General features: G+C 46.8%; 2 protein-coding genes, 1 non-coding gene and 2 pseudogenes across 3 annotated transcripts; 3 read left to right on the top strand and 2 right to left on the bottom strand.

Annotated features, from left to right (window-relative positions):
* Positions 1 to 22378: 22378 nt before the first annotated feature.
* LOC120655263 (RING-H2 finger protein ATL39-like) lies at positions 22379 to 23314 on the top strand. Its single transcript, XM_039933013.1, has one exon. The coding sequence runs from the start codon at positions 22553 to 22555 to the stop codon at positions 23144 to 23146; it is 594 nt and encodes a 197-aa protein (XP_039788947.1). The 5' UTR covers positions 22379 to 22552; the 3' UTR covers positions 23147 to 23314.
* Positions 23315 to 25591: 2277 nt separating this feature from the next.
* On the top strand, positions 25592 to 26786 carry LOC120653333 (annotated as a pseudogene).
* A 2521-nt stretch (positions 26787 to 29307) lies between these two features.
* Positions 29308 to 30243, top strand: LOC120653970 (E3 ubiquitin-protein ligase EL5-like). The gene has a single exon (XM_039931611.1). The coding sequence runs from the start codon at positions 29503 to 29505 to the stop codon at positions 30127 to 30129; it is 627 nt and encodes a 208-aa protein (XP_039787545.1). The 5' UTR covers positions 29308 to 29502; the 3' UTR covers positions 30130 to 30243.
* A 1582-nt stretch (positions 30244 to 31825) lies between these two features.
* On the bottom strand, positions 31826 to 33571 carry LOC120655262 (annotated as a pseudogene).
* Positions 33572 to 53458: 19887 nt separating this feature from the next.
* Positions 53459 to 53567, bottom strand: LOC120657771. Its single transcript, XR_005668309.1, has one exon. It is a non-coding gene; the product is annotated as a small nucleolar RNA R71 (small nucleolar RNA).
* Positions 53568 to 66941: the final 13374 nt, after the last annotated feature.

The following is a 66941-nucleotide window of genomic DNA, read 5'->3' as shown; positions in this document are numbered from 1 at the left end:
CATAAGGTATGCAACGATGATTTATTTTTCACATACAAATTGGTAAATACATACTATCTATTTATAATTGAGTAAAGTCTGTTTTAACCCCCTAAACTTGTGGCCAAGTTTGAAAAATCCCCCTGAACTAAAAAACCAGATATCTTGCATACCTTAACTATCGAAACTGAACAAACTACCCCCATTAACCAGGTCAAGGCTATTTTGTTGATGTGGCAATAGGACCCACATGTCAGACCCCATTTGTCACAAATTTATCCCCTCCGCATGTCCCTCTCTCTCTCATGGAGGAGCCCCTTGCCCGCCGTAATGGCCGCCGAAGGCCCGATAGGGGAGGAGACCCTAGGCGCCGCCCTTGTTGGCTTAAGGAGGCGGAGTCCGATCATTGCCACCACTGATCCATGGAGGAGGAGGTCTCAGGCTCATCCGCCGCCGGCCCATGGAGGAGAAGGCAACGAGTGCCGCCACCGCCGCTCGACTACATGGAGGGGGTCTGGAGCGCCGCCGCCTCTTGACCATAGTGGAGGGGGTCTTGAGGGCTGCCGCTGCTCGGCCGCGGGGGAGGGGCCACAAGCTGACGGCGCCGCTCGACCGTGGTGGAGGGTCCACCAGCTGCCGCTGCGCCCTCGACCGTGGGGAGAAGCCACTATCCCCCAAACGTGGCGCCATAGTTCTTGCTCTTGCCGAGAACCAGCGGCACCAGCAGCAACGCTGCCGTGGGCGCAGCGAGCTCCAGCAGCAGGGCCAGGCATGTGGGCAGGTCGACCTGGAATGCGAGGTGCATGTGCTCGTGCCTGTGCCGGTGGCCGTACACTGTACCGGTGAGCCACTCATGAGGCCAACCTGTCGGTGCTGGGCGGCCACGGTATTAGCCATCGGCCATTGCGATTAGTTATGCCCAGGAGCAGGATAGGTAGAGGGGGAGGGAAGAAAGGTCTGACATGTGGGTCCCATTGCCACATCAACAAAACCAGCATGACGTGGTCAAGGGGGATAATTTGTCCGATTTTGATAGTTAATGTATGCAAGTTATCTGGTTTTTGAGTTTGGGGCTGTTTTTCATATCCCGTGACAAGTTCAATGGGGTAAAACATACTTTTCTCTTTATAATTTGCTTTAAGAATTTTAATTTTCACTGAAGAATTCAGTATATAAGAACAAAAATAATGTACCAAGTCATTCAGCAAATAAATGTGAAAGTATCAAACAAGGTAGTTTTTCACATTGATCTTGTGGAAGATGATCGATCCGATGTCAAGAAATCTTCAAATCAAACCGGAGGACAAGAAGATAGATGGTCTATAATTTAAAATTTCTTTGATTAGTCTATATTCCTCTTGATGCTGTCAGAGTCAGGGAAGGAGAGAGATGCAATGTCTCCATTCCTTCTCATAATTTACTAATTCTAATAATAAATACGCAAGGTATAGCATCAGCAGCAACAAGCTCAGACACATGAAACTACCAAAGAGGCAGTTACAGAAAGAGCAAAATAAAATCACACAAAGAGATGATACATACGTAAACGTGTTTTCATTATCTGCAAGTTGCTTTTTTAATTTTATAATTAAGTTGGCTGGTTTATCCGTCTGCAAATATTTGACGCTTATGGCTATTAGCTCTTGCTTTTAGATGACTCATGACTGCTGTAAATTTTATGAACTTGAGGACAACCTCTTCCCTCCCTCTGCAAATTTTATCCTGGTGGCAGGTAACAATTGAATTTCTTGCTTTTGAGAGCAGCACTAACATAATAATTTATATGAGAATATAAGACTTGAAAATACTTTTCATAAAAAAAATTCATACTGCAGCGACAATTGCGTACAGCTTCTGATGAATTATAGTACAGCATAAGAGAAATGAAATGAAACGTTTGACCTTTACTGGATTGAATATAACAGATTAGCACAAACTGTTTATTAGTGAGGACGATGATGATTATTCCCTGTGTGGGGGCCCAACCATTAGCTAGCTGAGAGGAGCCAGGGACTAAGGGAAGTCCCAATGGTTGAAACTATGCACGGTTTCCATAACAGCCACATCATCATGAAACTATCTATAGAAACTATCTCACACAATGCAGATTTGTTAACCTAATAAATATTGCCTTTTTGTTTTCTTTCTCTCACCTGGGTCCACAGCTTCTGGCCACTAGCGAGCGCATGCAGCGGCCGTGTGGCCTACATGGCAAGCGCTAGAAACGGCTGGTTTCTTCCCAACGCCAAAACCATCGTTTCTTCGTGCCTCAGTTCAAGCGGAGACATTGTTTCTCCAGGAAGAAACGATTTCCTCTATTCTTCCTCTCTTTCTTCATTAATTAGACTGCCATGTCAGCATTTTACTTACTAATATTTCTGCAAGTCATTTAATAGAGATAGAAACCACAATTAAGTCCCCATTGGGACTGCCCTAAGAGCTTGGCATCGAACAGTACTGGAAACCCGTGCAGGTGGCGGCACGAAGATTGCATTGATTATTATCACTAAGAAAGTCACAAATATCCATACAGCAGAAATATTATTATCAAGAAAGTCCAATATATCCATGGATCTGGCAGCAGGAATATTACCATAAAGGACCAAAATTTCTCAACCACTAATTTAAGCGGTATGGGAACGTGTCCGGAGTGGAGTATTGGGTGGAGAAGAGCTGCCCGGAGTCCGAGTCTCATCCGTATGGTATTTATCAGAATAATGCTCTGGTAGATTTCAAAATGTTGGAAAAACAACCCTCCAAAAACAATGATGCACACATAGACTGCAACCTTGGGAGCCACAGGGAACATCACCAGGTATATACCCAAGCCGAACGCAACTGCCAAGCTTCGAGCTGAACTCTGCAGCAGCCGATTGGATCAGTCGAAGTACAGCATTCGAATGGTAAAGTCTACCGCATCAAAACCGGAGTAGATGAGGCCAATGGTAGCCAGCAATGAGCAGATGATGTAACAAACATGGCACCATTTATGCCATTTCGAGTGATTTTGGTGATCGAATGACAACACAACACTTGGACTAATATTATTGTTAAGATGATCATTCTCAGGCTTTTAGGTTCAAGTGATGACAAAGAGAAAGAGAAGATAGGCGTAGCAAGGCCCGAAGGGCCGCCCCTACGGGGGTTCCGCTACCCAGTTAGCGGATGGGGGTCGAGAGGGAGCCGCCCCTCGCGGGTCTCAGGGCAGCGCCCTGAAAGCTCTTCGGATCAGGAGCACCGGAAGAACCGATGCCTAAGCATCGGTGCATCCGACGCTTGTCGGAAGAACCGGCGCTATGAAGTTTGGTGCAAAAGAGAATCGAAGCCAAGTCAGCCTATAGGCACCGGTTGAACCGACGGGTCAAAAAGGGGGCATCGGTGCATTGGGCGTCCTATGTTCCAGAGACGATGTCAAGGCCCAGGAGAAGTTTCTTCAGCACCGGTTCAACCGACGGAGCATCGGAGTATACCATCGGTGCAATGACGTCAGCGCCCAGGAAAAGATCCTTAAGCACCGGATGAACCGGTGATGCATCGGAACAAAGCATCGGTTCAACCGGTGGTCACTGCATCAGCTGTCAGTACTTCAACGGCTACTTCGGTTTATGAGTGACCGGAAGAACCGACGCTACCCCTGTCAGAGGCATCGGTTCTTCCGGTGATACGCAGATTTTCAGCTAACCGTTGGAGCAACGGCTACAAGACTTGGTGGCCTATATATACGCCTCACCCCGGCCATTTGAAGTTTGCTGGAGTTGCTGGACATCCCACACACACCCAAGAACATCTCCAAGCCATACAAAAGCATCAAGATCATATCCTTAGCCCTTAGCACACTTTGAGAGTGTTGTGTAAAGGATTAGCTCTTAGTGAGTGAGATTGCAAGGCTTCGAGCCTTTGTGCTGTGGTTCATTAGCGAACCAAAACAAGAGCTTGGTGCACCGGCACCTTGGAGCGTGAAGCTCGCCGGCAACGTCATCGACCCTCCGACTTGGTGTGGAGCGGCGACGACATCTTTGTGCGGGGGACGTGGAGACCCCCATCCTTTGTGGAGAAACTCCTTAGTGGAACCCGGGGCCAAGGTGACCGTGATTGTGTTCACGGAAGAGACTTGGTGGCCGAGTAGCAATACTCTTAGTGAGTGCTACAACAACGTGGATGTAGGTGTGCCTTTGTGGCTAACCGAACCACAGGATAAACACCCACGTCAAGAGTTTGCTATCTCCTATCCCGCTCTTTAAGCTTCCGCATTTCATACTAGCAATTTGTGTGCCTTTACTTTCATAGAATAGTTTCTTGATAGGAAAGGCTATAGGTTGCTAAACTCTTTTGGGATAGGGTATTCACACTAGAACAACCTAGTTGCACATCTAGATAGCAGGTTTTAGTTTACATTTTGTGCAAACTAGGTGGAGCCATAGGTCAAAGTTTTTATTAGTGCCTAATTCACCCTCTCCCCCTCTTAGGCTAGAGCACCCGATTACTTTCAGATGAACGTCAAAGCAATGGCGATGATGAACGCATCAAAGGCATATCTTCCCGCGAGTGTTGGTGTCTCACCATTACCATCACCATGAGCTCGTTCATAACCTCCAGGCAGTTTGGAAGCTGCAGCAAATGTGACACTTTGTAACAAGTCCGGCGAGGATTCCCATGACTTGCGATCCTTTTGTTACGTTGTCCGAGAGTCTGGCTTCATCTATTTCGCTGGTATCATCCCTTTGGAATTTATCTGTCCGATTCATAGTACCTCGAGCTCTGACAATGACTAATACCCGAAATATGAAAAACCGTGGATTCTACAAGATTAGAACCGAAGTTACGAACTGTACTGATTAATATATATACATATACACACATATATATATACATATATATACACATATATATACATCTATATATATATAAAGTAAATATATAAATTTCTTTACCAACGTATGGTAGAACCTTCCTTCCGCAGGGATTTTGCGCCGTGCAAGATCGATGGCCGTCAGCCCATCCTTGTTTGATAAATCCAATCCTACTCCCCGGTTTCGGAAGAGATAGCTGAAAACCCATTGGTTTCCGCCCTCAACAGCAAGGTGCAGCACAGTGTTGCCATTGTTGTCCTGCATGTTCAGAACCGATCTAACCTCTGGACAACCGGATTGGGAGGCGTATCCAACTATAACCCACATGTCCTTCTCGGCAGCAACGTGGAGCAAAGTTCTTCCTCGGCCATCCCGCAAAGTGGCGCAGCTAGGAAAGCTCTCGAGCATGACGACGACCGCCTTGATGCGGCCACTTGCAGCAGCAACATGTATGGGGTATGATCCCTCATTGTCCGGTTTAAACAGCGAAGAATTGCTAGCTTCTATCAGCAACTTGGTTGGACCTTCCATTGACATACGACGGAGAATGCAAAAAGGGTAAACTATGTGCCATCCCACGATTTCCAAAAACAGCGTTGACAAAGACTTCCCCCAGATGTCCTTGGACGCGGCAAAGTGAAGAGGGCTATTGCCATCTTTATCAGCTTGCTCAACAAGTTTCTGCCTAGTTGGGGCTGCGAGCCATTCGAGTACATCTTGTAGCACTGCGGTCAGGGACCCGTGTCATTTTCGTCCATCAGATCCAAAGACAAACGATAAGAAGGGGAATGTCTATCAGTCTATGCATTAGGGCAGCTCCAATGTATGAAACGTGAGGGGGTGCTAAGACCGTGCCATGTCATCCCTGCTAGCTTAGCAAAATTTGCTCTAATGTATAGCACATCATTGCACCCATCCATAGATGAAGCTGGGCCCACAAGCCGCAGCCTTCCCCCCTTCTCTCTCCTCTAGCACTAGGTGCCCAGACAAGATATCGGTGCTAGAGATTGCTAAGCTAGCACCAGCTTTCCAATGTATAGCACATTCTCTATTCCTTTCTCTCTCCTCTTAGCACCTCCTTGGAACACACATTGGAGCTGCCCCCAATTTATTATTGTAATTGTAAAAATTAATGCAAAAAGACTGGATGTAGCAACTACGTACTTCCTCTGTCCTGTAAAAACTGTTCGTTTAGCTTTCAAACGTTGTCCCACAAAGACTGTTCATTTAGATTGTAGTAAAGTCTATCTAATTAAAACAATATCAAATACCAAAACATAATTGCATAGAGAAAGCATATGAAGCCAATCAAATAATTAAATAGATATTATTTTTCTAGTTCCAATGCATTTGCAATTATTGAGGATCTAGGGAACCAAATAAATATCACAAATGCTATAGTTAATTAGGGTAACATGGTCATTTTCTACTACTAGTAATATGTCTGAAATTTTCTAAACAGATAGTTTTTGTGGGACGGAGGGAGTATAGTTCAGTGTTAAAAAAATATGTTGATGTAGGCCATCATCGGGGTCAACGACGCTTGTGGAGGGCTACTTGTCAGCTTTTTCCCGGTTTGTGGTGGTTTGGAGGGGAGTCGTGTTGAGTTTGCAGTAGCCGTGTTGATTTCTCAATCCAACTGGCTATTGTTAAGTCGAGTTGAGTGGAGTTGTGCGGCCGTGTTGATGTCCCAATCCAACCGGCAGGTGATGTTGTTGTTGTTTTCTGTTGTACCCATGTAAGGAATATGGCACCATTTATGCCATTTCGAGTGATTTTGGTGATCGAATGACAACACAACACTTTGACTAATATGATTGTTAAGATGACCATTCTCAGGCTTTTAGGTTCAGGTGATGACAAAGAGAAAGAAAAGATAGGCGTAGCAAGGCCCGAAGGGCCGCCCCTACGGGGGCTCTTCGATCTGAAGCACCGGAAGAACCGACGCATGAAGCATCGGTGCATCCGATGGTTGTCGGAAGAACCGACGCCATGGCAGAAGGGAATCAAAGCCAAGCCAACTTATGAGCACCGGATGAACCGACGGGTCAAAAAGGGGCATCGGTGCATTGGGCGTCCTATGTTCCACAGACGATGTCAAGAGCCCTGGAGAAGATTCTTCAGCACCGGTTCAACCGATGGTGCATCGGAGTATTGCGTCGGTGCAATGACGTCAGCGCCCAGGAGAAGATTCTTAAGCACCGGATGAACCGGTGATGCATCGGTACAAAGCATCGGTCAACCGGTGATCACTGCGTCAGCTGTCAGGAGTTCAACGGCTACTTCGGGTTATGAGTGACCGGAAGAACCGACGCTACCTCAGCCAGAGGCATCGGTTCTTCCGGTGATACGCATATTTTCAGCTGACCGTTGGAGCAACGGCTACAAGACTTGGTGGCCTATATATACGTCTCACCCCGGCCATTTGAAGCTTGCTGGAGTTGCTGGACATCCCACACACACCCAAGAACATCTCCAAGCCATACAAAAGCATCAAGATCATATCCTTAGCCCTTAGCACACTTTGAGAGTGTTGTGTAAAGGTTTGCTCTTAGTGAGTGTGATTGCAAGGCCTTGAGCCTTTGTGCTGTGGTTCTCTAGTGAAGCAAAACAAGAGCTTGGTGCGCCGGCACCTTGGAGCGTGAAGCTTGCCGGCAACATCATCGACCCTCCGACTTGGTGTGGAGCGGCGACGACATCTTTGTCCGGGGGACGTGGAGACCCACATCCTTTGTGGAGAAGCTCCTTAGTGGAACCCGGGGCCAAGGTGACCGTGATTGTGTTCACGGAAGAGACTTGGTGGCCGAGTAGCAATATTCTTAGTGAGTGCTACAACAATGTGGATGTAGGTGTGCCTTTGTGGCTAACCAAACCACGGGATAAACACCCGCGTCAAGAGTTTTCTATCTCCTATCCCGCTCTTTAAGCTTCCGCATTATTACTTGCAACATTTGTGCCTTTACTTTCATAGAGTAGTTTCTTGTTAGGAAAGGCTATAGGGTGCATAACTCTTTTGGGATAGAGGTTTCACACTAGAACAACCTAGTTGCACATCTAGATAGCTTGTTTTAGTTTAAGTTTTGTGCAAACTAGTTGGAGCCATAGGTCTAAGTTTTTATTAGTGCCTAATTCACCCCCTCCCCCTCTTAGGCTAGAGCATCCGATCATTTTCAACCCAGTCTAAATGTTGTCTCTTCTTTTTAATATAATTGACAGCTCTTCTGTCTGATTCATTTCAAAAAATGTTGAAATTGTGAATTGAGCATAGTTCAGCTAGTAAGATTCTTGCAGTAGAATCTGTCAATCCAGATTTGAGTTCCTAATTCTGTACCGGTGCTCGCATTTTACTAGATAAATTCATGATTTAACTGGCGCTATGCTCTCAGTGTAAGGATTTACCGGTTTAATCTCTCTCGGAGGTCCTCATAAAGATAGGGTTATAAGCTTGTATTCATAGGAATGAGTTTGTGCATGTATATTAGTGTCTGTATTGTGTTTAGTAAAAAATATGTTAAAATATACGTACCGGACATGCATATAGGAAGGGTTTTCTTTTTTGAGAAATCATGTTCTAAAACTTACGAAAATTTTCCTATCAATGCATATTTTGATTAGAATCATTAAATATCAGAAACTAAGATATCTGTAATCAAGGAAGTATTCTAAAACCTAACCCCTTTGAGGAACGAGAGAATTGACCTTTCCTTTCTATCTGCGAATTTAACTATTTATAAAAGAGTTGTAAAATCCTATGAATGAAACTAAGATATTTTGCATAACGTGTCGGTATGTACCTTTGCCACAAACGACGTCCCGGAAAACTGCTATATGCAGGACGTTCTGGCCGTCTGGTCCGGAAGGGGAAAACCCGCAACTCTGAAACAACTGCAGCACGCAATGTAGACACAGCTCTGATGACGAAATGGCAAGATACAGTGGTGATGTGCCATCATACGGGATGCAGGCCAACTCCGGGTCTTCCCATATCAGCATCTCTATCAGTTGAAAGTTGCCACTGCGGATGGCACTGTGCAAGGCCGTGCCCCCAACCTTGTTCCGTTTTCTGAGGAGCTCATGCCTGACAGCACCACCATCGTTCTCGCCTGCAGCCATCTCTATGAGACAAGAAACCATGTTACAATTCCCGGCTCTAGCGGCGCAGTGCACAGGGGTGTCCCCTTTCTTGTTGATTTCTTGCAGTAGGTGCTTGGCCTTGTCATGGATAATCTCTGCGCACTTTAAATAGTCCTTACTGTCACAAGCAGCAGCCACGACATGGAGGAATCACCTTCGGAGTCGAAGGTCACCCCGTTCAGAAGCAAGGCGGCTACGCACGATGCAGAAAGGCAACACGATTCAGCAGAAGCGTAGTGAAGTGAAAACGTGCACGCACGCACACGCACACGCACAGATCAGTTGCTAGCGAGCAGAAAAGAAAAAAATGATAAAACATGGCTTTACCACGAGGAGGATTATGAGCAGCTCTTGTTTGGCTGCTGCTGCTGCTGCTGCTACCTCTTATATGGTCATCGACCCTTCTCCTGGGTCCACCTTCACCAGGAGATGGTTGCTCATCCTCACCTTGTTTCAGCACATTCTTGTTCCTTGCATTCTTTGAGGAATCCTCTCTAACAATCTCTTGCTCTGCAGTACGAGCTGGACTACTACTCCTCATGTCCACCGCTTTTGCTGCTCCTCCTCCTCTTCCTCCACCTCGGTCTTCTCTCCCTGCTAGTTGATGTGTACGCCGGCATTGAGGCCCCCGGACGGATGGATGGTTCCAAGTTCCTTCTTCCCCGTTGCTTCCTCCAGCAGTGCCGCCGCTGGACTCGGCCACCGGGATGATGACATGGGATGCTGTACCAGTTTGCCGCTGCTGCCCGTCGCCCGTGAGAAGTCGCTCAAGCATCGCCAGGTTGCCCATCCGTAGGGCCATTAGAAGACGGGGATCCATCCGAGGCTTGGACTCTTCCTGCTTCTTGTGCACGCATGAGCCTTGCTCTTCAGTTTTGGCCAATACCACGACCATCGTCGTCATAGCATCTTCTCCGTTTACGCGACGCTTGAGCTGCTCGCAGCCATCAGGATCCGAGGCCATGAGAAGATTGGCAGGCTTGGCCACCATTTGCACTGGAGCTGGAGGTTGATCTTCATCGCTTGAAGGCATCAAATCCTAAGCAGCTTTCGACTCCAAAGCTTGTGAATGTGTGTAGTGTTTTGATCTCGAAGCTGCGGCAACCCCTCTACTCATACCTCTGTTTTTTCATTTCCACATGAATAAAAGTCCTATCATAGATGGATCCTAATAATTCGCGAGACGAATCTGATGAGTCTAATTATTCCTTAATTTGCTACAATGATGCTACTGCAGTAAATATCCGCTAATTATAAATTAACTACTACCATTAACTTCATCATGCGAATTAGTCTAGGGGTTCTGCAATTAATTTTATAATTAGATTTTATTTAATACTTTTAATGATAAAACTCTTGTTTAATGACAGGGCTAAAATTTAGCACTACGACGAAAAGACCCTCAATTAATGACTTTGACTTGGACCCATGTAGTAGGTGTATCCAATATGTAAGCCATTCCTAATGGAGGTTTCATAGAAGTTTTATGCATACTAATTAATATGTCATGTATGATTATATGATGACATGACATATAATTTAAAAAGAGACGAAACATGTTTCATCAAGATGAAACTCTCTCTACACAAATACCAATATTCTATAAGTCTTGAAATTAAATGTAATATAGATCCTAGAAAACAACACTATAAAATCACGTGCTGGAGGGATAGTTTCAAACATGTTTCATACTCTCTCCATCCTGCAAAAACTGTTCTTGCTTACATAGCTATATTTGTGAGATGGAAGGAGTAGTATTTTTGCTTACATAGCTATCTTGGAAAATCAACATAAAACCCACCACTGGATTGGCCTAACATCTTGGATTGAGATCCTCTGCAGTCGACTGCAGTGACCAACGCGTGGGCCCGACGAGCGGCTGGGCCCACGTGCAGTGACGATGTCACTCTGCAGTCGACTGCGACTGCAGAGGAGTTGATTCCAACATCTTATGGCCCAAGAAAAATGAGGTACGAGAGGGTATTCAGTTGCTGTTGCTGATCGTTTACAATATGTACTCGGGCATTCAGTTGCTGTTGCTAACTGTTTACAGCATGTACTCCCTACGCGCCGTTGTCATGCACGTGGCTGCCACCGGCCGATCGCATCTGGGTAGCATGTACTCTCTCTGTTCTAAATTATAATTTATTTGAAATTTTTTATTCCAAATATATGACCGCTCGTCTTATCTAAATATTTGAGAAAAATATTATTCTTTTTATTTTGGCTTATTTTATTAGTACAAATTTTTAGAAACAATTTAAATTTAACTATATTTGTATAAATATTTTAAATAGATGAGTAGTTAAATTTGATGGTAAAAAATTATATGAATTATAATTTAGAACCGAGAGAGTACGTGGTACGTGTCACCCGTTGTCATGCACGTGGCTGCCACCGGCCGATCGCATCTGTCCCTACGCGCCGTTGAACGGGGACCCCCGGGAGGCCTACACGTCGTACGTCGTGCTTGTGCGCGGACGGACGACGGTATCGCCACCTGTTGTGTTGCCCCTACACTGGGGATTGCAGCTCCAGGTTGGGCAGCTTCCTTGGATACGAGGATCCGGATCGGATTTTGGTACCTCTCAGCTGGCTCTCGCTCTCCCCCGCCGGATTGCTAGAGGTACGCGGTGCCAGATCGCTCGTGAATGCCTGGTGGGCACTCTCAAGCAGGAGCATGGACGAACTGCAGCAGACTCCGTTTGGGCGTTGATTTACTGCTACTGCTTGGCTTTGCTGACTGAATAATGATTAATGGATGAAGTACATACTCATCGAGTTTACTGTGCACTCGAAAGTTCTTACATTCTTAGAGCAAGGTTAATAATATAGCCAGCTGCTGGCCATAAGGATTCTTTATTTGTAGCTTTCGTTCAACTCATTCATATAATAGTTGATCTCTTCACTATTAATGCATGCTCACATATTTCTCTCACAAATTTTTTTGGTTCTTGTGCATAAGCGGGCTGTAAGCTTCAGTCCACCTCCCTTCTCTTTTTTTTCCTCTCTCTTCCACCTCAACATTCAGCCAACAGCCCATTATATTACTTGCTCTTATATTTTTTTTGGAAAATGAAAACTTTATTGATGATCTTACATTCCTATATAGGAAAAATTAGTTCTTACGGCAGGCAAAGCCTCTTACCAGTTGCCACTTTTCACGAGCCTGATCTCAGGTGAATTGAAGATTGCATTCAGCCCAAAACGTGAACTGGACCCATAATAATAGTCCGCAGGCCCGGCCAAAGCCCCGCCTGGCTGGTGCCTCGCTCTCGATCACTCGTTGTCTATCCAACAGGAGGACGGACGGTCGAGACCAGACCGAACGCATGCAGGTCGGACAAAACTGTTGATGCCCTTGCCGACGAACGCGTGCGAGGAACAGATCCAACACGTGTCTTCATCGACGGGAGGTATCATATCCGCTGAGATGATCGGCGGTAGTAGGCAGCACGAAAAGCAACGGCAGCTAGGCCAAATTAAAGCGCAGCAGAGCTTGGTGCGGTACGGGTGATATGATATTAGGTGTTGTTTAGATCCAAAAATCAAATTTTTAAAAGTGTCACATTAGATATTGCGGCAGAGAATTAAATATAGACAAAATACAAAATTAATTGCACAGTTTTCTTGTAAATTGCGAGACGAATCTAGTGAGCCTGATTAGACTGTGATTAGATATTAAACTACTACAGTAACATGTTTAATAAATTCATGCCGTAGTTTGCAGATAAATTATGTAATTTAATTCACGTTTAATACTTTAAATATGTGTCGGAATATCCGATACGACACTTTACACCATCTAAACGAGGTCTAAATAGGTGACTTTTTTTAGAAAATAGGTGATTTTTAGATGCACTTCCAACTTTTTTAATTCATATATTCGTATTACTTCTTGAAAACAGGATCTATTTTGAAGCAGTACAAATATTTGAACTAAAAAGAATTGGAGGTGTACTTAAAAACACCATTTTGCACCTCTTGGATAGCATAAGAAGGCGACACATGGTGTGGGTCGTGTCACCAACTCATTATATATATAGCATAGAGAAATAACGATAGCATGATGGCAAAAGCAGAAAGCACACGACATACTTTAACCTCAACCTGCAAAGGGAGCGGTTCGGAGTGCCCTGCATGCGCCCCGCTGCCCCTTTAGGATGAAGGATCGATCCGCTCCTTGTTTTTGTCTGCCCAAATGGTCCACTGGGCTCCTCGGACCGAACCTACCCAGCAAGCGGCGTGATGTGCTGCTCTACGAAACTGTGGAGATCGCATACTCAGCAAGTCGACAAGCGAGAGCACTTTTGCCGGCGCAAATACGGGAGTCCTGGCCGGGCCGGAGTCCTGGAGGCAGCTCCTGACGACAGTGAGCCCGATCTGGTTAGTACGGAGGAGATGGGTTGCAAAATTAGCGACGCCGTGAGTCTCGAACCTAGCTCGTCGGGAAGGATCCCTGAGGGCCACGTGCTCAATCTTGTGACGACGGACGCCAGCCAGCAAGGAGCATGAATTGCTCTCGAGGCGAGGCAGCGACCAAGCAGCGATGCTAGAAGGATGAGTCTTTTTTATGTGTATATCATTAAGAAAGATGATGTTTACGTCTATATCACTAAAAAATTCGAAGACTCCTGTATATTATCACGCAAATTTTTTTTAACATGTGTGCCATCCCTCGCCCTGCAAATGGGCTGGAATCCACGCTGCACTCACACTAGCCCATATGCAGCATACACTAATTAATATATCCACCCTAAAAACCTGTTTATCAACATATAGATCCAAATTGCACCAAACTGTGACTTCCTTTCACCCCGCACCGATCCAAACCAATGTTTTATCCATGGTTCCACCCATTAAAAAACCATTTCTAAAACCATGGGTTACTTCTGTCCACGACGACTGTCGTAGCTATCTCCCCCACAGTCCAGAGTAGCAATAGCCCTTGGCGAATAGCAAACGGGTTGAGGAATGAGAGAGGTGGCCAAATGTAGTGCCAAATCCGGTGAAGTGGTTTCTTTGCGAGATGCCTGCACCTCCCTCGATGAGTGATGACCAGCAAATGCAAGAAGGGAAAGGAAGGGAAGTAGGGTGTCGGACCTGCTATGAAGGACCAAGATCTGGGTAACCTTTGCTGCGGCTTGCATCGGTCGCCGGATTCGAGCGAGGGGCGGGGGTGTTGGCTCTAGGCCTCCTTGAGATATTCTCCTCCCGTAGTGCAGTGGACAGTAGTGGTGGGGCTCTGCGCCGTGGCAGATCCAGGCGAGCGAGGAGAGGAAGCTCAGGGGGAGGCGGAGGCATGGCGGCAGCAGAAGGGAGGCGGAGGCGGAGTCGGAGGTGCGGCGGCGTCGGAAGGACGGAAGGGAGGCGACGCGGGTTAACTTGACTGCCTGCTAGGCTGCTATGAGCCCATGTGAGAGAACCCGGACACAGCCCACAGTTGCAACTCATTGGAGATCAAATGGTTACAACCCCAGCCCACACCGAACCAAACCGCTATGCAGCTACAGCCCAAATCAAATCGATTCGTTAACATTATAGCCCATTAGCACCCCGCCTAAATAAGTCCAAAGTGAAATCCAAACTAATAAACTGTTAGCACCCAAACCATTTGCGGGGCGAGCCATCCCATCCGCTTTCTGTTACAAGTTAACGATTTCTCAGCCCTGACAGGTGGGAGCCAACTATGGAAATGTCTATTCTGCCACTGAGGTCTGCTTCCCATCGATTGCTCTGACGGACTGTGGACCTTTCTCCTTCGGTCCTTCCTCTGTTCTTCTCCCGTGCGCGGGGCTCATCCACGAATTCACCGCTCCGACCACCTTGCCCCGACACCGCGCCGCGCCTTCTGCTTCGCCCGGCCCGGCCGGCCGAGCGGCGGCCCGACCGTGGCGGCCTGAGGCACGTTCTGCCGGGCGAGCGCCCGCGCGGCGGAGGCACGGATGGTTGGGGGCTTGGGGCGAGCGGGCGGAGTGTGCGGCGGGGCATGACGGCGAGCGGCGAGGCATGCGGGCGGAGCAGGCGAGCGGACAAGCAAGCAGATGGCGCGGTGAGTGGGCGTGCAGGCGTATGGCGCGGCGAGCGGACGAGCAGGCCGACTTGCGGTTGGCCCGCGCACGGCGACCGTTGCTTGTGTAACGAACATGGCACCATTTATGCCATTTCGAGTGATTTTGGTGATCGAATGACAACACAACACTTGGACTAATATGATTGTTAAGATGATCATTCTCAGACTTTTAGGTTCAAGTGATGACAAAGAGAAAGAGAAAATAGGCGTAGCAAGGCCCGAAGGGCAGCCCCTACGGGGGTTCCGCTACCCAGTTAGCGGATGGGGGTCGAGGGGGAGCCGCCCCTCGCGGGTCTCAGGGCAGCGCCCTGAAAGCTCTTCGGATCAGGAGCACCGGAAGAACCGATGCCTAAGCATCGGTGCATCCGACGCTTGTCGGAAGAACCGGCGCTATGAAGTTTGGTGCAAAAGAGAATCGAAGCCAAGTCAGCCTATAGGCACCGGTTGAACCGACGGGTCAAAAAGGGGGCATCGGTGCATTGGGCGTCCTATGTTCCAGAGACGATGTCAAGGCCCAGGAGAAGTTTCTTCAGCACCGGTTCAACCGACGGAGCATCGGAGTATACCATCGGTGCAATGACGTCAGCGCCCAGGAAAAGATCCTTAAGCACCGGATGAACCGGTGATGCATCGGAACAAAGCAGATGATGTAACAAACATGGCACCATTTATGCCATTTCGAGTGATTTTGGTGATCGAATGACAACACAACACTTGGACTAATATTATTGTTAAGATGATCATTCTCAGGTTTTTAGGTTCAAGTGATGACAAAGAGAAAGAGAAGATAGGCGTAGCAAGGCCCGAAGGGCCGCCCCTACGGGGGTTCCGCTACCCAGTTAGCGGATGGGGGTCGAGGGGGAGCCGCCCCTCGCGGGTCTCAGGGCAGCGCCCTGAAAGCTCTTCAGATCAGGAGCACCGGAAGAACCGACGCCAGGGGCACCGGTGCATCCGACGCTTGTCGGAAGAACCGACGCTACGATGTTTGGTGCAGGAGGAAATCGAAGCCAAGTCAGCCTACAGGCACCGGTTGAACCGACGGGTCAAAATGGGGCATCGGTGCATTGGCCGTCCTTTGTACCAGAGGCGATGTCAGTGCCCAGGAGAAGTGTCTTCAGCACCGGTTCAACCGATGGGGCATCGGTGCATACCACCGGTGTAATGACAGTCAGCGTCCAGGAGAAGATTCCTTCTGCACCGGTTGAACCGGTGAAGCATCGGTGCAAAGCATCGGTTCAACCGGTGGTCTCTGCGTCAGCCGTCAGGAGTCCAACGGCTACTTCGTGTTATGAGTGACCGGATGAACCGACGCTACCCCGCCAAGAGGCATCGGTTCTTCCGGTGGTACGCAGATTTTCAGCTAACCGTTGGAGCAACGGCTACAAGACTTGGTGGCCTATATATACGCCTCACCCCGGCCATTTGAAGATTGCTGGAGTTGCTGAACATCCCACACACACCCAAGAACATCTCCAAGCCATACAAAAGCATCAAGATCATATCCTTAGCTCTTAGCACACTTTGAGAGTGTTGTGTAAAGGATTAGCTCTTAGTGAGTGAGTTTGCAAGGCTTAGAGCCTTTGTGCTGTGGTTCATTAGTGAACCAAAACAAGAGCTTGGTGCGCCGGCACCTTGGAGCGTGGAGCTCGCCGGCAACGTCATCGACCCTCCGACTTGGTGTGGAGCGGCGACGACACCTTTGTGCGGGGGACGTGGAGACCCCCATCCTTTGTGGAGAAGCTCCTTAGTGGAACCCGGGGCCAAGGTGACCGTGATTGTGTTCACGGAAGAGACTTGGTGGCCGAGTAGCAATACTCTTAGTGAGTGCTACAACAACGTGGATGTAGGTGTGCCTTTGTGGCTAACCGAACCACGGGATAAACACCCGCGTCAAGAGTTTGCTATCTCCTATCCCGCTCTTTAAGCTTCTGCATTTCATTCTAGTAATTTGTATGCCTTTACTTTCATAGAATAGTTTCTTGATAGGAAAGGCTATAGGTTGCTAAACTCTTTTGGGATAGGGGTTTTACACTAGAACAACCTAGTTGCACATCTAGATAGCTTGTTTTAGTTTAAGCTTTGTGCAAACTAGTTGGAGTCATAGGTCTAAGTTTTTATTAGTGCCTAATTCACCCCCTCCCCCTCTTAGGCTAGAGCACCCGATCACTTTCAGCTTGCCTCCGATTCGGGCCCGCGCAACGGGTCGGCGGTGGCGGCGGCGCGGCAGCCTTGCCGCGGAGGAGTTGCTCCACCACCACGCCTGCGGTGCCGACCTCACGCCGGAGCCGTGGAGCCGCCCCTGCCCGCGCACCGGCCTCGCGACCGCCTGCGCGTGGCTCATGGCGATGGGCTCCCGAGGTGAAGCCCTGCGCGGTCGGTGGCTCGGTGCGCACGAAGTCAGTCGCTCAGGGGCCACATCGAGTTTGAGCAGCACACATCAGCCATGTTCTCCCACGAGGTTGAGCAGCGCAGCATCCAAAGTAGAGTTCAACTGTACTACTCATCGTTGTGGGATACGGGCATCGTCGGTCAGTCTGCTACTCTGCTTCCTCTCTCCATCGGTCTCTCTGCGAAATGGAACCCACTTGTCATCTCCCACGTCCAGCCAAGAACCAAGAACTTGACTTCAGATTTCGATCGAATCGAGCAAGGTCTGGCCGGCGAAGGTCCGAGCAGCAGGTCAAGTACAGCCGCGGCACAGGGCCTCGGGCGGTGACCATCCTCCGAGCCGACTAGCAGCAGAGAGCGCCATGGATCATCTAGCGCCGCTCGCTCCATGAGAACCCGCTCGTGCCCTCACCGTCTGTGACGAGGAGAAAAGCAGAGGGCAAAACTGTTTTTTTTTCCATCTCTGTTAGTCTCCGTTAGACCTCCATCTGTTCAAAATGGTATACATATCAAAAGAAGTCCGTGCGATAACACAAAGTATCTTCGAATTTTTTTACTAGTATATACGTAACCACGAACTTTTGAAATAGTATACAGGTAAAAGACTCTAGAAAAATCGTCTAGATCGACCGAGGGGTCAGCCGGGTCACGACTCTGCCGTTCCTCTGTTTTGGGGTCGGCTCGCTCCAATCCAAGCAGCGAAGCGACTTCGTAAGAGGGTTGACCCGAACCCCATGCAGACTGACTCTAACTCCAACAGCAAAACCATCAGGACTTCACGATAGCAAGCTGATAACCCACGTCACAACAGTCTATGGATCAGCAGGGCCAGGACGGGGCTTGGACCCACATGCCTGGGGTCCACCTGTCGGCGAGGAAGATGAGGTGACGAGGAATCTCGCCTCTCTTTTTATGTTAATAGACTAACAAAATACCTGTACTTTACTATATATAGGTGATACGGTAAACTACTCGCCTCTTTTGCTTGTATGTGTGTTTTTTTAGTATTTTTCTATTTTAGTTTTTTGTGCTCTTGTGTTGGTCAAGCTCTGTTTAGCCGCATCAAGTTTGTATCTGTAATTGCTTTCTTCTTAATGAAAAACGTGCTAAGGCACGGTCGCAAAAAAAAACTATATAGGTGATACGGTAAACTACTCTAAGCATTCTTTGATTTTATCTACTTAGATAGTATGGCACCATTGAACTCCGCGTAGCAACATTCCATTTCAAAATTCTACTTAGCAAATAAGTTCGATCCCTAACACTTCTATCTTGATAATTTCCATACCTGCCATAAATACCTGATCTCCCCACCTTCACGTACGGCACTAAGTTGTTAAGATCTTAACCACTTCGAATCACCCGCGCTCGCAATCACTGTTACCGGTTTTCTCGTGTGATATCTAGGGGCGGTAATGGACCATGGTTTTAATGCTTTTTTCATAATTCAACTTGTCTCTTAATATTTTTAGTTTAAAATTAAATAAAATTAGAGCTCGACTCTTTTAGGACCCATCCTTTACATTATCTGGGCAAAAAAAATAAAAGCCTCTTTTATCACCCCGATACCTTAGGATCGCTCCCTTTGTGTTGCACTCGCGTCTTCTCCTTTTACTTTGCCTGCTAGCTATTTACAGGATGAAGATAAGGCAACATTGATTTAGAGTCAGAGGTGACTTGGTGACTTCAACCCTGACGCAAGCTCCGTTCACTTCCAGTTCCGCGTCTGATGAGAAGTTTAATTGACCAATGTCAATGAAGGATTAAGAAAATAATCCTCTCTTTAGAAATAGGTTGAGAGTAGAGATAAATACCTCCTCCGTTCTAATATATCTATTATTTTAGTTTTATTCTAAGTCAAAGCTAACTAAATTTGACCGAGTCTACACAAAAAAGTGCCACATCCATCGAATCGAATTAGATTTATTAAATATACCACAAAACTTATAATGTTAATGAATATAATTGACATGCAAAAAATTATAATTATTATATCATTAAAGTTAGAGATATTTGACTTAGAATAAATAAAACTAAAATGACAGCAGGGAATAGTAGATAAAATTTGTGATTATTAACTTGCGTATTACAATCTTGTTTGCAAGTAGTTGTGCCAAAATACAGCTAGTCACTATGTAAAAAAGTCCTATAGTGACGGGCATCATCTCCCTAAGATGACGAATATTATGTCCATCATCTTTATTGCGTTATTGATGACTACTCAAAAGTGACGGGCCGAAGAAAAATGGCAGACTTCCTACGTACCCGTCACTAAGGAGTATATTGCCCTTGCATAAGAAAAATGAGTTTATTGTTTTTTTTTAAATGGACTGAGTATATTATTGTGACTTTGCAAAGAACCTGACGAAACCATGTGGCATGCAAAGTGCCAATGAACATCGGCCGGGCCAGGTGAGGTGGACTTGCTGCTCGCCTGATGCTTCACCTGTAGTTTTAGTCCCACCTCGCCTGACAGATGTGTCGTGGAGCATTACATGCCGTTGGTCTAACCTATTTAAGCGTGGCGCGGGCTATTACATAACTTTCTTTGTTTTATGGAAGAGCAAATTCCCTATATGCTATTGAAAAATGTAATCCTTATATGTCATTAAAAATTAGTACATCCTTTCTATGCCATTCTTTATAATTTCTCATCTACTATGTGCCACTACCGTCAGATTTCATAACTGAGCTGTTAAAGGGTGAGGAGAAAAGACAATTCTACCGCTGGTTGGAATAAAGTATAACTGTGGCATCCATCCCTTCCATGCCATTAGAGTGAAGAACAATATACAATGACCAAACAATATGCTAGCTAAACATTATATAATGACCAAATGAAACAACATAATAGCCGAACAACTCATACAGAGAAATGTTAAATATATAAAATTCATTGCAAGCTGCCAGTGTTGTTCATACAACTAATTTTTGATGTCCAAAACATGCAACATTGCAACTACCAGTATTGTCCACACATGCTAAAAGCACCAGCAACAACCTCACGAGGTTCAAGCAAAATAACATTACATAAACTAGGTTTCACAAATACCAAGCAAAACACAAGACATCAACTTGCAGCCATACATAATGAATGGCATCAACTAGACATTCAGATCTGGCAGTGAAACTTTCTTTTGCTTCTAGTATGTGAGGCAGGGCTATGCTTGTGGGGGGTTGTCTTGCTTCTAGCATCCATCGCTGGATTATTACGAGGCACTGGAACTTGTTTCTTCTTGTTCTTTCCTTATTGTCTTTGTCTTCCCTTTAGCCTTTTTTCTCTTTTGTAGGCTTGGAGGTAGCAGGTGGAGGTGTGCTCCCACGTGTAGTTAGTATAGGGTACTCAATGGAAAGTTGCTCTAACTGGTTTGAGCCACTTCCAGACCTGCACATAAGTTTCATACATGAGGACAAAGTATGATTGTGATATAATGTAAACAGTGTTGTAATAAGTACTGCACATGTACCTGGGAGAGTGTCCAGAACCTAAGGTTACTGAGCCACTTTGGCTGTCATACAAATGTGTAATCAGGAATTGATGAAATTTTTCAGAAAACTAAAGCAAAATATAAGTGCACAGATTCTAACCTAAGACGAAATTGCATTGTTTTTTGGGTTGGGCCAATAGGTACAATGCTGCTCTCACTTGATGGTTCAATAATTTTTTTCTTTCTTTTTGGTGAACTCCTTAGGTTCAAGAGCAAATTATATATGTCATGAACAATATCATGAACAACAATGAAAGAATGTTAAAAACAAGCAATTATATATAACAGATGCAGTAATGGCTAAATATTGTAATGCACATTTTTCAATTACAAGAGCTACTATGTCATTAGGATCACCATCCTTGCAGTTATACCAGCGATGACCATATCCCTTGCAGTTATACCCGGCCTAGGCGCGTGTGGCCCCCTCGCCTGACTAGGCACCCAGCGCTCGAGCTCTAGGTGAGTGGGCCCGCAGTGGGGCGTGCACGCCGCGCGGGGCCACAGCAGGGGCGGCAGGTAGCCGATTTCGCAGGCGGGTCAGGGGGCGATGCTGAACCCGATTTCGCAGGTGGGAGGCGGGCTCTGGAACCATGGCGCTGGAGGGAGGCAGGCCGCACGAGGCGTAGCAGGGTGGCGGGAGGGCGGGAGGCGCAGCAGGGCAGAGCCCGATCTAGGGTTCGGGGATGGGGTCGCGGGAGGGATGGGGTGCCGGCCCGGTTGGGCCTTTTTTTTAATCGATGCTGCTGCTTCTTGACTCAGGGGTAAAAACGTCCCAGTAGGCAAAGTTTGATGCTGTTAATCTTTGATTTTGCCGGTTTGTGGCATATATGGGATGGAAAATTATAAAGGATGGCATAGAGGGGATGTGCTAATTTTCAATGAGACATAATGGACCTGTTACATTTCCCAATGACATACATGGAATTTGCTCAAATTGTTGACGTTGGAGAGTTCGTGTGAGAAGAGAGGAGGGAAAATTTCATAACATGTGAAATGAGTTTTACCTGCATGACACATATTTGGTTACTATAGTACATGGACGGCTGGCGGTGGTAAGCGATAAGCGCATGCTTGCATTGCATCACTTCAAGCAACAACGTCCCAGGGAATGCAGAACATTATTCTGGAGACTGATTCTCAGATTCTGGTCGTTGTAGGGACGCGGATTATCCTCCCATATTTTTTAAATGATTTGCCTGTCTGTGATTCCACGGCTTCTTAGATAAAGTGATGAGCTTTCCCAACAATTTTGTTGATGTGACATAAAATTTAACACCTATAAAATCCTTATAAAACTCTACTGAGACTGACCTAATCACTCACTAATCAATGAGCCATTGACTAATGTGTCTAGTTAAGATATTGGCAAAAAAAAAGAGATTAACTTAAAGCTCTCGAAATCAAAACCAAAACTAGAATCAAACCACCAAAACAGCGGCCACCAACACCAATCTCGCCAATACCTGGTGCCCATACCTGCAGCGCTCGCCGCTGGGGACTGGAAACCGAGCGTGGCTGGAGCGCCGCGGAGTCAGAGCACCAGCCGCCTATTTGTTGCCGCCACGACGCCACGCCATGGCTACCTCGTGTCGCGACACGTTCCTTAAATCTGGGTGGCTTCACGTTCGCGATTACGGATGCTCAGCCTCCTGCACCGCCGACGGCCGCCGCCGCCGAGCCCCCACCCCGATGACGGCTCCCTCGCCTGCTACGGCATCGTCGTCGCCACCGCGTCGCTGCTCCTGTTCACCGTCCTCGCCGCCACGGTCAGCCTCGCCAAGGCGGGCGCGCTCGCCGGCGCGGCCGCGGTCGTGTTCGTCGCCGCCGGCTGCGTCTCCCGGTGCTGCGCGGGCAGCGGCGGGGCGGGTCCCGCGCTGCCGACGACCGTGGCGCCGGCGCGCGCGAGGGCGGCGTGCGGGCTGGTGGACGCGGCGATCGACGCGCTGCCGGCGTTCGCCTACGCGCGGCCTGGCACGTGTGGCGCGGAGGGCGGCGACGGCAGCAAGTCCGGGAGGTGCGCCCTGTGCGCCGTGTGCCTGGAGGACGTCGAGGCCGGCGAGATGGTGCGGCAGCTGCCGGCTTGCCGGCACTTGTTCCACGTGGAGTGCATCGACATGTGGCTGCACTCGCACGCGACGTGCCCCCTGTGCCGGTGCCAAGTCTCGCTGCAGCAAGTTGGTGTGAAGCTCACGGCGGCAGCGGATCCACCGGATGATGCGCCGCCGGTGTGATCCTACTTAGGGAAGGTCATGTCATGTGGAGACTAAGATCGTCGATTTTGCTCAATCCTGCAACGATTTTTTGCTGAAACAGAAGTTTGTTCATAAACAGTATTATCAGTCTGATTGTCCCTCTGCATTAGAGATGCAATGAATGGTCCTCTGCAGTGCGAACGACAATCCCGCTCAACTGCAATCCAGTCACTCGGGTCATGAGAGCAAATGAGCATCCAGTGAAATGAATGGTCTACAGTAGCAAATTTCTAGTGTCTATATCTAGAGTGCCATTCTAGTTTTATCTAATGTTAAATTACCTTAAGTTTAACCTGAGTTTATGAAGAAAGGATATCAACATTATGGCAACCAAATAGGTACAATATGAAATTGTATATCATGATGAATCTAATAATGTGTATTTGGTATCTTGGTATGTATGACAAATATTGATACTTTTTTAATAAGTTTAGTCAAACTTAAAATAATTTGATATAGGATAAAGCTAGAATGACATTTTTTAAGGATGCAGGGACTATATCACTACTTTAAAGAGAGACAATGATGGAAAGAACGTATGGCTTGACACATATTGCTAGTACAACGGAGGATTTGAACCCCTTGAATTGTGGTAAACCATCTGTATGATGTTTTTCCCCTTACATCTTAATAATACTTCCCAACTGGGCAAAAAGAAGAAAGAATACCCTCCTAATTCACCTCTTCCATTGTGTTGCTTCTAACGGCAGTGCAGGCGTCGAGGTGCAACTGGACGGCTGCACTAGCAAAATGACACCCTATTGACACAAGAAATCGCCAAGATTCCGACAACCATATGGACAAGGCAGAGGTTTGATTCTGTGGGTGTTATCATTTTAGGTCCACTATTGGATCCAAGCAATATTGAATATAAAAAATCAGATAAAGATATGTTTAGGGAAGCTAGGTCATCGAAATTATTTTTTAAAGAAAAATGAAACATTATTGTTGTAAAATACAGTAGCATGAAAATATCATCATTTTGTGAGTGTACAGGTCAATAGAGTTTTTTCTTTCCTAAATACTGATAGTATTCCTGTCACCCATCGGTGATGCACTAGCACATTTTATGTGCTTCCAAAAAGATGAATGTTCGAATCAACATTCAGAGTGGTGGACAGAAGGAAAATTAGACTAGGGATTGTAATATGAAAATAACAAAATTTATTTCATGTCTTTGACAATCCATGCCAACATTGACGAAGCTAGAGAGAACGAATATGATAAGTAGATGGCTAACTCAGCTCTAACAAAATTGCTCCATCCTAAGTTCCTAATCATACTGACATTTGCAATCAGCAAACAAAAATGATCCCTACTAAGAATTTTATGGACAAGGGTTCGGATATCTTGCATGAACATCATTGATCTCAAAAGGAATTTCCTCGGGGAGATGGATTCTAGCTGCCTGGAGAACCTCATAAAGCTGCCATAATTTAGTAGCACCAAAAACAGCTGATGTCATATTTTGAAAGGCCTGCAAATTTAATGTCAAAAGAGGTGAAGCCTGCGTATTGAATGTCAAATATCGAAATTCCTCCTGCGACTGCAACTAGTGTGCAACGCGTTCTTGGCCCTCTTGTTAAAAAAACAAACACGTTCTTGGCTCTTTTGATCTTCTTTTCGTGATGCAAAAAATCTATTTTCCACAACGAGATTCACAACGCCGTTGATGTCTCCAATCATGTCTAATTTGTTGTGGTAGGAGGAGATTTATATGAGGAAAGATGCCTTGAGACTAGATGCGATGTGTATGAGAACATCGTAGAACAGTTGGTATTGGAGTATATCTGATCTGATCTTGTACCACTCAACTTGATAAATCTGACCCGTTCAGAAAAACCCAATCCGACCAATATGTGAGCTCGGTTGGGCCCGAAATTCGCAACTCTTTATAAAAATCTAACCTAACCCAAAAAATTGTACATGAAAAACGGACTTGATCCAACCTAGTCTATATTTTCTTGATCTGATCCGAACCTACCCAATCCGATAAATAACCAGGTCTATATTAAACCAACTTAGGCAGTGGTACTATGGGGGACAATTGTGTAACAATTTATTTATGGAAACCATTCCGCGAGAGAATGCTTCTAGAGTGTCGTGATGCGGATATGCAACCATTATTGTTGTGGAATATGTGGCGTTAGGCATGGAGCTTAGGTGGTGATGTTCTCTAGTGCAGATTATCTACCATTTATTATTTATGGTGATAGCTATAAGTTATGTGGTGTCGGATACTGCTTATCTGGTCCTAACCTGCGCCAAATCTACCCACATAATTTATTTCGGGGATATCCACCATCCTACCATAAGAGCCGCCGGGCACTATAAGATTAGCAACCTCGGGTGGAAATAAATAACAACAACCACTGAGCAACCAGTAGCCCCATGTTGGAGTGATCTCTTCATTCCAAAGTAGCGATGCTCTCCCCACCGATTGCCGAGGATGACAGCTCTGTCTCAATGGTCCTCACCAACGACGCCCTGCTAGGAGAGATCCTCCCCCGTCTCCACAGCCCTGCCTGCTACGTCCGCGCCGCGCTCGCTAGCAAGCGCTGGCTCCGCAACGCCTCAAACCGGGCCACCATCCGCGGCTTCCGCTCCGGGCACTCACCCCACCTGCTCGGCATCTACGTCCTGTGCGATGGCTTCTCGCGCCCGGAGTTTGTGCCGCTGCCCGACGCCGCCGCCTCGTGCCCGGAGCTCGAACCTGCACTCCGCCATGGCAAGTTTGGTTTCGAGGACCTGGATGCCTCCACACTGAGTGTCTGGGATTGTCGCGACGAGCGTGTGCTCTACGGATTCGGTCCGTCCTTCGAGCTTCCCCTTGGCCCTGCCGTGCAGACCCCGCTGCGGCACCCTAGAGAATATAGGGTCGTGCTCCCACGGCTGCCATGCACCATCTGCCCCCCTCACGCCATGCTCCTCCCTGACGACGACGATGACTCATCCTCGTGCTATCGGGTTGACATTGACCAGAGGGACCAGAGGGTGATCTATGCGAAGGTGTTTGTCCTGCGGGCTGGCTCCTGGAGCATCCACTGCTCCGCCTCGGCTCATCTCGCTAGGCTGCCGGTGCACATCCTCAAGATGACTCTGCTCATGCGTGGCACGGTATACATGTTTACCACGGCAGGATACATCCTCGCCCTAGACCTGGCCACCGCGAAATTCTCAGTCATCGATCTCCCAGAAGGTGTGCGATTCAAGTACTCGAGCAACCTTTGCTCCTTGCCGGGGAGACGACTCCACTCTCTACCTTTTCCATGTCAGTGGGGACGAGCTTACCATCTGGCTCCAGAGGATGAATGACCATGGTGGCGATAGAAGCAAGTGGATACTCAGGGACACCATTTCCCTGCTCGAGACATGTGGCCATCTCGCGGAGGAAGGGTGGCAGCTGGAGGACAGGCGTGAGGCCTTTGTGTCCATTGTTGGCGTCGGGGACAACGCCGAGTTCGTGTTCTTGGAGTTGGAAGCCACTGGGGTCATCATGTACATGCATCTCGAGAGCAAGAAGGTGAAGAAGGTATACCAGAGGCACCCGTACAACGATTTTGGTATACGTGTTCTCCCATTCATGATGGTCTGGCCTGCCGTCTTACCAGAGGTATGAAGATGAAGGACTGCGCCAAAAGTAGCCACCCCAAGTCGAATAAGTTGTGTCATTGGACGTTGTGCTGTTCTCGAGTTTTGTTTACTTGCTTTAAACATAACAAGCTGGAGTATAGATTCAGGAAGTAGAAATGGAGCCCTGGGTGGGCATTGTGAGATTTTGGTGTTGTTCTGAATTATGAACAACTTTGCTCTAATTTGTTTCTCCTTAAGGCATCAGATGCACTAAAAAGTATGGTATGTAGGACAGGGGCGGAGCCAGGATTTAACCATTGGAGGGGCTAGGGGGCAATTCTAGTTTACGGTCGCCCGCTAGTTTCCATCCACACGGTCGATTTCAGACAACCTGCGATTTCTCCCAATTAGTTTGTAGATTCCCACGTATTCTCTTTACGGAAATAGTAAATAACAAGCGCATGAGCCGCGATTAGAATTTTACCCGCCACCCACCACAAAATTCCATGCTGACACCTGCCTTACGTTTTTTTCCTTTTAGGCACCTACAATTTCTTTTGGGATCTAGAAAAATTGGGTGTAAAATTTAGGTGGGGAAGTGAAAATAAAAGTAAAATTGGAACTCTGCGCATAAATAAAAAATTAAAAGTAAAACTTTTTATAAATAAAAATTTGGTAGATATATATCAATTTTTTTTTTCAAATTCCTAATTCGCTTTTCAAAAAAGTTATACATGGAGAAACTTTACAGCGTGAAAAAATATTTATTGCTTAATTCTTTTTAGAAAAATGTTGGCATATAAAAATCGGCAACACAAATTTTTTTTACAGATTTATGTTTGAAATTAACAAAAAAATTAAAAATATTTTTTAAAAACTGGTAAACCAAAAAGAATATAAACTTGTGAAAAAATTAACTAGTCTTTGAAAAAAAGAAACAAAATTTCTAACAAAAAAATTTAGAAACATAAAATCAAGAAACTAAAAATCAAGAAACTAAAAATCAAGAATAAAGTTAAGAACAAAAAAGTTGCAATAAAAAACTGGAGGAAAAATTGGGAAAGAGAGAAATTTGGCAGCAAAATTTTGTAATAAAAAATTACGAACAAAATTTCAAAAGGAAAAAAATAGTGGCACTGTGCAGAGCTTGCCGAGTACTGTCGCGGTGCTCACTTGTGGCGATTCGGTCCAGCGCAGCTCGCCGGGGCTACAGGCAACACTTGCCGCACCAGGCAGCCGCCGTTTTCCTGGAGGTGAAGCTCGCGGATCGGAGTTCCACCGCTCAACGACCAGAGACGACGCCTTCACGAGCTCCACTGTGCTGGCCCCATGCTCCATCGCTACCTCCGCTCCTGCTAGAACAATTGTAGAGCTGCATCTGCTTGGAGAAAAGAGAAAGGGGAAGAAAGAAAGGGGAAGAAAGGGAAAGGAACGAAGTAAAGAGAAGCCGGAAGGACCGAAGGAATAAATAATGGGCTGACTTGCTGTGGGGTTCACCTACGTGCAGTCCACCAGCGCGTCGACTGCTATGAGGGCCGCGCGCGGTCCACAGCAAAACCAACTTCTGGGGGGCCGGCTAGGACTTGAGAGAAGAGACTCGAGTAGAAAATAAACTCATACGAAAAACAATTCAAGCAATAAAGTTTATATATATGACTCCAATAATATAGTATGGAGAAAAAATATTATAGAAATGGCGTACCTGCGATGTTATTAGATGCGACCAATGATTGAGCATGTAGATGGATCTGTTGACGCAAAAAAAACAGCGTTGTGTACATCAATTGGCTTCAAAATATTGTGGAATAATATAGAATATGGGAAAACTTCTCCTCTGCAAATTTGGTCAAACATAGAACAGTTTGATTTTGGACAACTAAAATACCTTATTTTTTAGTACGAAGGGAGTATTTAATAGATAAGGATTCAGTATATGTGAATTTGCCAATGAAGTAAAAGATAAGGAATCAATATAAGAAATGGCAAATTGTGACGACCAACCAAACATCCCCAAACTATGTTGAAGAGGCAGTTGTGAAGGGTCATCTGAATTCTAAATCAGAAAAAGGAGGAAGGCTACATCACGAATCACAGAACTCATCCTAAGCACGAACAAAAACAAGCGAAGCAAAAGAACGGACATTATTAGCCTGTTTATATATGTAGAAATTTAATCCGAGTCCGGAAAATGAGTTGAGGAATGAGGAGGTTTCCGGGATCTTTCCTTCAAATTCTGATTGTAACAATGTCAGACATCCTGACAAAGTGTCACGAGAATTGTCCTGAGCTCCTTGCAGTAGTGCAAGTCTGTATGTTCTCCTTGTAATGTGACAATAGCGATTTTTTTCAGAGTGATTTTGGATACCAACACATCACAATCTCAGTACCACTTGACAGACAGACACGAGATCAGCGGCCCTAGCCAGAATACAATACACCATCGCCTGTTTTGCTCCGCTGGCTTTACGATTTGTTGCTTTCGATGGAGGAGAATAACTTGTACATGCCCGATATGATACGACCTGTCGCTTGCGACAGCGTTCCTGCCCCATAGAAAACACGCGGCCGGCTCCTTCTACCATATGCATGTCTCCGTTGCCATTTCGCGAGCCCAAATCAGCAACGACATCGCAAATTCCCCAGGAATTTCTGTGAATTTTACGAGCCCTAATCCTATCGTCTTATCATGCCCAGACGCCGGCGATCGTGACCAGCTGGGCGAGCTGTGAATCATCGGGCCAGCCGCGCCGGCCGTGCTCGCCATGGACTGCTTCTCCCGCGTGTACGGGCTGGCCATCGCCAACACAGTGTGTGTCGGCGGCACGGCCTTACTCGTCTTCGCGCTCGTCAAGCTCGCGCAGACGCCGCACAGCGCGGGCGGCATCGCCTGGGTCTCCGTCTTCCTCGTCCTCTGGCTCGGCGTCAACGCGAGAATCTACCCGGCCTTCTGCGTCGCGCTCTTCCCGTGGTCCGCGCTGGGGCGGTGCCTGGAGCCGCCGCTCAGCGCTGCCATCTGGCAGCTCCGCTTGCCATCGCGGTGCGCACGGCGGCGTCACCGGAGGAGCGACGACGACGCCTTGCCGCAGCTCGCGGCGCAGGGCCATCGTGCTTATACCATCAGCGTGCTCCCCCGGGAGCTGCCCGTGCGCGGCGGAGCGCTGGTGGGAGCCGCCGCCGCCACCATCCCGGCGTACGAGCACCCGGACGACGACGCGCCGGACTGCACGGTTTGCCTTGGCAAAGTGGACAAGGGGGAGATGGTGAAGCGGCTGCCGGCGTGCCTGCACATGTTCCACCAGGAATGCATCGACCTGTGGTTGCGCGACCACTGGACATGCCCCGTCTGCCGGTGCAACGTCTTCGCACTGCTACCGGACCAAGTAGTATGACGTTCTTCATCTTGTCAATTCTTTTAGCGGTCTGGACTCTAGAGCCATAAATTGGCATTGTATGTACTATAGTCTATATGGTGATTTGTGAAATGTACAGATGATTATTGTTTCTGTTATGTATAGGCACATCGCAAAGTAAAAAATGATAAGCACCCGTCGGGGTGATACGTTTCTTCCAAAGATTTGAGTGCCATTTCGCCCCCGACCTAACTATTGTAACTACACATTCCTAATCTCTGCTGGCTCCCTGTCATTGCCATACCAACCCAACATCAAGATGTCCGGAAATACTCAGCATCCGCACAGCACACGCGGGAGGCTCTCCATAGTATTCATATTTCATACCCTTTTCTGGATTATTGAAAAAGTAGTATTTCTAAGGTGTTTCATGATGTATTTTTTTGATTGTTCGATTAAATTTATCATTTAATAAAAAATTCAAGTGTTTCTCTATATATTGAAATGCATTCAAGTGTTTCTCTATATATTGAAATGTTCAATCTCATATTTTTTAAAAAATATATTTTATTTGCATATTTATATTCCTAATACATTGACAATTTTGTGCGTCGTGTAAAATAACGTGGTAATCATAAAAATAGGTTGTTCATGGACTTAAAGTTCAACGGTGCCTAAATATGAGCTGGCCAGCTAATTACACGTGTGCATATGACCAACCTGATTACCTGAGCTATTTCTAAGGTGGTATAATTTAGGTTGGTCTCCTCGAGAAAAGGAAAAATTGGATCATTTAATTGGGAGGCGTTTGGTAGGGATGAAGGCGGAATTGGCACGCGAGGGTGGGATGTGCGGTGTTGCAGAAAGCCACTGTCGTGCTCTTGTTCATCTTTCTTGTTGAGGCAGCAGCGGCTCGCGGTTGAGCAGCCGGAGTTCTAGTTGGGAGGTTACCGATATCCTGTGGCTACCGGATACCTTAGAAGTGGTGGGGGAAAGGTAACTGGGGAGGGGTAGGGAAGCCCAACGATGGAGGCAGGTTGTGAGGGCGGCACGAACGGTTTTGGCGAGGGGATCTTAACGTCACCGGATTAGCATGGAGGTGGGTGGTGGAGGCGGATTGGAAAAGACAACGCCACCAAAACGGTGGCTGGAATGAGCTAAGCAATCCCAGCCCGGGCCCAAGCCAAGCCGCCGCCATGGCCTGACGTGTGATGATACTGGCGCTCATCAATACGGTGGGCGTCAGCAGCACCGGCACCGGCTTCCTCGTCTACGTGCTCGTCCACATCAGGGGCATGAGGACGCCCCACATCATCCTCGCCTTTGTCGTCTGCGTCAACGCCAGCATCTACCCCGTCTTCTGCACCTCGCTCTTCCAGAGGTCCGCGCTCCTGCAGTGCCTGCGCAGCGCCGGGTCGCAGCCCTGCCTGCGTGCAGGCGTGACGTGCCTGGTGTGCAGGTGTGACGTCTTCGTGTCACTACCGGGCCAAGTAGTATGACGCTCGTTCTCTTGTCCGTTATCTCCTCTATTTGCAACCGAGACTTAAGAAAAGGAAAAACTGATCTGTAGATTGGTAAATGTGTAGCTTTAGTGACCAGCACAGTAAAACATAGTTGGATTTTACCTTGAGAAATGAAACTTAGGCAATTTTGTTAAATCCCGTATGAACTTTCAAAATGGAAGGTGCAATAATCATAACATTGTAGCCTCTAAATCGAGCACGAATCGGACCAATTAGGGAATGCAAACGAATAATTACCATAATTGTTAATGCAGCTGAATAAATCTTAAGGAGCAACAGAGTAAAGCAAAGCTTTTCATATAGATCAGAACAACAGAAATCCCACAATGCCCATGGCTCAATTTCTGCGTCCTGAATCTATAAACTAGCTTATTCAAATTAAAGAAAGTAAATATAAACTCGAGGACGGTGCAACACCCAGTGATGAAGACCTTATTATTATACTGGGTTGGCTACTCTTGCTGCAATCCTTCACCTCCATCTGCACCTAGTTCTGGGAAGATGATGGGACAAACCATCATGAATGGGAGAACACTTATAACGAAATCGTTGTCTAGGTGCCTCTGGTATACCTTCTTCACCTTTCTAGTCTTAAGATGCATGTACGCGATGACACCAGTTTCTTCAAACTCCAAGAACACAAACTCAGCATTGTCCCCGACACCCACGACTGACACAAAGCCCTCCTCCTGCTCCTGCCCATCTATCGGCTCCCCACCCTGCTTCATGAGATGGCTGCATGTCTCAAGTAGGGAAATGGTGTCCCTGAGTAGCCACTCGCTAGGGCGGCTTGCAACGCTGTTGTGGTCATCCATCCTCTGAATCCAGACAGTAAGCTTGTATCCCTTCACATTGAAGAGGTAGAGAACAGAGTTGTCTCCTCGGCAAGGGACAAGGTTGCCGTTGTACTCAAATTCCACACCTCTCGGGGGATCAATGATAGAGAATCTTGTGTGGCTAGATCCAGTGTAAGGATGTACCCTGCCATGGTCATCATGTAAATCTTGCCACGCATGAGCAGAGTCATCGTCAGGATCTCCTGTGGAGACTTGGCGAGATCAGCAGAGGTTGAGAAGTGGACGGTCCAGGTGCTAGCCCGTAGGACAAATACCTTCGCGTAGATTGTCCGGTCCGTGTTGCCGATGTCGAGACGATAACATGAGGAGTCATCACCATCATCATCAGGAAGGAGCATAGCATGAGGATAATTGGGCCAGTTTGTGGACGGTTGTGGAGGGAGCATGACCGTATCTTCTCTCGGGCACCGTAGGGCGCTCTCACAACAGGGTCAAGGGCAACATGAAAGGAATCACTGAATCCATAGAGGACACGGTCGTTGCGGCAATCCCAAATAGTCAGCATTGGAAAATCCATGTCATCAAAACTAAAGTTACCATGACGGAGTGCAGCTGCAAGCTCAGGCCTTGAAGCATCGGGTAGTGGCACGAACTTCGGGTTGGAGAAGCCATCAATAGAGATGTAGATCCCGAGTAGGTGGGATGACATCCGTGAACGGAAGCGGCGGATGGTGGTCTCATCGGAGACGTTGTGGAGCCACCGCTTGGAGGTGAGTGCAGCACAGACAAGGCAAGAAGGGCAGTGGATGCGTTTAGAGGCGGAGGACAAATCAAAGCTAAGTTATGGCTGAGCTATACCGATCAAGCTTCAAATCTCAATTGACGGTGGCAGTGAAGTAAAAATATACAAATAGAAAGCTGCCTGTGGTATATAACAAAGTACTACCAGTAAAACATGGTATGGCCGCGGCCATACCTGGCCATACCGAGAGCTCCGCCACTGATGCATTGAAGGATCTGATCTAGAAGATCATCATTAGTGAGTACCTTATTGGCAGCCGTGTCTTCCTCCACAAGCGGTGGGGAAAGCATCATCGATTTAGAAGAGATTACTCTCATACGGGATTGTTGGTCACTTAGCAATTCCTGTTCTCATTTCCACCTCAAGTTGGCTACTCTTATAGGGCTCGACTATTGCCATGGACTGGTAGCTGTCACCGAACAAATTTTGTACTTATCTTTGCCGCAGACCATCCCTGTCTTAGTGCTACCTCTGAGGACAAATGCCATTCATGCCACCATCAAAGCATACAGCTGTCATATTGGCTACATTTGTCATCCAACCACCACCATGCAAGCACCATGTCCGCCACATGTTCCATGATAATCTAACACGTGTCCACCACCGCTAACACCTATCGTTTTCCCTAAAGGTGGGTGCTCATCGTGTAACCTCTCTTCGATTCATTTATCAACACTAGCTTACTTTGTTTGCTCTATTAGCTGTCATGCAAATACTGCAATGCATTGAAGGATCAAAAAGTTGAGTGCACGCATCCTTCCAATGCATTGAAGGATCAAAAAGTTGAGTGTACACATCCTTCCATCCTTCCCTTATACGTCTCAAATCACAATAGGTAACAAACATGATTGGAAAATAAAAGACAGTAAACAAAGTATAGTAGTTTGAGCATAAAAAATTGGATCCAAGAGATTAATAAATTATATGTATACGAAAGATAACATTTTGATTATTAAATCAAGGAATATATGCATTTGACTAAAACACAAGTTGTTACTATATATGATTGATCAAGTGATCTTATCCAAGGCATATGTCTCTATTCTCTTTATTTTGTCAACTCGCAGTAACTTGATTGCATAGTATGTTTATAAAGCAACGCATGCATGCATGTATATATATGGAACATGATTGCTTTTTGCTAGAAATTGACCTAATGTTTTTGCTGCGTGCATCAGAATTGTGTTATGTATAGGCATCTGTTGACATTTCTTAACGTCGCCACCAGGAGTTGTTAGTTCCCAGCAATGGCGCCAGAAATGCTTGTTGACTTTCCTTAGCGTAATCACTAGGAACGGGGGTGTTAAGCCCATCCCTAGCAACTGCACCAAGAAATGCCACTCTCGTGGTATAATCTATATGATTACAGATGGGATCCCTAAGTGCACAGATATACCGTTGTAGCATTTCACCCGGAAAGTAAGTGTATCATTATTTATATTTTCCCAAAGGATGGCAGTGGCAAAGGTATTGTACTTAACATTAATCGTAACATTATTCCTCAAGTAATAGGAAATACTCTAACAGGGGTAAGTTGTGATAAAGAAGATAAATCAGGGTAATGTGACACAAGCACACAACTAACACCCAAGGAAGAAAAGAATAAAAGAACAAACTAAACTAAACTATTCTATGTTAAGTTAGCTGGAGCTTAGGCTAGGTTAGGGGTCCTAGTGTATCTTTCAAAGCAAAGGTTATGTTAGAATATGGTTAGGGCTACAGGTGCCAGGAAATAGGGATAGCGGGGAGAAAGTCCCGCACTGGAGAACATCCAGTCCCGTTACCTCTTTTCATGAACTCCTACACTGTACCCGAACATCGGGGAATACACTAATCACAACACAGCTATTACGATAGATAGACAGGGCTGTCGCCTCCTGCCGTCTACCCCGGTCATACCATGGAGCACGGGCATATATGAAGGATCCCGCATACCCGAGCACCAAGCTCGTGTATGAGGTCACTACTCTAGCGTCCTTGGGTCGCCCACCCTTTGGATGGATAAGTAAAACACTAGAGCAATCCCAAAGGAACAACAAACCAATATCCGTACCCGGATCATCTGGCCTAACCATACTCGTCACACAACTCATGATAAACAGAAGCATGTATTGATAAACTATCAAAATAGTAAAGCAATCATGATCAAGCTCTATATTATGAATAGAGTACTGACAAATAGAATACAAAGCCATACCAAGAGTCGAAGATCACTCAACGACTCCGAGGACAACTTGCTTCGCTAAGGGAAAACTAGCCTAGCTCCGCTACCCTACACTAAGATCAAGAGAGTCTTGAGAGAGTGGTGTGAAATGGGGTGTGTGTGTGTTGAATGAGAGGGAGAGGGGTCCTATTTATAATAGTGGAGGTCGGTTCCCGCCATCCGCACATATGGAAGGTGATCAGGTGGCTTAGGGGCTACTCCTCCTCAAGATGCACATGGACGGGAACCAAGCCAGGTTCGGTCGACCTGTGGGGTCGGCCGACCCCACCTGGTGTCCCCTCGTCTTATCCTTTACTGGCAGGCTGACACATGGGCCCTTATCCTTATCCTCTTGTGCATCTTCCGTGGTGCCCCCTGTTTGCTCTGCTAGGTGGGCCCTCCTTGTAAGCTTAGTTTCGTGGCGTCTTCGTCGTATTTTCACCTTATTTTACTCTTGCTCATCTGAAATCATGTAAACTCTAAAATAGCTATGGAACTGGGTTAGTGATACAAATATGCGAGTAACGCGTATGGTTTTCCTTTATTATTGAGTCTAGTTGTCGGTCAAATTTAGCACTTAATGATAGTCAACAGCAACCATGTAAGGGTTCTGTATTTTGTATGTTGTGAAGGGATCCCCTTTTTTTGCTTTTGAAGTAAGAATTGGGGTTCAGATGTATAAATCTAAGCTGAACATTCCTGAATGTTCTTTTCTTCCCTTATACACACCCTTAGCAGCAAAATATGGAGGTGGACTGCAAGATACATTGCTGAGAACAAATTTGCCTTCGACTTCCTAGATGCTCAAATGGTTTAGGTGCATAGCAAGTTCAAGAGTTTGGGCTTGAGAAATGTTGATGCCAAGATAATGGTAGAACCTTGGACCTCTTCTGCATGTGCAAAGGGAGAGTTGTAGCAAGCTTGGTTTGGGGTGAGAGGTATTCCTGTGGATCAGAGATCTACCAAGACCATTGCTAAAGTGGGTGGACTAGTTGGTAAAGTCATGGCAATTGACGAAAAGTATAGGTTCAGAACTGATTTTTTGAGAATCAAAAAGCTGTCCTGCAGGGATGTTACCCAGGTGCCTGCAGTTGCTGAGAGATCTTTGGGTATTAAAATCTTTGACTTCTTTTTTGAGAGGTAGGTGCATGATGAGAATGCTTCTAATCTTTTGAGAACTGGTGAACAGATTGGAGATCCCTCTAATCATTCCTAGCATTAAAAAAAACCTACAATGGACTCTGGTTCAAGTCAATTTGGAGGTGATGGAACATCTGGTGGGGACAAAACTAGGAAGGGGGCAGGTTATGGGAAGCTTTGTGGCTGGATCACAATCTACTCCTAGCAAAAGGCTTTGTGCTAACAATGCTCTGGACATTCTTGGGGATAAGGGGAAATATGTACAAACTGAAAATGGCAAGGGTGGCTTGAAGGAAAATGACATGGGTCATCTCTCTTGGAGTAGCTCTGAAGATTGTAGTGATTTTAGTCTGAACATTGAGGAAGGTGATTGACGGTGGGTGATTACCACTAGCAGGGATTCGAGGGAACCCCCGTTTAGAGATTTGGCCAGGGGTGTAAAACACACAAAGAACTTCCTCGCGGAAGCAGATTGAGACAGTGGTTTTTAGGCAGGTTCAGGCCGCCCGGAGGCGTAATACCCTACGTCTTGTGTGTTGTGTTTGGTTCATGATTATCAGTGCTCTCAGGTCTAGCCGATCCCGAGAGTTCAAGCTGGGAAAATGTCCTCGAAAAAGGGCCCCTTACATGTCCAGAGACCCATCTATTTATAGGCTACAAATCTCTGTTGTTTGTCTCTAACCTGTGTGAATGCCTCCTTTGTATGGTGGGCGCCGTCTTCCGGACCGCCCTGCCCCTCGTCAGGTGGGTAGGCGGTTTGTCGGGTCCGCCGTAGCAGGCTCATGGGGCTCAGCGCCGATAGGTGCACCCCGAGAGAGGCCTTGAGGTGCCCTGTGGGCACTCGTGACTCGGGGTGGCATCGGTGGCGCACCCCGGGGTGCCCCAGGGTGGCTTCGCGGGGTCCCGGAGTTACCCCGCGAGCCCTTGGTGTTCCGGGGTGACCTCGGGTCAACCCCGGGGAGGCGGCTCTGAACGTCCCATTTTTACCGTGACGGTTGTGCTGTAAATGGTGGTGGGCCCTTGCCACCGCCTATCTAAAGCTTGATGGGACGTATCGCAGGGATAAGTCGTCCCAGCCGTCTATCTTCTTATTGCCTGAGCACATGGCGCCCCCGTAATCATGATGTTCTTACGGGGAAGCCGCACCTCTCCTTGGGCTCTATACCCAGCCTGGTGGCTTGGTGTCGTAACCCGCTGGATTTCCCGCCTGGTAAACATCTTTTTACCGGGCGGGTATTTTTGTCGGGAAGGAAGGGCCTTCCCCGAGTTTCCCGCGTCAGGCCGAGACCAGGCCCCTTCCGCGCGGGCGCCAATCTCCATGGAGTGGTCGTTCTGGGTGAGGGACCCTAGTTCCGTTCGGTTGACGTCGCTAGTGGGCCACCTCCCCTTAACCGTACATTTGCCCGGGTTTATGGGTACCTGTAGCAGCACCGTCCAAATTAAACCGGCTTAAATGCACTAACCATCATTTTAATACTTAATCAAGTTCCTGTGCACTTAAAATGGTGTAACCTGACAGGCTGTCGGGTAAAATCCCGATTAAACTACTGTACTCCAGGATCACAATTGCACTTAGACCCGTACGAAGACGAGCACATGTGATACCAGCACACAAAAGTCTTCAAAATAATTTACAACACCAGTTTTACATAAAAGTCTTAATACAAGCGACAGAGTTTAAAACACAGCGGAAGTCTTAATACACCAGGTGCTCAGTCGAATATAGCCTTTATCCAGCAACTCTTGTAACTGGATTTTTAATTCAGCTAACTCACTGGGAGTCATTCTATATGGCCTTCGAGATATGGGCGCTGTGCCAGGTTGTAACTCAATGACAAACTCAATATCTCGATCGGGAGGCATGCCTGGCAAGTCCTCCGGAAACACATCGGGGTATTCACATACCACCGGGATTACCTCTAGGATTTTTCCCTCAAGATGGTATATGACAGTGGCTGGAATTGCATGCTGGGAAAGATGAATATCCATAGAACCATACATGGAAGAGTTGAACTGAAGGATACGAGAAGAGGTATTGATGATAACGCCATGCTTCTTCATCCAATTCATTCTAAGTATGATATCTATCCCTTGACTTGGAAGAACAATGGGAGTGAGTGGAAAATTTTTCCCACCCAAGTTAAGGGGAACATTTCGAACTACTTGGCCAGCATTTAACCGGGTGCCAGGTGTCTGAATAATGTAGGGTCTCTCTAGGCATGTTACTTGTAAGTGAAGTCGTGCCACACATGCTTCACTGATAAAGTTATGAGATACTCCCGAATCAAATAACACAGTAACAGGGCAGTGATTAACGGAGAACGTACCCGCCATCACTTGGGTGCCCTCCGGAACTTCCTCCAAAGTGGTGTAGTTCACACGACCAGTCTTGGCAGGTACAACCTTCTTTTTCTGATCCTTCTGGCTGGAACCTTGACTCAGTGCTGGAGTCTTGTAGTTATTCTGCCGAGGTGGCAGACGACAGTCACGTGCAAAGTGCCCCAGGTTACCACAATTGTAACATGGGTAGTTGTTGGGGGCGTGGAGATTGTAGCATGAGGGGCCTTTGCTGCTGTATCAGAAAATGGGGTGCCCACTGCTGCTGTTGCTGTGGTGGTCTAGCGACCCATCGGCCCTGCTGTGGAGGACGGTTTGAAGCTTGCTGATTTCCTGTCTGAACCAGCTTGTACCTCTGGGGTGCATTGCTGGAGGATCCAGCAGGTGCCTTTCTCTTCTTGTCAGCTTTGTGCGCCAGTGTGGCATCTTCCTGAGTGATGGCCTTATTAACCAGATCGGTAAAGTTGTTGCATGTGGTGAGAGATAGCTTGTCCTGAAGCTTGTGCTAAGTCCCCTTCTGAAGCAATCCTGTTTCTTCTCATCAGTATCCACATGAAAACCGCCATACTGGGATAACTGATTAAAAGTCTGAGCATATTGAAGTACGGTGTTGTTCCCTTGCTTCAGGGCTAGGAACTCTGCCATCTTTCTCCTCATCAAACTTGTAGGGATGTGGTGGGCTTTAAAAGCTGCCACAAACTCATCCCAGGTGAGACGTGTACCAGCGGGAAGTAGAGCCTTGTGATTGACCCACCATATTTTTGCAGGTCCTCGCAGCTGTTGCGCTGCAAAGGCGGCTTTGTCCATCTCTGTGCAATTGAGGATGCTGAACTTATCCTCAATGGTGCGAATCCAGGCATCAGCCTCAAGGGGATCATCGGCCTTATGGAACAGAGGTGGCTGGGTGGCCAGAAAACCGACATAGTCAGTTTCTGCTGGTGCTAGTGGGGGAGCGTGTCGACCTCTGCCGGCATTGCCTTGGGATTGCACCAGTTGCCTTATCAATTCCGTTTGCTCGTTGCGATCCGTGATAAGAGCTGCAACAGCTTGAGCCAAAGAGGGAGGTTGTTGGGGCAGTGCCTCATGATTCTCATTGTCATGATTATCACCCATCTGCATAAATAATCATTCCCCTGGTTAGTCAATTCGCTATCAGGACTAATTCATGCAATTAAAGAATGTGCATATATAATATGAACACACAGCATGAATCCTTCCCCTCGCGATATGGTTCACCAAGGGAAGATAAACTAACTTGCTTTGGTTGAAACCGCATCAACTCAACAAGTTTCGTCCAAAGCAGCTCTAACGTATGCAATACTAAACATCGCTCAACAAAAATTTTAGATTTGAAGATGGTCGAAGTGCAACTCATAGCTGAAATTTCACACACTGACAGAAAAGATCATCACGATAGTAAAATTTACATTAAGTCACCACGCTGCTTAAGTTGGAACAAGGGCTATTACATAACCAAAGCCCTACTGCAAACCAACTAACATTAGAGAAGGGTTCACAAACGACCCGACAACATACCACACTAGCGAGGGTTATCCTACATGACTCAGTCTACCGAGCCACAAAAGAATTCTCAACCCAAGGTTAGCCTAGAGCACTATGTTGGCCATCCTACCCAACTATCCTACAGTTAGGCTACACTGCAAGGGGAGAATCAACACTATCCATCCATGTCCTCACGGAGTCCCAGGTCCCGACTCGACTCTAGACACTCCCTCGATCTCCTCAGGGTCCTCTTCTTCTTCTTCTTCCTCTTCCTCTGGCTCCTCCTCGGCTGCCTCAGCCTCCATCTCTGCTGCTGCCTGCACCTGAGCCTGGGCGTCCTCAATCCACTCCTAGGCCTGCTGAAGCTGCCCCTCAAGCTGCTGCACCATCTGAGTCCTGTTCTCCAGCTCCCCCTGCAACTCCTGAATCCTGATCTTCCTCGCTCTGGACTTGGCCTTCAGGGTCTTGATCTTGTCCTGGGTACCAATCATGTGTTGCTCATGGAGGTGAGCCTCTCGAGCCTTGCTCCTGCATATCGCATTTTCCTCGCGCAGCTGCTCATACATGTTGACCAAAGCTGAAGAGTAGCTGAACGAGAGGGCTGTCCTGACGTTGTAGTCGGGCATCATGTAGTTCATGTTGCGGTTCACCCGATCTGCATAGGCCTGAGTGGTCTCATCCTTCAGAGGAAACACACTGTAAGGAGTATCTATCACCTCTGCATTATGCTTATCTGAGAACTCCTCAATGGCCCTCCTAGCTGCAATCTCCCAGGAGTCAGCCAGCTTCCTACCATAGACAGTGAGTTGCCACGAGTCCCATTCCAAGCGAGCGGGGCAAGCAGGAATCTTCACTATCATCTGACAGCGCTCGGTGCCCAGCAAGCTAGACTCGTGTCCGGAGTACTGTGGGGGCTCGGTGTAGTCAAACGCCCTGAGCATCTGCCACAGCAGATGAGGAAAGTGGCCGGTGTGGAGGGCATTGGAGTGCGCCCAACCCTCAGCGTCCACGATCACGTGCGTGAAGCTAGCCATCTATAAGAACACATAGCGCTAACGTAAGCCACAATTTTCAAAAGAAACAGATTTAAATTTGGCAACGCAATATAAATAAATTTTTGAAGAACGCCTAGTAAAAACATGGCGATCCAAATAAATTTTTATGAGCGCTACCGAAAGTAACAAAACAAACAACAACTCAGGAATGCAAGATGCAAGATGCATGCCACGTTCTAGCGTTTCTCACCCAAACAAGTACCAAAATATGGTATACGAGGACAATCGGTGGCACATTTACGTACTCTCCCTATATATAGACTAGTCGTTTCTACGATCAAGGATTTTATAACGCGCTTACGTGGTTAGTTTCCTGCAGAAGAACATAGAGACAGATATATTATCCATTTCTGGACCCTTCGTGCCAGCACACACGAACGGCCCCCATGTGTCGTACGCCACACGGGTAACGCATATGCAGTTTCCCACATATTCACACATACATTACCATCCACTATAGAGATGGCACCCAGACGTTCGACGCTGAATGGGCAGCACTGCATACGTCATAACAACGTATTCACTTCCCGTACACTCACCTTACGGGACATCCAAGGGTAGACGTGTCCCAAGGGTCACGGTCATGGCCAACTGCATGACAGGTTTACATCTCGTAACATTGCCTTACGAAATGGCCGTGATCACAATCACATGACATGAAATCCGCACTCCATATCAGGCGGCAGATAGTGACAGGCTCGTTTGAATTGAGCCTTATCACCTCCTCGTATGCTCAACATACGGGACCCGCGCACGTATGAAACACGTGGGCTATTCTAAAGGACTAACAAGAATGCTTACCTTGCTTACCTTAGCGTAGGTGCGTCGTTACAGAAGTAAGGTTTAACAAAAAGTAAAAGCTGATAGTGCTGGAATAAAATAGATACTTAGATGCCACCTAACTTACATAACATAATTAGGGCATACGAACTATCTATCCTATTCCCTAGCGCATCTAGCGTCAACTTTTCGAAAAACCCGAAATCGTTGCAAGGTAGGAGTTACTTAACGTAATTAAGCACACCAATAATCACCCCAGTGCAATTTAGAGCTCTGATGCCAGCTGTAGCAGCACCGTCCAAATTAAACCGGCTTAAATGCACTAACCATCATTTTAATACTTAATCAAGTTCCTGTGCACTTAAAACGGTGTAACCTGACAGGCTGTCGGGTAAAATCCCGATTAAACTACTGTACTCCAGGATCACAATTGCACTTAGACCCGTACGAAGACGAGCACAGGTGATACCAGCACACAAAAGTCTTCAAAATAATTTACAACACCAGTTTTACATAAAAGTCTTAATACAAGCGACAGAGTTTAAAACACAGCAGAAGTTTAAAACTGAGTTCGAAATACAATACGGTAACCACGACGATGATATAAGGTGAGCTCCACATCCTACCCACCGATGTGATGCCAACCTGCCCAATCTTCACGGGGAAGACAGGGCCCACTCGACGGTCCAACCCGGAGACAGCGGCTGTCCAATCCAGGATGCACAGACCTCCTCGAAGTCAGCGGGAACGCAACCTGCTAAAAGGTTTACAACAACAACCCTGAGTATACTAATACTCAGCAAGGCTTACCCGACTTTGGGTATACATAGCCCACTATCTAGACATGCAAAGCTTTTTGGCTCTGGAGTTTGTTTTGCTGAAAGGCTACTACTAATGAATCCTTACTTTCAATATTTTAGCTCAAATTAAGTTTATCAAGTGCTAACTAGATTTGCCTGACATCTAGAGCAAGCATGGTTGATCATATCAATCTTTACAGAGTATCATCATTATATCATCATCATTCCAATTCTGTACTACGATGTGACAAAGAGATCAAGGCTCTCATAACCGTGAGTCATGGCGAATTGATCTGATTTAACCTTGCAAGGTGGACCTAACTCACACGACGCATGTAAACCCCGTCGGGTCACGCGCGTCAACTGTTTCCATCATTACCACGGCATCTGAACTACGCCTGCTAAAACCCAGGTGATGGGCCCCTCGCGGTGAACTCCCGGAGAACCCGGAGGCGGCATCCTATCCAACACCGCCAACTCCCACGCCCAGCGTAGCATGACGGAATTCAAATCACCGCTGTAAAGTGGTACACAGCTCACCGGTTTCGACTACCTCCTACTTCCGGTATGTGGTTAGTACTGTTCAATCCTCGATCAACACTGCCAACAATGGAACGGTCCTCAATCGACACGGGCGCAGATTTCTTTTCATCCATTCTATACCATTAAACCAACTCATTTCCGCCCGGTCTCCATTTCTCTTTACTCAACAACTCATTTCAAAGCCATAGCTAAGGAAACAAGATCCTAAAACTCGCGAGTGACAGCAATCACTCGACTTCTACCGAATTCCTACTTAGCAGAGCATTGCTAACGATACCTGCACACTAGTATGGTCTCATAGGTACCTAGGGAGAACATGCATACTAGGGTTTCATACAACTCCTAAAACTTAAATGCACAAATACTTAAATAACATTGAATAATTTAAATTATGGTTATGCTCCGGGGCTTGCCTTGCAGGTCAGCGGGGTTAACAAAGTCTTCTGGAGCGTACTCAATGGCGTCCTTCTGTGGCTCTTCTGCTCGTGGCTCCTGGACCGGCTCAGCGATCAGCTCGTGGACAGCTTCGTTCGTGGCGTCTACACGAATAAAAAGATGCCATGCAACAATTAGAACACAGTGCAATGCATGAGTGCTTATGATGCGAAACCAAAGTTCAAACATTTAGCCTGAAGTGTTTCCTTCCAAACACAACTACTAACTTTGCTTAGAGCAGCATGGATTAATACCGAGACTTACTTCGCTAAGGTTACACATGCATGAAACAAATTAACTACCACACTAAATAAGGAAAAGAGCATAGCTAGGGCAAACTATAAGCAAAACCCTAACTTGCATACATGATCCAGCAATAAATTAACCAGCTCAACGCGAAAGCAAAACGGCATGACACCCAAATTTTCCAATATTTACAGCTACTAACAAAGCATTTAAATAATCCTAGCAAGGTAAATTGAACATAAATAGATCTACCCAAAAGTGCATAGCAACAGGCCATGAAACTTTTGCAGTGGGCTACACATGAAATGAGTAAGCCACTGCGAATTTTTCATAATTTTTAGAACCCTAGACCAACCGGTAATAAATAAACTAGGTTTAACACAAATTGAATTTTCATTAGAGCAAAAAGTGACAATTGACCTGCACAGCTATTTTTCCTCTGAAGATCTTGATTTTAGAAACTTAACAAAATTTACTTTGCATTTTTAGGATTTTTCTTCATTTTTCTACAAATTCTAGAAGTTTTCAGCCAATATAACTAAAATTGAGAAACATTTAAAAGATAAAAGGGAGGGCTGACTGCCGGGCCCCACTTTCCAGTGGGCGCCGGCCCAGCTCGCCCCCCTTCCCCTGCTTCATTGCCGACCCGGCCGCGCACGCCGGCAGCGTGCCTGGCCGCGCGTGCGGCGGCTGGGAACCGGCCGGCCGGCCTGCTGGCGCCAAGCGGGCACGCTCGCGCACCGGAGCCCGCACGCAGAGCCCTAGGCGGAGCAGGCGGTGGCAGCGCGCAAGGCAGAGCGGCGGCGGGAGCGGGCGGCATGATGGCAGCGGGGCTGTTCCGGCCGCTGTGAGGCAAGGCGGCGGCGGGAGCGGGCGGCGCAAGCTCCAGGGAGGCCAAGCGGCGGTGGGGCGCGCGGCAGCGGCTGGCGGGGCACGCGCAGAGCGGCCCGCGGCATGCGCGCGGTGGCGGCGGTGCTGCGACGACGGTGGCGGCTGATTCGCCCGGGAAGATGGTCAGAGAGGATGAGTAGGGGACGGAGAAGCTCGTGGCTACCTTCAATTGGCTCGAGGAGAGGCGGAGGTGGTTTGTCGGCGAGAGGGCGAACTCCGGGACGAACGGCGATGGCGGTCGGCTCTCTGGAGGTCGATTCGGTCGGGGTTTGGCTCAAACGAGCATGGTGTGGAGTGGAGACGGTGGACGACAAGGCTGCACAGCCCTAGGCGCGACGAATCGAGGTGGGGTGGCGAGCAGTGGCCGGCGCGGCGGACGGCGGCGACTCTGTTCGGCTCGGGTCGTGCGAGCTCGAGGAAAGGGAAGGACTGCACTGGACGGGAAGCTTCGAGGCCCACGTGAGGAGAAGAGCGGCGCTCAGACATGATTGCCGACGCGTGGAAGCGGCGCCGATGAGCACAGTCGCCGGTATGGCCGGCGAGCACACCGTGTCGAGCACAGTAGAGGAACAGGAGAGGCACAGTGAAGCCTAGTGACAAATTTTGAACGATTTTGACCTGTTTTTGACCGGCCAAAACTCAAAATCTGATATGGGAACAAGAAATTTGGCCAAAATAAAAGTCGTAGAGGAAGGAAAGATCTACAACTTTCGTTTTGGGCGAAAATTGATTTGGAGCTCGAATCGATGACAAAAACGAGATCGAAAATGGCTAAGTAGATGTTTACTAAGCGAACGCAATTAGCACTAACGACAAATTTGAGTCCACGATTAGCGAGTTAACTCATGATTAGCAGGACGATTAACACAGGGGTGTTACAGTACCCTCGTTCCATTACGCTGACAGTAGCCCACGGGCCCACCATCAACCCAAAAAGGTGGTTGGTGGTGGGGCCAAGAGCCCCTTCAATGCCGCATCTAGTTCCCGCACATCGCCATCATGGAGGTCGTGCCGAATCCGTTGGGGGAGTTGAGGCGTCGCCGCAGCCGATCCCCTTGTCGATTTGCCTCCTCCCCTCCCATAGGTATATAAGCAGAGGGGAGGGCATAGCAGGCCACTGCGCTTTCTCGCAGCCCTCAAGCCTTCTTCTCCATCATCGTCTTTCGACCTCCTCCTTCTCCCTTAGCTTCCACCATGACTCACCGCAACACGCAAGCGAGCGGTACCCGCGTGTTGGACTTCGGGCTGTCCAATGTGGGGCGATGACGGCGTTGTTGATGGTGCTTAAGTGCCATTTTCACCCATCAACTATACTCAATAATAAAGGAAAATCACATGCCTTACTCACATATTTGTATCACTAACCTCGCTCCACAGTTGTTTTTGAGTTTTGTACATTTCAGATGAGCAGGACCAGAATAAGATGAAAACACGCAGCAGACGCCTTACAACTACGTAGAATATCGCATCCGGCGTCACACCCTTACAAAGAGGGCCCTTATGTCAGAGGAAACGGGGCCTCCACGCAAGATCCACTAGAGGATAAGGATAAGATCCAACAAATCAACCACTCAGCAAAGGATCAGGCCAAGGGGCGGCCAGGTGGGGTCGGCCGACCCCCTGGGCACCTGATCACCTTCCATATGTGTGTTGGTAGGAAACCGACCTCTAGAGCTATAAATAGGGCCTCTATCCACCCCCTCAACACACACACACACACACACACACTTCATTCCATTCTCTCCAAGAATGCTCTCCTCTCTCTTGCTCTCTTAGCTAGGTAGTGGAGCTAGGCTAGTTCTCTTTAGCGAGCAAGTCATCCTTGGGGTTGTTGAGCAATCCTCGGCTCCTGGTGTGGCTTTGTATCCGACTTGTCAGACTTCTATTCATAATATAGAGTTCTACAATGGTTGCTCTATCTTGATAGTTTATCAATCCATGCTTAGATCATTCATAAGTTATGCTACGGTCTTGGTTAGGCCAGATGATCCGGGTACGGATAGAGGTTCGTTGTGTTTTCAGGCTTGCTCTAGTGTTTTACTCGTCCATACGAAGGGTGGGAGACCTAGGGGCACTAGAGTAGTGACTTCATACACGAGCGTGGTGCTCGGGTATGCGGAATCCTTCGGATATGACCATGCTCCACGGTGTGACTGGGGTAGTGTGACACCCTAGGTGTCTGCACAGTAGAACTGCATTTATTTTATGCATCATGTGCTTAATTTGCTTGAACAAGGGTCTTATTTTAAAAAAATAAGGTTAATTGTATAAATATGATTTGATGCAAGGTCCTTCCTATAGTTTAATTTGAATAAGGTGGGAAAATGTTGCTTTTGTGGAGGGTTTCTTTGTAAAATTCAGTGTAATCATTACATGGTAGGAAATTTTACTTTTCAGTCTGAAATTAAGATGAATTTGCTTTGGAAAAGATGAAAGTCCATTAAATTCAAAATCATTTCAATGTTTTCAAAATAACTCTTTAAACTTTGATCAAATCAATTTTTGCACAACACCAAAGTTGTAGATCTTGAAAAGTTTAACAAGTTTCATGTTGGGCACTTTTTCATTGGAACAATAGTTTAGGAGTTATTTTTATTTTACAGTAGGACCCCTAAACTTTTCTGAATTTGCAAACAAGTCCAACTGTCATATTCCTCCTCTCTCCCTCTCTGCTTCCTCTGCCGCCGGCGCAGAACGGCACCGCCCGCCGCCGAGGGAGGGCCGCAGGCCACCTCCTACTGCCCACCGCCACACGCGGCACCCCCGCAACCCCCTGGCCCCACTCCCACCCGCGCTGGAGCCCTCCTCCCCTCGCCATGCTGCCTCGATCGTGCTCCGCGGCTGCCACCTCGCCGCCGCCGTGGCAAGCTTGGGGAAGAGCCCCGGCTTCCCTTCTCTAGCGCACGCCGGAAAGCCACCGCCGCCGTGCAGAGCTGCCGCCGGCCATCCTCCTCCGCGGACCCGCCTCCTCCGGCCATCTCCCGTCGAGTCAAGCACACCTACAGGTGCGGCTCAGCCCCCTCTTGCTTTTCCCGACCCTAGCCCTCGCCGCCGGCGACCCATCTCGCCAGAATCGGCGGTCAAACCCTCCCTTTGCTCTGACTCCGGCCAAGGGCCTATCTGTTAGGATTCAAAAACTTCCAGGGGTTAAACTGAGAAATGTACATGAACTCTAGAATTCAAATCAGTGAACTTTGAAAATGCCTAGAAATTCGTAGAAAAATCATAAAAATACAAATCCAAATATTTTGGAATCCTTGTTACAAAACCTACAAGTTTTGTTACTTACACATCTTCAGTTTTGGTTTGCATGTTAATCCAAGAAAAAGAATAGAATAAATAGGCTTTAATTGTTCTAGGAGTTGTACTCAGTAACTTCATGTGGTTTTTGGCTAGAATGTGTCTTGCAGTGTTACTAGTACCTGGTAAAATTTTGAACCTTTTTTGACATCATTAACTAGGTCAAAGTTTCAAGATTCCTAGATCTATTAGTTTTGCTAATGTATTTATGCTGGTAGAAATATTAAAGTTCTATATTTGAAACTTTTTCCATGCATGCATGTCACTAAAACCTTGCTGTTGCGCAAGTTTGAAAAATTTTAGATCTATTTAATTATATCTTTGATTTAATGCTTGTTAAGTAGTCTTTAATTATAATAAATAGTTTCCTTACTTAGAAAAATCTAAAAATATTTGTGAAACTCTATTTTGGTCATATGTTCATGTCTGAAAAATTTAGGATCTAGAAACATTACAAAACTTTTTGTACTAATTAGTTTTACCATATGTGGTTTAATTTTGTCAAAATTATTACTTCTGTTTTGTGTCTAGATAAATCCTGAAAAATTTGCAGTAGTTGTGTTCACTCTGTATCAATATTCTGTTCAATTTGTAGCCTCTGATTTGCTCTAGTTTAGTCTGTAGAATTTAATCTTGTTCTAGGTGCTGTCTGAGTAAATGTTTTATTCTGAATAATTGGCTGTATGAAATGGTATGAAATTTACAGGATAGATTGCTCTCTATACTTCCTGTTTGAAGTAATGTTTCTGAATTTAAATGCTAGTTGTGTACTGAGTTACTTAATTCTTAGCAAACCATGATTTACATGCTATGTGAACTAACTAAAACTTACTTTGTGAAGATAATCAAGTTGTCTTGTGAGGTTAGTCATGTTGTTTTGTGTAGTAAGACATGTTAAATAACTACTCTATAAACAATTGCCCATATGCTAAGTTGTGTTTACTAATTATTAGGCTGCAACTTTATCGCGAAGTGTGTATGTTATAATACCGTTTCTTGCATCACATATAGATACGACTGTTCTAGCGGACGGGACATACGAGCTGATTCCAGAGTCCGAAGGAGGTGATCAAGAAGTCCAGGTGAACGCTGCTACACTGACTGAAGACCCGGGCCAAAGTCCGGAAGAGCCCAAGGCTGATTTAGCTAGTGACTACCGCGAAGGCAAGCCCCGGACATAAACCCAGTATTTCAAATTATGCACTTTATATACTACTTGTGCATTTACAGTTCTTAGGATTTGAATTGAAACCCTAGATGCATGATCCTAGGAACCTATGTACTGAACACTAGACTTGAGTTCGAGTAACTTCTATGCTTATAGGACCGGTAAAAGTCGAGTGATTGCCTGTCACTCGCGAGCTTATATGAGTTGATTGTTTACTTTCTGCAATCACTATAAGGACATCGGACAGGGTCATGTTCGATATCATGACCTTGGGTAAGACCCCGTCTGTGTTGATGAATTCTGCTAAGGTTGCGGTGTGTGGTAGCGGTGGTTAAGTGTTTGAACGTACTAGCCACATGCCGTAAATATGGTACGCGGTAAGCCTAGTAGCTGATCGGACCAGTGAGTGGATATACCTTTCACTCTCTCTTAGAGATAGATTTTTATTTATGTTTATGTTATGCAACACCACGGGTGTAGGGAGGAAGTTGGTGCCCTGTAGTCAGGGAGAGTGACCCTATCCACAAGCTGGAATGAAAGGTCAACAGTTATTTGGGAACGACCCGACGGTGTTCCAAACGTGTGTGTTAGGTTTACCTTGCAAGGTTGAAATCTGATTCGAATCGTCCGTCTCTCGTGGATATTGAGACTACTTGATCCCTTTGCCACACAGAGTAATAAGAGTAATATTATTATGATTAATCTTGATGTTTTACTAAAGTTCTACCATGGTTGACTAGAATTAGTTGCTTACATATAATGGTTAATCAACTAAAATATTGAAAGCTAAAATGTGAAATTATGGACCTACTCTTTATTTCTTTTCAGCAAAAGGAAAACCAGAGCCTTACAGAACCCTGCATAGTCTAGCTAAGTGGACTAAGTATATCCGTTGACGGTTAAGTCTTGCTGAGTATTAGTATACTCAGCCTTGCTATTGAATCCTGTTTCAGGTATGAGTTTTAAGGACCAGACCGCTAGTCTGACTTGGCCCTGTTCTTTGCCCTATGGCTGGTCCGTAGAGTGGGATCCGTCTCCGGCCAACAATGACCCCGATGAGTGATACCTGGCTTATGCTAGCTTGGTATCCTTTTGCGACGTGTTGTAGCCGTCGTGTTTTCTTTCCGCTACTTAAACTACTTTAAACTTATGTTTTGTATAACGTTTTACTGAGTTTGGACCTGTAATAATACTTTGAACTTGATGTAATAACTGTTATGCCTGTGTTGGAAAATATATGGTTGTAGTATCTCTGGACTCACCTTCGTGCTTGGTATGCTTGTTCGATCCGAGATCCGGTGGTTGTATCGGGACTTTACCCGACAGACCAAGAATTATTCCGTTTGAAGTGTGTTTGAGTCGGTGTTGCCTTTATGGTGATGGTGGTTCTGCCACAGCTCGCCGGAATCGGCGAGGGCTAGGGTGGGGAAAAGCAAGAGGGGGCTGAGCCGCACCTGTAGGTGTGCTTGGCTCGATGGGAGATGGCCGGCGGCAGCTCTGTGCGGCGGCGGCGGCTTTCCGGCGGCGAAGGGGTGGGATGGCCTGGTCTGGGAGATGCGCGACGCTCGGGCGCTACTAAAGGCGGGGTCGGCGTGGGTGGAGGAGGTCAGGAAGGGCGGACCCGCGGTGGCGTCGGGCTCGCCAGAGTTGAGGAGGAGGGGCGGTGGTGCTCGGGGCGCCTGGAGCGTGAGACTAGGGGGTGTGAGTGGCGGAATGGAAGGAAAAGGATGAGGCCGTGCTCGTGTGCGTGCTATAGAAGGGAAGCCGGGGATCTTCCCCGAGCTTGCCACGACGGCGCCGAGGTGGCGGCCACGGAGCACGACCGGGGCAGCGTGGTGAGGGGAGGAGGGCTCCAGCATGGGTAGGAGTGGGGCCAGGGGGTTGCGGGGTTACCGCGTGTGGCGGTGGGCAGCAGGAGGTGGCCTGCGGCCCTCCCTTGGTGTCGGGCGGTGCCTCTCCGCGCCGGCGGCAGAGGAAGCAGAGAGGGAGAGAGGTGGAAGATGACAGTTGGACTTGTTTGCAAATTCGGAAAAGTTTAGGGGTCCTACTATAAAACAAAAATAACTCCTAAACTAGGGCTCGAATGAAAAAATGCCCAACATGAAAGTTGTTCAACTTTTCAAGATCTACAACTTTGGTGTTGTGCAAAAATTGATTTGATCAAAGGTTAAAGAGTTATTTTGAAAATATAGAAAGGAATTTGAATTTAATGGACTTTCATCTTTTCCAAAGCAAATTCATCTTAATTTCAGACTGAAAAGTAAAATTTCCTGCCATGTAATGATTACACTAAATTTTACAAAGAAACCCTCCACAAAACCAACATTTGCCCACCTTATTCAAATTAAACTATAGGAAGGACCTTGCATCAAATCATATTGACACAATTAACCTTATTTTTTTAAAAAATAAGACCCTTGTTCAAGCAAATTAAGCACATGACGCATAAAGTAAATGCAGTTCTACTGTGCAGACACCTAGGGTGTCATAGGTAGATGGCAGATGGTGACAGCCCTGTCCGTCCGGTGTAACAGCGGTGTTGCATTTAGCGTACTCCCCGACATTCGGGTTCGGTGTTGGAGTTCATGCAAAGAGGTAACGGGACTGGATGTACTCCGGTGTGGGACCTTCTCCTCGCTATTCCATTTTCCTGGCACCTGCAATCCTAACCATGATCTAACATGACCCCAGCTTTGGATAGAAGTACTAGGTCACCTAACCTAGCCTAAGCTCCAGCTGACTTTACGTAGGATAGAGTAGGTCTTTGTTTTATAGTTTCTCTCCTTTATTCCTTCCTCTTGGAGTGTGGATGTGTGCTGTGTCACATTACCCTTGCTTATTCTTTATCTGTACTTACCCCTGTTAGAGTATTGCCTATTGCTTGAGGCACAATGTCATGGTTAATATTGAGTACAATACCTTTGCCACTGCCGTCCTTTGGGACACAAATAAATGACGATACTCTTACTCCCCGGGTGAAATGCTACAACGGTATATCCATGCGCTTGCGGATCCATCTGTAATCATATTGATTATACCACGAGAGTGGCACCCCTTGGGTGCAGTTGCTAGGATGGGTTCGGCGCCCTCATTTCTAGTGATTGCACTAAGGACTGCCAACAGGCATTTCTGGCATTGTTGCTAAGGATTAACCATTCCTAGTGATTGCACTAAGAAATGTCAACAAGCATTTCTAGCGCCGTTGCCGGGGACGGCATGTGAACAAAGATCTTGTGCTGATATTAACTTAGACCTTGTACTCTGCATATAGTCTTTACTCTTTCATGCTAATGTCACTTTATGTCTTTTTTTATTTTTGATTTGAAAGAAGACAGGGGTAGTGTATGAACGGTTTCTCCTTGCCGAAAAACTACACAGACAATCCAGAGAGGCTCGTGAGAAGGGCACGATCTCGTGTCGTTCCTTCTCTCGCTATCCTCCCGGCACAGGAACCCATTTCGGAAGCACCACTCGTTCTTGAGGCTATGGCTGAAAAGACTCTCCGCGAGTTCTCTGTCCCTCCACCGACAATGTGGCCACTGGCCCCAACATCAATGTCGGGGACGTGAACTTCGAGCTCAAATCAAGCCTCATCTACATGGTGCAGGCTAGCTCATTATGTGGCAAGCCGAACGAGGACACAAATGCACATTTGCAGAATTTTCTGGAGCTCTGCGACACCGTTGTCATACGGGGTGTCACCATTGACGTTGTCAAGCCTCGTCTGTTGCCCTTTTCCCTCCTGGGGTAGGCGAAACAATGGTTTTATAAAGAAAAGGACATCGACACCTGGGCCAAATGCTCCAAGGAGTTCCTCGCAAAATTCTTCCCACTAGGCAAAACAAATGCCCTGCGTGGGAGAATTTCAAGTTTCCAGCAGACAGGGATGGAATCCATCCCAGATGCTTGGGAGAGGCTGCAGGAATACATCCTGGCCTGTCCTCATCATGGCATGGACGAGTGGCTCGTCCTGCAAAGCTTCTACAACAGGTTCACAATGACATCTTGAGCCAACATTGATGCTGCAGCTGGAGGAGCCTTCCTCGACCTGACTATCGCCAAAGCAAAAGAATTGGTCGAGAAGATGGTCTCCAATCAGGGGTGGAGCGATGAACGACTCCAACCCCGTACAAAAGGCATGCATACTATCAAAGAGACGGATATGATTAGCGCAAAGCTGGACCTCCTAATCAAGAAGATGGAGGAAGGGAGCAAACAACCGATCCATGCTCCCGTTTACGCCATGGGTTCGCACTTCACGTGCGAAGCCTGCGGTAATGATGGACATTCGGGAAATGATTGCCCCGAAACCCGTAAAGACTGCGCATACCTCAACAACAACAACAACAATAGGTACCGTCCACCACAAGGAGGCCAGGGGTGGAACCAGCCACATCCACCTTTTTAGGGAGGTAATAACTACAATCCTTCTTATAATTCGAATTTCAATTCAAACCAACCTCCCTTGAGAGAACTTGTTCTTGGCCAAGTTAAAATCAACGAAAATATAAATAAAAAGCTTTTGGCCAATGACAAATCCCTAGAAAGTTTAAATGTTAAGCTTGAAGCTTTGTCTTCTACTCTTAAAAATCAGTTAAGTTTCAACAAAATGATCGAAACCCAGCTTGCACAAATTGCTGTTTTGTTACCTGCTATTGAGAGCGGGAAGATCCCGGGGCAACCCGAGTCTCCCATTGAAAATGTCAGCATGGTGTCTACCGGACGGGGTAACTCGTCCCGGAGGCCACCACGCAATAACCATGCAGGTAGGTACTATCCACCAAGGAACGATGTTTAGGATGGCATGGTGGCAGCGGTGCAAGAGGATCCAGGGGTCCCCATGATCAGCTGATCGATCTACATCAAACACTTCGAGCGATGCCTATGCGATCTGGGGGCAAGCATGAATATAATGCCAAAGGTAATATATGAAGCACTTGAATATCCTGCTCTTTCCCCAACAACTATGCTCGTACAGCTTGCAGATTCAACCATTCGGTATCCCGAAGGGATAGCCGAACACGTTTTTGTACGAGTACAAGACTCCTTCGTCCTTGCCGACTTTGTGGTAATGGATATGGAGGGCGACCTCGGAGTCGACCTCGTACTTGGGCGACCTTTTCTAAGGTCTGCCAAGGCAAAGATCGATGTCGGAAAGGGAGAAATCTGTTTCCGTGTCGGAAGGGAGGATATATTTTTTAGGTTCAAGAAGAAGGAAGAGCAGCGCTTCATGATCCAACAAGACAGTGATAGGCAAGCACTCTGGGGTGCACCAGAACCCCAGCCAGAACAACAACCCTCCACACCTAAAAGAAAGAAGAAGGAAAAGAAGGTGTGGCGGAAGGTCGAGAGTTCGGCCTCGTCCAGTTCTCCAGGACGAGCCGACGAATGGTAAGAACGATGGAGAAAAGTCATGCACATTGGACTTTAAACGATGCGCCCTTGCCAATGGTAAATTAGTATTTATCTCATGTTTGTTTCATCCGCTTTTCAATATTTTCTTTGCACCTTATTTATTTTTCTCCACTGTATGTTTAAAATTTTCAAAATTGTTTTCTGCATGCTGGAATTTTTCTAGCATTGTTCCCTTTTTACAAAAAGACCAAAAATATTTTCTGAGTTTTAAAATCCTTTGGGAAAAATAATTTTTATATCTTTTCGAGCAAACTTTTGGCCGGGCACCATATTTCTAAAGTTCATAACCGTTGAGGAAGCATCTGGCCAAAGGGGGGTACCAGAGGGCCCACCCTGGGGCCGGCCGACCCCACAAGTCGGCCAACCCAGGACCAACGGCTCATGGGCCCCACCTTCTCCAATGGCTACCTGACCGTTGTGCCTAGCTCTTCCTCGGGTGCACTCGCCCAAATTCCTTTAAATAGAGGCCGAGATAGGGGTGATGAGCTCTCATGCTCACTCTCTCCACTCTCACTCCCTCTCACACATTCTTGCTCGGGTTTCCTGTGGATTTTGACTCAAGTTTGATTGCAAGAACACACACTCTCTCTCTCATTTCTTTGCTGCAAGATTGATCACATATTTGGAGGAATAACTTTTGGGTAAGAGTTTCATTTTCATTTCACTAACGTAACCCGAATCGAGTTGTTCTCGTTTGTTCTTGTTCGTTCTTGTTGCAAGCATGAGAGGTGCAGGGCGGAAAATTTCCGGAGCTCTTAAGAGGATGATGAGGTTGGGCTCGTCCCGTTTGTAGGGCAAGTCAAGCTCTCATCATTCCCCCGAACCTGCACCAACACCGACTACAATGGATTACGAGCAAGACGAACAAGAAGAACAGCTCGAGGAGCAAGCTGCAGAACCGCAAGCCGAGGACATGGAGATAGATGAAGATGATGCACCATAACTCGACTTGCAAGATGACCGCTAGCGTCAAGCCTACACCATGATCTAGAATCGAAGCTTTGGTCATATCGGAGCCTTCGATCTGGACCTTCTCAAAAAAAAATAGGTATGGATGTTGACTTCGCTCGTGTTTGGCATGCGGTTGGATGGGATGGTTTTGTGCCCGTTGAGGAGAATGGTTCTCGTCTCCTCACCATCCAGTTTCTTTGCACTCTTCGGGTGGTGGACGATGGTGTTTCTTTCCGACTTTTTGGAGTTGAACGCTATTTTAATTGGAGAAATTTCAGTCACCTCCTTGGTTTTAGCGCGCGCTTGCCAGTTTCCCTTGCAAAAGCTTGCCGCGGTTTTGATCGACATGAGTTTTGGGGTTTGACTTCGGTTCAAGTTGTTCATGGCAAGTTTGCACCTTGGTGCAATGACATTCAAAACCCGACTCTTCGTTTGATGCACAAGTGGGTGGCTATCACTCTCTTTCCAAGAGATGATCCACGACCAGTGCGCAACGATGAGTTGATGATATTATACGCCATGGTAAAAAAGATCTAAATCTCCCTCGCACAAGCAATGGTTAAGCAATGGCTCACAAATTTTCAGATGATGGGTCCTATTCAATGCACTTCTTTGATTACCCGCATCGCATCAAACATGGGAATCTTAGACGGGAACCCCATTCCTTTCATTGAGGAGCCCTGTGTTATGATCGATGAGGCGTACTTGGTTCAAGGCCACACGCTCAAGAAAGGCCCGGATGACTCCTTGATTTTCTTTTCACTTGGTTATGCAAATGAAATCCCGTTGCCAAATGCGGGATATCATTTGTATAACTGCCATTCGCTAACCATCCTTCTTGTTCCACAAGAGGAGAGCCGTCAGCATAGTGTTTCTGGTCTTCCTAGCAGGGTTACAAGAAGCAGGGCCAGAAGGGAGGAGTTCATGCAGCAGCAACCTCAGCCTCAACCACAACAATATGAGGTTGGAGGTTCATTATGGCAGAGTGCCAGTTCCACTGAGTGGGCACGGCAGACCTCAGGGCACCGGTCCACCAGTTCCATCTCTAGCGGACCCCCGCGACGTACAGCTTCGTCCAGAGGTTTCGCCACTCTGACTTGGCAGATGGGCGAGCTGAACGTGCGCACCACCAACATCGACGAGTCGCTGGGCCAGCACATCGAGTCAACACAGAGCTGGCAGCGATATACTGGCGAGAGGATCCGCAACCTGGAGCAGCAACAGCAGCAATCCCAGGAGGAGTGGAGGGCCTACTACCGTTGGGCTGGGTTTAATCCCAACCTGCAGTAGTGAGCCTGAAGCTAGCTTGGGGGAGGACCCCCATGAGAGGTACCTTGTATCAAACTCTATCTTTACTGCTTTCAAAACCTTGCATGAAACCAAACAAAAATTTGCAAAATTCTGAAAATACATAAAAATTTGCATAACTAAAATCAAATAAAAATTGGCAAAACCCATAAAAACCCAAAAATATTTACTTGCTTTCCAGTATGTGTAGTAAGCATGTGTAGTTTGTCCTTGTTGAGATGATTAATAGTTACTTTGTTAGTTCCTTTCTTATGCCTAGTTACAACCTTGTGCTCTGCCTAAGTTTTGAGTTTGGTGGCTAAATTGTTCAAACCTTAAGCTTGAAACTTGTGGGTAGCGAAAAGCAGAATTCGAATCTAGGTTGTTGTGGGTTATAATATGGCTGAAAAGAGTTGCTATGATATTCTCCTACGTGATGCTTGATATCCGGAGTATGTCTTTTCAAAAATACAAAAATAAAATAAAGTTCCTCGGTGATATGCAATTTCTATCCAGAGCCATATGAGTTACAAGTTTGAAAAGCATTTTCTGCATATGCAACTTGTCTTCTCATTGAGCTTTGTCAAATTGTTGTGACCCTTTGAGAGAATCACTTCATACGCCCATGATCAAGATCACGTACACGTCCACTCACATGCTATACTTCTACACCTAGAAGATAGCAAGTACATCCCCTATCCATCCACAAATAAAACTCCAAGACGTGCCATGTTTATTTCTCTCCAAAGTTATCATTATAATGTATGGGCTATACAAAAAGAAATAAAAAATGCATGCCCAAAGAAGGTATGCCACATGCCCACAAGGCATGTCAAAAAAAAGAGAAGATGCATACCCAAAGAAGGTATGCCACACACCCACAAGGTATGTCAAAAAAAAGAGAGAGAAAAAAGAAAAATATAGCCCATACCAAAAACATTACAAGGGAAAGAGAATTCTTATAAAGGAGTTATCATCCATCATCCACCAAAAATATCCACACACTTGCATATCTTGATCAAGGCTTATGACTTGTTTCTCCTTCGGATCCGGTCTTTGACTTAGCGAAATATGAGAAGAAGTTTGCCATTATATCCTCCATACCTATAGATCCACCAAAAAGAAGCCATTAGAAGTAGGATGAAAAAAGATAGGCGCATAAAAAGGCCTTGGTGAGAAATGAAACACATTGAGCGATCCGAGAGATCACCCGAGGAATTATAATATTTCTTTTCAAAAACTTTATAAAACCTCCGGATTGACGGTTGAACAAAGGAGTGGTAAGTGGTACTCTACAAGCCGTTCTGACCCTCAACTGCCAAAGATGAGGATGATGCTCTAAGCCCCACAGTAGTAAGGTAAAAGGTGCGAACAAGGCCAACTTATTCAGAATAAAGGTAAGAACACTTGGTTGTGCCTTGGGCATAAGTCAGGAATGCGACATTGTAGCAACTCCTGATCAACAACCTAAGTCTAAAACTTTGCTTAGGACGAGCAAAAGGCTAGCTTGGGGGAGTTGTTGACGGTGCTTAAGTGCCATTTTCACCTGTCAACTATACTCAATAATAAAGGAAAACCACATGCCTTACTCACATATTTGTATCGCTAACCTCGCTCCATAGTTGTTTTTGAGTTTTGTACATTTCAGATGAGCAGGAGCGGAATAAGACGAAAACACGCAGTAGACGCCTTACAACTACGCAGAATATCGCATCCAGCGTCACACCCTTACAAAGAGGGCCCACATGTCAGAGGAAACGGGGCCTCCACGCAAGATGCACTAGAGGATAAGGATAAGATCCAACAAATCAACCACTCAGCAAAGGATCAGGCCAAGGGGCTGCCAGGTGGGGTCGCCCGATCCCCTGGGTCGGCCGAACCTGGCCTGGTTCCCGTCCAGGTGCACTTCGTGGAGGAGTAGCTGCCAAGGCACCTGATCACCTTCCATATGTGCGTTGGCAGGAAACCGACCTCTAGAGCTATAAATAGGGCCTCTCTCCACCCCCCTCAACACACACACACACACACACTTCATTCCATTCTCTCCAAGAAGGCTCTCCTCTCTCTTGCTCTCTTAGCTAGGTAGTGGAGCTAGGCTAGTTCTCTTTAGTGAGCAAGTCGTCCTCGGGGTCGTTGAGCAATCCTCAGCTCCTGGTGTGGCTTTGTATCCGACTTGTCAGACTTCTATTCATAATATAGAGTTCTGCCATGGTTACTTTACTATCTTGATAGTTTATCAATCCATGCTTAGATCGTTCATAAGTTATGCTACAGTCTTGGTTAGGCCAGATGATCCGGGTATGGATAGAGGTTTGTTGTGCTTTCGGGCTTGCTCTAGTGTTTTACTCGTCCATCCGAAGGGTGGGAGACCTGGGGGCACTAGAGTAGTGACTTCATACACGAGCATGGTGCTCGTGTATGTGGGATCCTTCAGATATGACCGTGCTCCATGGTGTGACTGGGGTAGACAGCAGGTGTTGACAGCCCTGTCCGTCCGGCGTAACAGTGGTGTTGCGTTTAGCGTACTCCCTAACGTTCGGGTTCGGTGTAGGAGTTCATGCAAAGAGGTAATGAGACTGGATGTACTCCGATGCGGGACCTTCTCCCTGCTATCCCATTTTCCTGGCACCTGTAGTCCTAACCATGATCTAACATGACCCCAGCTTTGGATAGAAGCACTAGGACACCTAACCTAGCCTAAGCTCCAGCTGACTTGACGTAGGATAGAGCAGTTCTTTGTTTTATAGTTTCTCTCCTTTATTCCTTCCTCTTGGAGTGTGGATGTGTGTTGTGTCACATTACCCTTGCTTATTCTTTATCTGTACTTACCCCTATTAGATTATTGCCTATTGCTTGAGGCACAATGTCATGGTTAATGTTGAGTACAATACCTTTGCCACTGCCATCCTTTGGGACACAAATAAATGATGATACCCTTACTCTCCGGGTGAAATGCTACAATGGTATATCCGTGCGCTTGCGGATCCATCTGTAATCGTATTGATTATACCACGAGAGTAGCACCCCTTGGGTGCAGTTGCAAGGATGGGTTCGGCGCCCTCATTTCTAGTGATTGCACTAAGGATTGCCAATAGACATTTCTGGTGCTGTTGCTAAGGATTAACCATTCCTAGTGATTGTGCTAAGAAATGTCAACAGGCGTGGAGGTGGCCAAGAAGTTGGTGCCTGTTGGTGTTTAGCCACTGTCAGACCCGGGGCAGCGGGTCTGCTTATACGCATAGAATGTTTTAGAATAAGGGATAGCTCATGGATGAACCCTACTTCTCTTGTAACTACCCGAATAGGAGTAGATATAGCTGCAGTACAAGGAAACTACCCGACCGTGTTGTAGTAGGATTCCAACTATACTCGGCCAGGACTTTCCATGTAACCCTATCCCCCCGTATATATAAGGGCGGGCAGGGACGCCTTCAAAATAGATCAATGCCTAAGGCAATACAAGCAACCACATAGGATGTAGGGTATTACGCATCTCGCGGCCTGAACCTGTCTAAACCCTTGTGTTCCTTATACCATTGAGTTCCAGAGCAGTCGATCCGTACCTATAATCCTCTTGCTAAGGGTATCCCTGAGTAGGCTTGGCGGTAAACACCGACAGTTGGCGCGCCAGGTAGGGGATTCGGCGAGTTCATCGGCGAATTCGATGGCCAGATCAAGCAATGCCAACAACGTGCCCGAGGGCACAACCCTTATTTTCGGTTCCTAGACTTACACGACCGATGGATCGGGCGGCTTCTTTAGGCACCTCATCACGCCCAAAGCGTCTGAATCGAAAACAAACAACCAATCCGCCGAAATCAGCAGCACTGCCAAACTCGGCGGAGATCAAGCTCTACTCGAGCTAGATTCAGATATCACTGAAAACGTGTCGACTCCAACTCGAACTCACGAGTCAGCTGAGTCCGATGCAAACTCTGGTCCCGAAAATCTTCAGTCTTCCAAAATCCTCGGAAAATATGTGGCTTATCTCAAGTTAATCAAACACCCTAAGATCGTCAATTCAGAACTACATGAAGGAGTAGATCGAGTCTCATGATCGATTCAGGGATGCATCAAGCTCGTAGAATCCACTCTCGGCTCATCTAAGTTAAAGCAGGACCCAGAAACATTAAACCCACCACTAGAACAGTCGGGAGATATGTTCTCAGGGATCGATCGAGTAGACTCTATGCTCATCAATTGCATTAACATGGCTCAGAGTACTCTGCAAAACAAGAAGTAGAATTCGGGAGGAGAGATCTGTGGGAAACCCAAAAAGGCAAACCCTCAGCTTGTTCTAATGGGACCGCCTCTCTCCGGGAAACCCTAGAACTCTTCACCAAAACTTGCTCACAAGTGGATTCCTGAGCCAACCGACATCTCTAAGCCACTATTCGATCAAGATTTCATGGAAAGTCTCGACAACCTTGAACCATATGATGATCTCGAGGATTGGTCAGACGACGTCGACTTGTTTATGGAAGCCATGGCCCATCCACCAGATATGGCAGACACCCTCTGGGAATTAGTCAAGATAAAAATGAAAAAGGGGGCACCCAAAGCACCTGAATCATCTGGCAAGTCGGTTTTCGACAAGCCTTGTACCAAAGAGCCAGAAGGGCTGACTCCTACCCAGTCATGGCTACATTGGATGAACGAGAACGCCCTCCGCGTAGAAATAGGCATCCCGCTTCTCGCTCACCCAAAACACACATACTCCAAAATCGGTGGCCTAACAAATTCCGACTCCGAGTACTCTTACAACCCGGAGTATGAACTAGATGACTTAATCCAGTACAGCAAGGAGGTCGAATCCAACTCGACTATGAACTCCAAATCCGATAAGGACTCCTTGCCCAAATTGGTCATATATGCGACGCCACAAGGATGGACAGTGTGCCTGGAGGAGACACGCCCTCAAATTCTCAAGGCTCCTAGGTCCCTGCTAGCCGATCTCCCGTTCTAGGATGGCGCCCCGATAGATATGTCAGGAAGCAAACAAGACCAAGAGGTTGAGGACCTTTGCCGTGAAATCCTCATGGTTTGCATCTCTGAGCTCCACGAATCAGACGATGATCCAATGGAGCACGTCAACCTCGACGACTACAATTCTGATGACTACGATGAGTACCTCTCCGACAACATGGAAGCTACTCCATCACCAGTCATAGAAGTCAAGACTACCATCAAACAAGATCCACCTGCAGCTCCACCAACTGTGACAGTGACCGTCCAACTAGAGGAAGAGCCTGCAGCGGAGGATCTCTACGAGCATCGTCGCTTGCTCAATCAAAAAAGGGTGTTCAGGTGCCAGCGCATCGCCAATCACCAACAAGAACAGCAGGGCGACAACTACGACTACTCAAACAGCGATCTCCGCAATGTGATCAACGTTGGCCGTGACGCACGCAACGTGATTATCTCAAGAAAAAAGAGCATCAGGAAATAGAGGCTTACAGCCCTTCTTCCAACTATTGCATCCCAGCACACGCCTTTGCATCCTTCAAGAAGCGCAGGCCGGCAAGTACCCTCCCTCAGGGCAAGCCCCGCACCCAACACCATGGGGAAACATCTCTCTGTAGAGATAGGATCAACAAAATGCTCCTACGCAAGTGCTTCATGCACCCAAAGAGCACCCACACAGTCTTCGAGTGCAACACACTCCGTAAAGCCCTCGGAGTGCCCCTGGTGAAGGAAACTTTACCCAATATCTAGTCGACCGCCATGATGACTAGAATTACCTCCAAATATTTTTCATGTTTAGTCATGTAAACCATTTCCCAAGTATCTACTACTATGAGCAAGGGGTAGGTCTTAAGAGTTAGAGTCTGTCATTTTACAATTTCTGTAATCACGACAATTCTCAATAAAAGTTGATTTCCTTACAAGTCGACTACTTTGCTCTCACTCATGCGACCTATACCCCGCTCCTTACACTACTCCACAAGCTTCGCTCAACAAAGAGCATCGATCGAGTAGTTTTTGGCTATGGCCTACCTTAAAAAGTGCTCCTAAAATATGTTCCACTTGGGTAACCCGACGGGTTTCATCCTAACCATTCTATTTTAGCAGTTACTCCAGTCCTTGTGTAGGACACCCTACTCGCTCGCTCGAGTAGGTTTTGGATATTTCTAAAATATGTCCAACTTGGGTAACTCGACGGGGTTCATCCTAACAAGTCTATTTTAGAAATCACTCCAGTCCTTGTGTAGGACACCTTACTTGCTCGCTCGAGTAGGTTTTGGATATTTCTAAAATAAATGTCCAACTTGGGTAACTCGATGGGGTTCATCCTAACAGGTCTATTTTAGAAATCACTCCAGTCCTTAGGTAGGACACCCTACTCACTGACTCGAGTAGGTCCTGGATATCTCTAGAGTTTTTCCCACTTGGGCAACCTAACGAGGTTTGTCCAAACCGGTCAACTCTAAAGATAACTCCAGTCTTCAAAAGAAGACATCCTACTTGCTAGATCGAGTAAGGTTTCTGGATATTTTTAAAGTTTTTCCTACTTGGGTCACCTGACGAGGTCTATCCTAACCGGTCAACTTTAAAAATTACTCCAAAATCAAGGAGCAGAACAAAAATTAAGTTCTTGGTACTCCAAGTAGTTGATGCTAGTCTCCCGCTTGCTTGGACCACCGAGGGTGTTACACTAAGGACTCTCTGCCCCGAGTAGTTGACGGGAGCTTTCCGCCTGCTCGGGACACCAAGTTCATAGGGTGTTTCGTTTTCTCTTGGTACCCTGAGTAGTTGACGAGAGTTTCTCGCTTGCTTGGACAACCAAGTTCATAGAACACTGCTCCAACAATCATTTCCCTTCAAAGGAAATCTGCATCAGGCTACGGCCTAAGTACTTTCTCCTAGTGCTTTTTCCACTTGGTTAATCCTATGGGATTCAATCCTAAATGGTCAGCACTAAATTGGAAATAGAACCAATCTACTCGTCACTTTCGAGAACACTTCGCCTCTTAAGGCAAATACCTACAGGTACGATACTTTGTAAGATCGAGTAGGCGCGATGCCGCTAGAGCTTATAAAGTATTCTCTATGATACTTTCTAAGTAATACTACTCGACAAACCAAAGGATCATACAATCCTTTCAAAACAAACAAGTACTCAATGAAACACAAATTCAAACATTTGTACACAAGAGTACTTGGTGCACCAGCAGCCCATTACATTATCCTTTTACAAAAATTCATGAAGATTAGGACTTGTTCAAGCTGTCCACTATCCTATCCGCAATAGTAGAGGTTTCTTCAAGATATTGATCAAATTGATCATTACTGCAATCTGCTTTAGCACCCTCCCTCAGCGGATCAAGTGGCGTGCATGGCCAGTAGGACTTAACCAGCCCGAGTACGTGTCCCACGTACTGCCGGGTGGTCGTGGAGACATACTGCTGAAAGCATTCGGGAACTTTTCGCAGCTTCCCCGCCAATGTGAGCGGCTCGTCCGCATTCCCTTCTGGGATCTCCACGATGTCCGCCACAGCTTGAGCAGCAACTTTAAGCTCCTTGAGCTCCTGCTGCACCGAGCCCTTGGATTCTTACAATTCCTTCAGCTTCTGGAGAGCTGTTGCCATCTCTTTGTCAGAGTCCGCCTTTATCCTCTTGAGCTTTTCAATCTCATCTACATTTCGGTACATAAAAATCTTTAGATCCAATACCAAGCTTTCCTCAATTGTTAACAATTTTGTGAGGGATGCGTACTCGATTAAAAGAAAAACTCTTATAAATACCAGACGAATCAAACTAGTCGACTTCAATTTAGAAGGCAAAGACTAACCTCTCTTAGCCTTGGAGATCTTCTTGTTTTTCTCCTAGAGCGCGGCTTTCTAGGATGAGAGCATTGTCACCTGCTCCCTCAGAGCGAGTAGCTCCGAGTTGTCCCGGGGATGGCTAATCCCCTGCTCCAACAACTCCTGATGAGTGTAAAGGTAAAAGAATAGTATCTACTACTCGATCAAACAAAACACAAGTATTCGAATAATTTGACTACTTACTGACAAAAGCTTGTGCGCAAGCTTCAACTTCTCTTCTTGAGGCAGGGCACTTCCCGGTGAAGCAAGGGAAGTACTCGTCCCCACCACAAGACCTGTCTCTGTACGTGGGTGTTGGCGGTCGATATCGATGATTTTCGCCACCAATGCTCTGTCTAATTTCATGAATTATAGGCCCTAACCATTCCATAACCACTATTACTAATGAGTTCCACAAGTTTTGGTATTTATTTGACTTCAGTAACAACATATCCAAATTTGACCCAAAACAAACGCTGTTTGGACCGGAAGGCCCAATTCCGTCCGACCGGCATATTTTTGGTGTAATCTTGGCATGAAATTTTACCAAAATCACATAGAGAGGGAATCCAAGCCAATTTAATGGGTTGAATCCAGAAATGCACAATTGGGACCCGGAAGGCTTGGACCCATATCCAAAAGAGAAGCCAACCTAGGCCATGATCAGAGCACAAGACATATACCTATCCAAGAATGATCTACAACCATTGAGGAGCGTGACGGTGCAACAAAGGACCAAGAGGTCGCCAGAGGCAGGCTGCCCGGCCCAAGAAGGTGCCGGTTGAGCAAACTTCCAGAAGCACCGACCTCCTGGAATGATCAGAGCCGTCCATGCGAAGTCGGAGGACAGGTGGCGCCACCCCCAGGCAGGCCAGCCTAGGGGAGGCCGCCCGACCCCACTTCTCAGTCTCTGATGACGCCCTTTCGCGTGGAGTTGAAGACAAGGAAGAGGTAGCGTAGGCCTGCAGCGGTTAACAGTTTCACTGACCATGGCAGCTATAAATAGGACCCCTCACCTCACTTGTAACACACACCTTGGGAGCTTGAGTGCCTCATAGTTTCAGTTTCATCTTCAGTAGAATAGGGAGAGTGTGAGGTGAGAGCTTTGGCGGAAGCTGGGCTAAAGGGGCGGAGTTGAGTTCTCTTGACCTTACCCCATCTTGTACCCACCTCAGGGGAATCTTATAATCAAGTAAGTTTTCCTCGCTTATATTTAGTTTCTCGCTAGTTTATTTCTTACTTAGGTTACTTGCTTAGTCTCTCTCTTTGATATGTGGGATCCTTTGTCTGCGTGGATAGCAAGCTCTATCCATTTGGTGTTTCTTCTTGCCTTAGCACGAGGCGGAAGTCAGTGACTCGATAGTTTAGGCGTGGTGCTTAGACTTGGTAGTTACCTCGGGTTGTGTTCCACCCCACGGTACCACAGTGGTAGGCGGCAAGTGGTGACAGCCTTGTCCATCCCTAGTAGTCCACCACGTTCGGGTGCTTTCATAGCAGTAGCTGCCAAAAGTATATTGGGGCCCTTCTCATCCCTCTCTGAACCCTTCACTTAGGCCGCCGAAACAGATCAAGTTAGTAGCATCTCAAGTTATCTTAGTAATTAGGACTCTATCTGGAGATAAGCCCTCTATCCTCGTACCTCTGCTCCTTAGCGGGTCCGGCTGAATCGCTCCAGACCACTAGTCGAAGCTTATCGTTCCTTGGATTTGATATCCCAGGCTTACTCACCTGGTGAAAGCTACAATCGGTCTCTGTGCACTTGCGGAGTAATTCGTTAGGCTAAGGAGTGCCAACAGTGGGGCCTCATCAATTTTCACCACAGTATTCCCTTGATTTTGGGAATCTAGAGAAAAAACTTAGGTTACAAAAA

This window comes from Panicum virgatum, chromosome 1N (genome assembly GCF_016808335.1).
Source record: "Panicum virgatum strain AP13 chromosome 1N, P.virgatum_v5, whole genome shotgun sequence".
NCBI lineage: Eukaryota > Viridiplantae > Streptophyta > Magnoliopsida > Poales > Poaceae > Panicum > Panicum virgatum.
Note: the sequence above shows the minus strand (reverse complement) of the source record. Positions and strands in the feature narration are given on the sequence as shown.

Bases quoted from the DNA above. Each gene is read 5' to 3' on its own strand.
- LOC120653970 (XM_039931611.1), top strand. From the start codon at position 29,503: ATGGACTGCTTCTCCCGCGTGTACGGGCTGGCCATCGCCAACACAGTG.
- LOC120655263 (XM_039933013.1), top strand. From the start codon at position 22,553: ATGCTCAGCCTCCTGCACCGCCGACGGCCGCCGCCGCCGAGCCCCCAC.